Source organism: Macaca nemestrina, chromosome 5 (assembly GCF_043159975.1).
Source record: "Macaca nemestrina isolate mMacNem1 chromosome 5, mMacNem.hap1, whole genome shotgun sequence".
NCBI classification, from domain to species: domain Eukaryota; kingdom Metazoa; phylum Chordata; class Mammalia; order Primates; family Cercopithecidae; genus Macaca; species Macaca nemestrina.
The window spans coordinates 135629573-135701661 of NC_092129.1; the positions used below are offsets into that span (position 1 = coordinate 135629573).

Consider the following 72089-nt stretch of genomic DNA (forward strand, 5'->3'; position numbering starts at 1 on the left):
AATAGTTGAGAATCAAAAATTAAAAAAAAAAAACAACAACAACAAACTCAAAAGAAAATTTACCAGATAAAAAAGCAATTACAAGGATAGATTATCAACAATTGCACATAGGTGGTTTATCAGAGCTGGCCAACTTTCACTATCATTAGCTCTATTTTGAAGTGTTGCATCGAGATGAATAGCAGCTTTTTCCAAGGGTATGATTCTCCTTGGAGAATATGTTCACTTTCATTTTCTATATGGTGCTGCTCTTTTTGAAATCATTCTGTGATTCAATATACAACATGAGCATTCCTTATTGTTTTCCCATCTTCTGTACCACACTTCTAGTTGCTTTGTGCGTGCAAAGTCCATTCCACATGCACTCACATACAGACTACACATTTGGTGGGAACTATACTGCTGATCGAACCCCAACACTGTTGTGTGAGTGTCTTCATATCCTACCATGCACATAATTATTTTTAAACCAGGCAGTAACTTTGCTGACTTCTTCAGGGAAATGCGGCTTTAATTCATTAAAAGCTCCTGGAATTTCATCAGCTGAAGGGAATGCCAGCACAGACAAATAATGGACTTTTTTTTGAGATGAGTCTCGCTCTGTTGCCCAGGCTGGTGTGCAGTGGTGTAATCTCGGCTCACTGCAACCTCTGCTTCCTAGGTTCAAGTGATTCTCCTGCCTCAGCCTCCTGAGTAGCTGGGAATACAGGTGCGTGCCACCACGCCCAGCTAATTTTTATATTTTTAGTAGAGATGGGGTTTCACCATGTTGGCCAGGCTGGTCTCGAACTGCTGACCTCAGGTGATCACCCACTTTGGTCTCCCATACAGGTGTGAGCCACTGCATCCAGCCTAAATAATGCATTTTTAAAATGAAGCTTTCATCATTGCCTTATCACATGGCCAATCCAGGCGTCTGAATTGCCCTCCGAATGCAAATAAAGACAAAAACAAGGTAATCGTTCTGCCTGTCATAATGCAACTAACATGATGCAACTACCTTGCTTACAGCTGAAAACTCATTCACACCTTCCCCAGAATTCAGCTTTCAGGGTTTCAACATTTGGGATTTATTGTGATTTTCAAGATTTTAGACTTTAGAGATTTTGATCTTTCAGTATTTCAACCCAAATTATGGTTGAAATTACAGATTATCATGTTCAAAGTTGTGTATTTCAGAATTCTGATCAGCACTGATTATTTTATTTTATTTGAGGTGTGTGGGGAGGGGGAAAGTCAAGGTTATTCTAAAGTTTATATGAACAAATTAATAAGCAGAAATAGAAAAATTCTGAAAAGGAAGAATAATGAGGAATAATTATTATATTAGATATGAAATATATGATGAAGTCACAATAAACAGAGTATTAAGATGTTCTTGAGTAGACACAAGCGAATGAAATGAACACAAAGTCCATGAATTGACCCAAAGACACATAGGAATTTAGTATTTAACAAAGGTAGTGTCTCAAATCAATGGGGAAAAGATATATTATTCAGTTCATGGTGTGAAACAAATGGGTAGGTAAATGCAAAACAATGTTACCAGCACAAGTTAGTTGCTACAGATTGTTCAGACCCTGTATTGCAAGAAAAAGATGGCTACTTTACAAACAGAAGTAAAATTTAAAAACGAAAGTTCATACATTCTGGGGCTTGTCAGAGAGAAGATGTAACTGATTCCTATCTCTAATTAATAAAATATAAAACTGAGATGATCTTGGTTTGGATATAAAACCAATTATATCCAAGCCTAATAACAAGAAGTGAGTGACAGATATGGCCTTCAACTCTTTTTGCTTCAACATTGGGAATGAGTAGGCTCCAAGTAAGTCTTTCAGGTGGATAAAATTGCTCCAGAAAAGAAACCAAAGATGTGGCTCTGCCACTGACGCCCGATAGACTCAAGGTACTGCGTGGAAAAGAATGTGAGACATATGTAATGCCACGTGCAGCTGATTAGAATGAAAGAAATGAAGTGACAACTATGTTTTAAGAGCATTGTACTGACAAGAGAGCCACTAGCTGTAGTAAAAGGGATTGTAACTTTCTTGCTTGAAGCCCGAAATTCATTCAGCATATTAACTGCCATTCACATTTATCACACGTTTCTCTTTTTTAAATATTTATTTATTTATTTATTTATTTATTTATTTATTTATTTATTTTTGAGATGGAGTCTCTCTCTGTTGCCCAGGCTGCATTGCAGTGTTGCAATCTCAACTCATTGCAAGCTCCGCCTCCCAGGTTCAGGCGATTCTCCTGCTTCAGCTTCCTGAGTAGCTGGCATTACAGGCATGCAGTACCATGCCAGACTAATTTTTGCATTTTTAGTAAAGATGGGATTTCGTCATGTTGGCAAGGCTGGTCTCCAACTCCAGACTTCAAGTGATCTGCCCACCTTGGCCTCCCAAAGTTTTGGGATTACAGGCGTGAGCACCATGCCCAGCACAAATGTTTCTTACGTAGGTCATGCCCATATGGTTTCCAAGAACAATTTCTTTGCTGCCCATTGACCAGACAAGAAGCAAATGCCATATATTGTCAGATTTCTCTTACGGCAGCTTTACTCTGCTCTTAGTACCAATTTCTGTATTAGTCTGTTTAAGCTACAATATAGTAACAACCTCAAAATTTCAATTGCTCAAAACAAAAAAGGTTCACATCTTGCATATATATTTTAAACAAATACAATTCACCACACCTATTGATGGACTTTTAGATTACTTTCAATCTTCACATATTAAAAATAATTCTGCATTGTATACATATAATTTTGCACATATCCAAGTATGTGTGTAGGCTATATTTTTAGAAATAGAATTGCTAACTCAAGTGATATGTAAATGTAAACATTTGGTACAGATTTATTGATATATATTCCCACTAGCTACATATAACACTGCCCATTTCCTCCTACCTACAACAATATTGTCATTAACACTTTTGATCTTTTACCTGAGAGGTAAAGATAATACTCCATCATTGCTTTAGTCTTCATTTTTCAAGTTATCCTAGATGTTTCCTTGCTTTTCATAGACTTTAGAACTATTTGTATACTTTTTTGTGGATTTATTTATATCCTTTTGTCTATTTGTCTGGTTGATTGTCTTTTTTCATTGATTCCAAAGAACTATTTGCATATTAGGAAAAATTTATTAAATAAATTGAAAATTTTTCTTTTCTTTTTCCAGATCATTATTTCTATTTGGATGCTGTTCATTGCATTGTTGGCCACGCAGAATCTTTTCTCCTTTTTATGCAAAGATACAAAAAAATACAATTTTTTTTCTTTTTGTGACATCTGGGTTTTGTTCTTACTTTAGGAATACCTTTGCCATTAAACCAACACATTATTTAAAGAATGTATCAACAACACTGTTTTCTTCCACTATCTTTATAGTTTCATATTTTACGTTTATATTTTAAATCCAGATAAAATTAACTTTGGTGTAAATTGTGAGAGAAGGATATGCATTTATACAATTTATAACTGGTAAAGTGGGTGCTTTTGTAGTGAAGATCGGTTAGTTGTGGAACAAGGGTAGTTTACTGAATACGCTTTGGTAATTTTGAGTTTTCTACCCTGTTCATGTAAAATTTACCAACATTTTATTAAAAGAAGCTGTTATGCAGAAACATTATTGACTGTTATGCAAAAACATTAAGAAAGCAGCTCCAATTGAATGTGACCCTGCAGGAATACAAACCAATGTTGTCAGATCTTCTCATTTTCCAAAAGAAGCTGAAATTTGGATTTTCATGTGAAATCCCCTGATGTTTAAATGTCAGCAACTAATTCAGAGTTACAAAAACAATGCATGGTCCAAACAAAACACATCTGCAGGCCAGATGAGGCCCACAGGGTGCCAGTTTGAGACCTGTGTTTTAAACACTTTTTCTTATCCTCAAAGATTCATGTAAGTGCCTCTTCTATAGCCTTCTGTGGCACAGTGTGTTCAGTTCCTATCGTAACATATTTTAACTGATTGTTGCTGGGCTACCTTCTCCATTATAGATGCTCGAAGAGTGTATTTACAGATTTTGAAGTCCTGGGGCTTAACACAGTGTCTTGCACCTAGTAGACATTTAATATAAATGCTTGTTTAATGAATAAATAAATGAATGAATGAATGAACTCTGCTCCAAGAAGAATCTATGTCCTGAAAAACTGGACAAGGCAACCCAGGTCACAGAGGTTACCTGGTTTGGACCGCTCCTTCTCCCGCCTCCTCCATTAAGTCTTTCAGTCACCTTCATGGTAAATTAAGTGATTATGTAAACAGGTGGCCTCTACAACATTGTGAATCTTGGCCACTAGATGTCTCTCTTTGCCCAAAGGACATTTGAAAGTGCGGGAGTCAACCTGGGGTTTGTTGAAACAATACGTAAGTGAAAAAGAATGTTCTAATCTCAGGTCACATCTTCAGATGTTTGTCCTCATGAGGAAGTTGAGCACGGCCACAACACCAGAGAAAAAGTGCCCAGGGATGAAATCAGCTTAATTTTGTTCCAGAAGAACTTCTCATCCACAGGTATGGACCCTTGGCACTCTGAGTCTGTTGAGTGTTAGCCTCTAATCCAGCAGACTCATGAGGGTTCTCCGGAAGCCTTGCTTGTGTTATTTTTCTCTGATGCTATAGGCTAATGGAAAAATGCATCTTACTGTAAAGGGTCTGGAACTCTAGAATCTGCATGGTAAAAAGCAGGATTCTTATTAGATATAGCAGGTTCTCCACCGAGGCTGTCCTGACCCTGTAGAATTCCTGAGCATCCTGTGATTGCAGGGGATGTGTTCTGGTGCCTGCAGCTGTACCTTTCCAGTGGCCTCACGAGAATCATTTGAGCTTGGAGAGGTAGACTTCTTGGTGCTGTATAACTCTTATTTTAAACACAGAGTGAGGGGGAAAAAAGATTATCATTTATTTTATAGGTTATAGCTTTCTCTTCTCAGTGTTATCTCTGTACATTCTGTACAGAGAATAATAATTGTGTACCAATACTGTATAATCTGAACTGATTAAAGGCCTCAGATAGTGTCTTGACCGACTGCCAAATTTACCCAGGACCTTGAATTTAGTGACACTTGAAACTTACTTCTTGAATAGAATGAAGTGTGGACTCTATAGGACTTTGATGGCTCTCCAATTTATTATGGAAGGTTCAGATGATAAGAATGTTCTGTCTCATTAATACCTGTGTTTGCCTTTGCTTTTTCTTTGGTTATTTAGCAAGGGTCAGGCACTTCTATTTGTATTTTCCATCTATCTTTAGGAATCAGTAGAGAATAGGGTAACAGAACAGACTTTGAAGTCAGGTCGTGTTGACTTTCTGGCTCACCATTCGCCTAACAGCTCAATGCCTTGACTCCGTTATCTATAAAATAAGGTTGCAGAGAGTATAAAAACACATGAAAACTGATCACAATAGTACTTGGCACATAGGAAGTACTCAGTAAATGTTGGCTGATCCACCACAAAAAAAAAAAAAAAAAAAAAAAAGGAATGAGATCCTGCCATTTGCAACAACATGGATGGAACTGGAGGACATTTAGTGAAATATGCCAGGTAAAGAAAGACAAACTTCACATGTTCTCACTGATTTGTGGGAGCTAAAAATTAAAACAATTAAACTTATGGAAGTAGAGAAAAGAATGATGGTTTCCAGAGGCTGGGAAGAGTAGTGGGCAGTGCGGGAGTGGGGATGGTAGGTGGATACAAAAATATTAGGTAGAATAAATAAGATCTAGTATTTGATAGCACAACAGGGTGACTATAGTCAACAACAATTTATCAAACATTTAAAAATACCTAAAAGTGTATAATTGGAATGTTTGTAACACAAAGAAATGATACTGCATAACCTCAAATGTTTGAGGTGATGATTACACATTGTACGCCTGTATCAAAATATCTCATGTACCCCATAAAAATATATACCTACTATGTACCCATACATATTAAAAACAAAAAATTTAAAAAAATGTTTGCTGAGCCAGGAACTGTGACTTACACATGTAATTACAACACTTTGGGAGGCTGAGGTAGGCGGATCGCTTTGAGGTCAGGAGTTCAAGACCAGCCTGGGCAACATGGCAAAACCCTGCCTCTACAAAAAATACAAAAATTAGCTGGGCATTGGTGGCTCACGCCTGTGGTCCCAGCTGCTTGGGGGGCTGAGGCTGGAGAATCGCTTGAGCCTGGAAGTGGAGGTTGCAGTGAACCGAAATAATGCCACTGCAATCCAGCCCAGGTAACAGAATGAGACCTTATCTCAACAACAACAACAAAATGTTGGCTGATACTAAGTGCTTGATAGTTCTTCTCTTCCTCGAATTAGCTCCAGGTCTCAATTATAACACAATGCCACCCTACCCCACTGATTCAAGCAATATCTCATAAGTCACCTTGTCCAACGCTTGTCCTTAGGTAGCTTCATAATTTCAAATCCACCTCTCCTTATCTTAAGCCCTAGTTCCGAGTAGTATGAAGAGCCTGTATCAGCTTTGATAAGACTTTTATCATAGTAGTCAGAAAAATCGTCTCGCTGAAATTTACAGTTTATACTCAACTCTTCTCTTTTTAACTCCTCCTTTCAGTTAAAAAAATTATACTTGCAATATATACATATACATATATTTAATGCTTTCAAACATTTTGCAACTATGGAATAGAACCACCTGAAACAGTCCAGGGCCTTTTACACTCTTGCATCATCACATCACTCAAGTCTGCCATTTGTGTTTGCAGTCCCTGGGGTGAAACTTCTCTATGACCAGACTCAAAGAATGTCCAGCACTTTCAATGGATGGACATGGGCATCAGGGTCCTTCTCTAATTGGGTTCCTGTGCTTTTCTGGTTCACCTGCTGATCTGTCTCATTTAGATATTGTCTCACACCCAGTAGTCACTCAGGGACAGTTTGTTGACATATGAATTTAGATAACTAGCTCCAGGAACATGATTCTGTTTGCCGTTTTCTTTCTCCCAGGACTCAGGCTTCTTGCTGTTTATTTGTGGGACCCTGCTGTTTTGCTGGGAAACCAAGCCATCAGACTCTTCACTAAACCAACACCAACAAATGAAGTTAGAAGGCTTGAAACTCTTCCTAAGCCCCAGGCCTTTCTTCTTCTTTTTTTTTTTTCTAGCATTTGTGGAATGTAAATTTGACCAGATGAACCAAAATAATTTGTTCACCCGGCTTCTTATGCTCAAGTGAACACCTTGTTCATGCCTGTGAAACATTATAATCAAACTAGAGAGGCAACAAACTCCACAGCTCTGCACTCAGAAGGTTAGCTTTGTCCTGAGCTCTTAAGGTAACAAGATGTCTGAATGCTGCCACAGTGCATAAACCCATGCTGCTTCCTTTTGCACTGTGTCCTTTGCAAAGACCAGAGAGCTCCTCAAACTCACCAGGAAGTATTGAGGAATTTAGTGTTGCGTGCACTAACAGATTCTTAGCAGGAAATTAGAAGGGGTGAGTAAATTGCTTTTTGGTGAGTCATCAGTTTCAAAAACACACCTTATTTCTGAAACAACCTGAATATTGTACATACTTGACTTCCTTCTATTAAACACAGAATAAAAAACTATTAAATGCATTCATCTTCTTGGATTCAGATTTTCTCCAATATCAATGCACTCATGGAATCGTTGATGTCTACTTGTTGCCTCACCTACTAGTGTGTGCTAAAGTGTTTTTGGTTTAATGAGACAATGCAGTGTTTCCTTTGGTTCTGAGGGCCATACGTTGGCCTCTAGGAAGTTATTGGGCTGCAATGGCACAATGAGCCAAAGGTGGGTAACAGAGCTTCCATCTCAGCTTCAACCCCTCACCACCTTAAACTCCACACTAGTTGGTCATTTTAACTGTTTGCACCCAATTCCATGGCCACTTTCTTGCCCTAGTGATTAGTAGATTATCAATTCCTTTTTATAAACACATTCCTACTAAGATGTCAGTGAATTACTGTAAACACTTACAATTTAATATAGACAATAGGAAAGGTGTGGCCCTGAACTGAGAAGATGGCATCTCTCATCTTAAAACTTCAGACATTGAACCTACTAAGCAAGAGTATGTATTTCTGGAAGTCTTTAACCTTTTGGAATGGAAATTTGGTCTCCAGTTATAACTGATGGACTGTGAAACAGGCAAAGCCCTGCAGAAAACAAGCAGGAGGAGAATGGAATTAACTCGACTAAATTATGAGATTAGCTTTTTTCCACCCAGGCTGACGGGGGACAAAGGAACAATGGTTGAAGCTTGAGTCTACCTGACAATTGGGGTTTGTCAGGTAAGCCCCATTCTCTTGATAATTTTTTCAGTGGGCTAGACCCAGACCCAATCATGATGAGTATGATATGGATTGGTGGCCCAGCTGGTCTGGAAGACAAGTAGGTCATACTGGGTTTAGGCCAACATGGCACTAAAGGTCTTCAGCATACAATTAGAAGCTCAGATATTGATGGGAATATTGTTCACTCTAAAAAATATGTTTTTATTAGAATTTACTTACTCTTTCATGAAAACATAGATGCTTCCTCTTTTCCGATTGTGAGAACAATATACCTGACTAGCTTTCCCTTTTCTTTAACTGTTAGGAAGTTCTGTCCCTAGAGATAAGTTTCAAATTTATGAAACAATAATTTCAGGGATTATTATTTGCATTACTTTTCTTAATTGACTCTTTAGTTTTATAGTTTCCTTTTTTATAGTTTATATAGAGCTTTTATAATGATTTTAAAATTGTTATTCTCACACTATTTTATTTTGTGTATTAACATTGTAAGCCAGCTCAAGTCATTTGTAAAATGTGGAATGCTTAAAGGAAACAAAAGAAAATTAATACATTAATTGAATTCAGAGATATCTTTTGCTTTCTTTTCAGTGGCATTTTTGAGAATTAACATATTATTATCCCCTTCATTATTCCATTAACAGAATGAAAAATTGCTAATTTAGATGTGGTTGTTAGTTGCTCATTACCTTGACCAAAAGTAATTTACGAGCCAATGTGGCTAAAGCTATAGCACATAACAATCTTGACCTTTCATAGTTTTCAAACTGGATGACTCCTTGGAAAGAAAACAAATCTTTACTAAAGAAGTTAATAGGGTTTCACTCTAGGTTTTCTAAGGACAAAGAACACACCGAAAGCATTAACCTCAGCATCCACCCTGTTGCTGTGTTTTGCCACAGCTCCTTTGGTGGTACCCCACGCAGGAGTCTGAGGTGGTTTTACCCGGGAAAGTAGCTAGTTGATTCTTTAGCCTTAAATGGAAAAGTTGGAAAAGGAAAAACAATATCTACTCTTATTTCTGCTCCACAGGAATTACCCACCTGTCCTCATTGGAATTATGCATGAAGGGCTGCATTCCTTCAGCTTTATAGGGTATGACCCAGTGTGTTCAGAGGCTGGACGGGAAGATTTGATGGAGCAGCATTTTGTAGCAAACCGATCTAGGGCAAAAGTGTTCCACATTCCCCTAGAGCTTTTCTCTCCCATTTCCCTTCTGTGATTTCAGACACCCATCTATGTTTGCTGGGAGAATCATTAAGTCTTGAGCTCTGCGCTCCTTCCTCTTACCAGACCTAATAGTGACTTTAAGGTGGAGGGGAAGTTAGCAGAAAAGTATATTGTTTCCGTCTTGAAGGGGGCGTGTCCCAGGCTTGTCTACCTGCACAGACAGTAATGTGTGCCAGGAACTGCTGATGGATCAGTGAGCCTGTGTTCACGCCAGTGAGCTGCTGTTGCTCAGATACTAATACTTTCTTTCCAAACAGCATAAGAAGTAATTGAGTCACAAGTACACTGAAGGAAGGGCACCCTCGAGCTGTGGCGTGAAGAGAGAAATCACCAGGTAAGCCCAATAACTGTACTTTGATTACTAAGAACGTGTATTACTATGACCAATACTCCCTGTTAGTCTGAGAATATTTTTTCTCTCCTTGAAAAAAAAATTCTGATTTCAATATCTCATTTCCCAAAGATAGTTAATTAAGGGAACAGAGCTGAAAAAGCAATGAGCAGAAACAACAGATTTCGATTCACTTACTAACTATAATGAGGTGATTAGCTGAGGCTCAAGCTCCAGATTATCTGACTCAAAGCACACTCTTCCCTCTGTGATAACGCAGGACCCCCATTCTTCTGATGTGCCAGGGAGGTAGATTGACTAGAATAAAACGGGCTCCACCAAAGATACTTGCTAAAGTATCAGTCATATGGTTTTCACTAATTCATAATACATTAACCATAGCAATCTCTTAAAATAAAATCGCGCTTGAGAGAATTAAGCTTATTTTTCCTTTAGGGTGAATTAGTTTAAGCTTTGCCTGAATCCATATGTACCCAAAAAGTACTTCTCAATTTAACTCCTTTCCAGGACTCCAAAAAACCCTAGAATTGACTAATTATTTCTCCTGCTACTTCCCCAAGTAAATATAAAATGACACACTGTATTTTCTTAGCAGCTGCCTTGAAAATATAGAATTTTTCTTTTCTCTTTTCTTTGTTTTCATGAAAAATCCATTGATGTAAACCTGATAGCCTATGTAATATGCCATGCCAGAGACTACATGAAGGAAAGATACTGAAGGAGGAATAGAAAGAAGGTCAAGGTGGGAGAGCCGTGGAGAAGTGATGACCTTGACTTTTTCGTGCTGAGATCCATTAAGCTCAACTTGATAATAGCATTCATGGGCTGGAGATTACAAACAGAGGCGAGAATAACAAAAAATAAACAAAAGTACATTCTTTAATATGTTAGAATATTAACACAAGCCTTTTATTATGTTCTGTTTTCATTAAGAAAACACCACTCATTATCTAACCATAACCCAAATTGACAAGTGTTCTAATAATGGTCCCATAATACTTTATTCAACCATTGACAAGTAGTAAAACACTGAGCAAATTACTTAGTTGTCTTGTCCTGGTTATTTCATTTGTAAAGTGGTGCCAATAAGCATTAAGATTGGAAATAGGAGTGTATGCCTGTGGAGTCTGACAAGCTCAACTTGCAAACTCACCTTTTGTGCATAACCCTAAGCTGACATGAATTATTGATGGATGCCTCGTATGTCTTGCTTCTCCAAAAGGAGAGTAAATTTCTTAAAAAGCAGGGACAGTGTCCCCATAACAGGGTCTGTCTGTTGCTGGGCTGAGGGCAAGGAAAGCACCATACTTTCACAACAATGTACTTTCTGATGTCTTTCATTACACAACTAAAGGAATGCAAACATCTTCTTTAAAAAAGTAAATGAACACATTCATTCAAATTAGGATATAAGTAAATGATTTTAGTGCTTTGGCTGAAAGTAAAGTAAAAACTGGAAGAAGCAAGAGGGTACTGGATATCTGAGGGCATTAGCAGTGGTAGGGGTGTACGTCACAAGGGTGCACAACTCAGAAAGTGGGGGAGTGGCATCCCCAGGACAAGTGTCACTGAATTCACAATTTTGCTTAAGGCCACCCTTATGAAACTGTGTTGTGTAACCTACCTAATCTAAATGTTTACATTTTGTAAGTTTCAAAATATTTTGCCTAGTTTTATTTTATTTTATTTTATTTTTTGTGACGGAGTCTCGCTCTGTTGCCCAGGCAGTGGCGCGATCTCGGCTCACTGCAAGCTCCGCCTCCCGGGTTCACGCCATTCTCCTGCCTCAGCCTCCTGAGTAGCTGGGACTACAGGTGCTCGCCACCACGCCTGGCTAATTTTTTGTATTTTTAGTAGAGACGGGGTTTCACCGTGTTAGCCAGGATGGTCTCGATCTCCTGATCTCCTGACCTCGTGATCCTCCCACCTCGGTCTCTCAGAGTGCAGGGATTACAGGCGTGACCCACTGCGCCCAGCCGCCTGGCTTTCTTTAGTTTTTTGGCAGGGAACACCTATAGCTTGTAGAGAAGGGGAAACGCTGTTGCCAAATACCTATGTCTTGGGATTTTCCTAAATTGTGTTTGTCTTAGCAGAGTAGTGCTCACAAGATTTCAAGGTCTTCAGAGTTCTTGACTGGATAGATACACGGTTTTATTTTATTTAATTATCTATTTATTTATTTATTTTTGAGACAGAGTCTCACTCTGTTGCCCAGGCTGGAGTGCAGTGGCCCAATCCCAGCTCACCGCAACCTCTGCATCCCAGGTTCTAGCAATTCTCCTGTCTCAGTCTCCTGAGTAGCTGGGATTACAGACACCTGCCACTACACCTGACTAATTTTTGTGTTTTTAGTAGAGAAAGAGTTTCACCATGTTGGCCAGGCTCTTCTCAAACTCTTGACTTCAAGTGATCCACCAGCCTTGGCCTCCCAAAGTGCTGGGATTATAGGCGTGAGCCACCACGCCCAGAGACACATGGTTTTAATAGATGTGAAAACAGTTTAGAATCTTGGAGGGATAGTACTAAAGGTCTATAGCATCGTGATCTGAAACATACCCTCTTCCATGCACAGCTGGGTTCAAACCTTGATAACTCACCCCGTAGTACACAAAACCACTAAGGCAGGGAAGCCTTCTTATCACATCCCCTCCCCAATAAGCCACAGATAATCTCATAGAGGCTTCTGGTCAGTGGCTGATGGAAACTGGGATCTGGCATGTTGAGAATGAAAATTCATAGGAATTAATAATAGAAGTGGAAAATGCCCTAGCATTTCAGAGAGTTAAAATACATTTCCTATGTGCACTCAGTTGAAAAAATAAAATGCAGAGATGAACAGCAATGAGGTATGCAGTCCTAAAACTGCAAACTCTAGTTAACGTTTTATTGATGAGCGTTATCAGATCCTCATGGTGTCTTCTTGGTCTCAGTGCAAATGTCAGTTTTTGATCTCCAGAGGTCCACAAATCTAAAGACTTTAAAGTCCTTAAGATAATTTTCTTATTCTTTTTTTCTTTCTCAGAAGACAAAACTTTAAAACCTGATAAGAGTTTTTTTACTTTTTTGAGATAAGCAGATATTTATTATACGTTTGTGAAGTTGGGACAGCCTGTCATAATATAACAGATTCACACCTGCAAAGTTCTGGGTAAAGAGAATTTGTGTTAAGCAGGTTATATTTTCTGTAAGCACCTTTCACACTTGTGTTTGTACTGCATGCAGCCTGACTCTACTTGGAGACTTCCCTATGCTTAATCTCTTAAAGAATCAAGCTAATTATTTCTGATAAGACACTTAATGATATATTTCTTAGGCATATCATACTCTTTTATGTTGTTGACCAAGGTATCAATTAAACAGGTAATTGGTAAAAGATGTAGATATGGTATAATTAAAAATATATATTTAGGTCAGAATTTTATAGAAAAAGGTGGGCCTCATTAAACAAGCTTACAGCTCGATAGGGGGAATAAATTATAGTGTTCTATACCACTGCAGAATGATTATAGTTAACAATAATATATAGTTTCAAATAACTAGAAGGAGAATATTCAATGTTCCCAACACAAAGAAAGATAAATGTTTGAGATGATGGATATGCTAATTACCCTGATCTGATCACTATATATTATATATATCAAAACATCACTAGGTACGCTATAAATGTGTACAATTATTTGTCAATTAAAAATAAAATTTAAAATAAATAAGTAGATAAAATTGATAAAGAATTATCAAGGTGGTCTAGATAAAAAATGGTTTCACTGGGAAATACAGTTGATAAAATTGGCTATTCACTTGGAGGAAATGAAAGGAAATCTGAAAACCTAAATAAATTCCAGAAGGATTGAAGATTTACTTATTTCATCCCAAAACCTAAATTAACTTAAGAAAGATTGAAGATTTAAGTGTATTAGAAATAATTTAAAGAACGAACGAAGTGTTAGACTAAAATGTAGCAAAATGTTTTCCAATCTTTTTATAGAAAACACATTCTTTGGCCGGACACGGTGGTTCACGCCTGTAATCCCAGCACTTCTGGAGGCTGAGGCGGGCCGATCGTCTGAGGTCAGGAGTTCGAGACCAACCTGGCCAACATGGTGAAACCCTGTCTCTACTAAAAATACAAAAATCAGCTGGGCATGGTGACATGCACCTGTAGTCCCAGCTACTCCGGAGACTGAGGCAGGAGAATCGCTTGAACCCGGGAGGCAGAGGTTGCGGTGAGCCGAGATTGCACCACTGCACTCCAGCCTAGGTGACAGGGCGTGACTCTGTCTCAAAACACAAACAAGCAAACAAAACCACACATTCTTCACACAACCCCAAGGTTAAAATCCATAATGGGGCTGGGTGTGGTGGCTCATACCTGAAATCTCAACACTTTGAGAGGTTGAGGAAGAAGGATCACTTGAGCCCAGGAATTCAAGACCAGTGTGAACAATATGTCGAGACCTCGTCTCTGCAAAAAAATAAATGAAAAAATAATTAGCTGGGTGTGGTGGTGTGTGCCTATAGTCCCAGCCACTCAGGAGGCTGAGACAAGAGGATCATTTGAGCCCAGGATGGGGCTGCAGTGAGCTATGATCATGGCACTGCACTCCAGCCTGGGCAGCAAAGCGAGACCCTGTCTCTAAATATAGCTAAAAGTAAAATTGAATAAGTAAAATCCATAATGGAAAAGATTGACAGATGTGATTTCATGAACATTTTAATCTTTTGTGCAGAAGAAAATAATGCAAAAGGTTTAAAGATGGACTACAAACCATGAGCAAATACCTATAATAAGTGACAAAGACAAAAGAGTTCCTAAAACACAATGTTTAAGAAAAAGATGAACATTCCAATAGATAAACTTAGGAAAATGATTTAAGTAGTCAAGCTGGAAAAAAAAACAAATGGCCAGTAAATCTCTGAAAAAATGCTTAAACTTACTGATAATCAAACACAGGAAAATTAAAATAATAAGGCAAAAATTTTGCCTATCTGTTTGGCAACATTAAAAAGATATTGTGGACAGAGTGATGAAACAGGCATTTCTGCAGCTTACCAGTGAGTTGTAAATGGGTACAAGTTAGGAGGGCAATTTGACCATGTCTATACAATCTCAAAATATATAAACCTTTGTAAGCAGCACTTTCCTTTTAACTTAGAAAAGTTAATAGTTCAATCCTGGTTTACCTGGAATTCAGATGCGTGGAAGGAAGCTTAATAGAAGGGAAGTTCGAGGGCAGACTGTGGGAGTTCAAAACTGCAACGATCTTGAGTTTGCTTTTCATTCTGTATGGTGTAGAATCTGGATGGTTTCTGAGGATGAATTGATGTGATATTTTCAGGATAGGTGGAATGCCAGTCAACTGGTTCTATTTCTAGAAGAATCATCTGGGGAATATGATTTTAAAAGTTATTTTTACTTTTTAAGAAAATCACGATGAAAATACTATTCATATGTAAAGGGAAATGTAAAGAATTAGGGGGTTTTGGTAGGTTTGAAACAATGAAGATTTATCAGTGTAAGCATGGAATGAGAAGTAGGAGAAGTGTGTTTTACTCTTATTTAAAATAGATCACCCAAGAAGGGTTTGTAACATCTTTAATTTGACCATTCGTATATGAAGATCCCACAGAGCCTGTTCTGCAGGGGTTTTCCAGCAGGCCTGATCATTTGTGTTTCCATCCTTGGACACCTGACTCTCCTTAGACACTGAGGACAATCATGTTTATCAGGAAGATAGCTTGTTTTTTCTTGTGTAATGTCAACGTTTATTTTAGCGTGGGGGGTACCTTTTTGTTATATGGGTAGTAGATTGTGTAATGTTGAGGTTTGGGGTACAAATGATCCTGTCACCAGGTAGTGAGCATGGTACCCAATACATAGCTGTTTTTTGTTTGTTTTGTTTTGTTTTTGAGACAGGTTCTCCCTCTGTCTCCCGCGCTGGAGTGCAGTGGTACGATCTTGGCTCCCTGCAACCTCCGCCTCCAGGGCTCAGGTGACTTTCCCACCTCAGCCTCCCAAGTAGCTGAGACCACAGGTGCGCACCAACATGCCCGGCTAATTTTTGTATTTTTAGTAGAGACAGGGTTTCGCCATGTTGCCCAGGCTGGTCTCGAACTCCTGAGCTCAAGCAATGTACCAGCCTCTGCTTTCCAAATTGCTGGGATTACAGGCCTGAGCCATCGTGCCCAGCCCAATAGGTAGCTTTTCAGCCCTTTCCCCCTCTCCCTCTCTCTCTGCTCTAGGAGTCCCCAGTGTTGATTGTTTCCATCTTTATGTTCATGTGTACCCAGTGCTTAGCTGCCACTTGTAAGTGAGAACATGCAAATTAGCTCAGGAACAGGAAGACAGCTTTGAAATGTATGTTCTTTTTTTCTGAAAAAAAAAGAATTGTTTGTAAGGAACTCAGGTGGAGATCAAATTAACAATCATGATTTTATTAAAATCATGCCCCAAGCAACAAAAACTGACTGGCTCATGGTCGGAGGGAAATACTTGATTCTTTGGGCTGAGAAATGTAGGGAAATAGTTAACAAATTCTTTTTATTTAGAATTTAAACGTCACATTTTCATTTTCTGCAATTGTGAAATGAAAATAAATTCCACTTAACTTACACAAGTGCCCAAATAATCAAATCAAAACATATTGAAAAGCACTTTGTAAATTAGAAGGAATTATTTTATTTCTTTTTTATGAGGTAGCTATCACCTCTCTGGAGTTCTGTTCAGGTACTTCTTAATTTTTAAAAGCAAACAATGCAAGAAGCTCAAATTATCTGGTCTTTCCTTTCTTTAAATGAAGTTGAGTAGAGGAGATGAGAAATAAGCCCTACCTAGGAATTCCAAGGAAACCTGGGTCCTGTTACTAAGCTGAAATCTTGGCTAGAAGAAAGAGCTTGGCACCTTTTGCAGAATGCCGTTAATCATCTTTTAAGGGCTTGGCGGTCACTCCTGCTATACTGAACCACAAACGGCTGGTGAGCATCTTCAGTTACAAGGGATTGGAATAGAGCCAACCCATGAGGCTCACAGCTAAGCCTTTTACAGTGAAAATGAGCTGGACTGGTCTTCTGTGGGAAACGAACCCTACTAGAATGCCAGAAGGCATATTGAGCAATGAGCTAAAAACAACAAATCATCCTGAGTGAAGCTCTTCTCAGATGCAAAGTGCAGACTAAATAGAAAAACAGAATCCTTGTTAGGAAGGAGCAGACAGCTGTGCTAGGCTGCAGGCACCAGCAGCAGGAGAAATACTCTTGAGCTGAATGACGTTCTAATTAGTGGCAAAGGAAACACAAACTTATAAGCACATATCTCAATTCTGGGATGGGAAAGGATCAGATTTGGAGGTAGGGTCACAAACTGGACTCCGAAGGCACAACCAATCAATGAAACATAGGACAGTTAAAATAGGGACCCTGGAACAGAGATTCTCGGTAACCCAGAAGTTCGCAGAAGTGGGTCTGGATTGTGGCTTTCAGAGTTTCTCTTGAGGCATGGAGCTACCATGCATGATAGGCGGGCATGACTATATTGTTAACAGCCAGTACATGGCACAATGCCTGGGAAATGGGAGGCTGTCAGTATACAGTATACGGTAGTTGAACAAATGCAAGTTTAGCAGATTGGTGAAGTGTCCTGGGGAAGGAGTGACTGAGCCAAGAAATTCTTTTTGTCCCCACCAGACTTATAATTCCAGAATTCTTAAAAATTATACCTCTGTTCTGAACCCAATAATTAAATTCTTAGTAGGTTCTTAGCTCATCTCAAAAGATGTTCAAGAATTTAATAACCAGTTTGAGGAGAAAACAAGAATAAAGATGAGTAGGAATCGGTGATCTTTCCAGGCTTTGGTTTGGTGACTGCCGATGTTGATAAAAGAATAATTACATAAGTAATCTACAAATAGAAGGCGGGGAATGGGTATGTAATAATGAAACCTGAATGTGAATAGATCTGAGCTCACTTTATTTTCCCCCTTACTGTAAAGAAGAAACCGAATCCACAGAGTTTTAACTTTCCCAAATCCTCACGGAAGAGGTACAAACACGAGGTTAGGGTGTAATTCATTCAGACCTCTTCCTGCTGTGTTGATAAACAGGAATGTGCTAAAACATGCTAAAATATAAAACATGTTTAAAATTTTACTGTGCACACATGTATAGAGACCTCCCCTGAGATTTTAAATGACTTTAAATTACTGTCCTTCCAGAGGAAGTTCGTCTTGTTCATATAACTTACCAAACCTTCAAACATTTTTCCAAAGATGGAAGTGGCTATCTTTTCTGTCCCTTCTCAGCTGTCTTCTCCTCTATCTCTGTCCAGTTACAGAAACACAAAGAAGCTTTTCTCAAAGGCAAGTGGCCTAACAGTTCTTAGAAAAGATAGATGCTAATGAATATGTTATCAAAAACTGGTAAAATGAGAGGTGAAACAAAACCAAGGTTTTACAGGTCATCTGCCTAACTCTTTTTGAGTCATGATTTCTTTTAGATCTTATGTGGAGACCTGCTCTTTCCATCAATGTGTGTGTGCACATAGGCGCACGTGAGGCCAAGATGGACAGGAAGGAGACAGCTCTACTGGGAATTCTATTTATAAAGAAAAAAACATAATCCCATAAATATTGATGCCAGAGAAACAGTGCAGAGTTCAACTGTGCCTAAGATTAGATTGTTGCCAAGAATGCTGGAAAGTGTAGGTGTGAGCAGTTTCAACTAAGCCCGCTGTTGATAAGGAGACAGCTGTTGGCATAAATAAATGATATTTGGAGTCCATAAGTATATAACTGAAAGAATAGGGAGACAACAGCCAGCCCTCTCCAAAGGCATAATAGCAAGTTCTAATGATTGTTCCCTGAAGGACAGGGAATGAACTCACTGAATGAATTCAAGGAAGTGCAGGGTCAGGGGGCGTCCCACCATGGTCAAGCCTTCCCATCGCTGGCCCCAGCAGCCACAGCACAAGGTGCGATGGAAACATGTCATACTCTAATGACAACAACAGCTCCTCATCGGTGGCAAGAACATAAGGATTCTGAGAATTTCTAAATAATCAGGACCATTCCAGCTTGGAAGGGAAGTGATGAAAATACCATGGGGTTAATGTTTAACAAAGGCGAAGTTCAGTGGGATTTATGAGGACCTCGTACACACACAAAGCAATCTCTGACATCCTTGCTGCTGTGGACCCTCCTTTGAGTCAGATAATTCAATTACTGTAAAAATGTACTTTTATTGCTTCAAAGCTGGGATCTCTCCATTTCCAGAGTGGCGGGAATCAGTTAAACCAAGTGCACTTTTAAAAAAAAATAAGTTAATTTGACTCAGAATTGAAGTCAAATTCTGGCACAATCCAGCAAGTAACTATACAAGCTGATGGTAAGGTTGAAATACTAGGCACCACTCTGGGTACTTGCAAATTACTCATTCAATTCTCCTAAGAGCCCGTGAATTAAATACTATTTTCCCCATATTCTTGATGAGTAACCAAAGTATAGAAAACTTAAGACAATTCCAAAGGGCATCCAGTTGATAAATGTCAAAGCTGGGAACAGGACCCTGGCTAGCGCAGCTACAGAGCCCATTTTGACCCATGTGCCTGGAGATTTCATTTTTTTCCCACCTTTGACTAGTTGTCAAATACAGGATATCCAGTTAAATTTGAATTTCAGATAAGAAACAAATAATTTTAGACAACAAATAATGTTGCAAATATTGCACAGGGCCATACTTCACTAAAACATTTCATTGTTTATTTGAAATTCAAAATTTTGAGGGTATCTTGTGTTTTTACTTCCTAAACCTTACAACTGTATCCCAGAGGGAGCTATATGCACCAAGGAAGCAAAGAAAACAATTTTGATTCACTTGAGCTTTGGTTTCAAATCCCAGAGTAGAACTCCTATCACAGGACTAGACTAGGTAGAGAAATCTTTATTTTTTATTTTATTTTTATTGTTTTAAGGATGGAGGGTAGCAGAGTGGAGGCCTCAGGCGCCACAACCTCTCCCTCTGCCACTTCTCCCTGGATAAATCGTTTTTCCTATTACTTAAAACAGTCTAGAATAACAGCTCTCAAACCTGCCTGGATGTGAGCATTGCTTGTCTAGCTTTAATAATACACACGGGCTGGTCTGGCATGGTGGCTCATGCCTGTAGTCCCTCTTTGGAGGCTGAGGTGGGAGAATTGCTTAAGCCCAGGAGTTTAAGATCAGCTTGGACAATATAGTGAAACCTTGTCACTACAAAAAATTAAAAGAATTAGCCTGTAGTCTCAGCTATTAGGGAGGCTGAGGTGGGAGGATCACTTGTGCCCAGGAGGTCAAGGCTGCAGTGAACCATGACTACATCATTGCACTTCCAGCCTGGGTGACAGAGCAAGAACATGTCTCCATAATCATAATTATAATTATAATATACAGAGCTGGGCCTGACCTGTCCAAGATTTAGTAGGTTTAGGGTGAGATGGGGACACCCACATTTTCTAATGAGCTCCTAAATGTTTTCTCCTTACCTTCTCTTCCCTCCCCTCCTCACTGGTCTGAAACTCTGACTCTAAGTTAGAGTTTACCATCTGTAGCAAGTCCAAGGATGCCAGAGTATATCTCTAGGGTGGGAGAAGAGGGAATAAAGAGGTGGGGTCTATGAGAGAGGGCTTTTCCACAATGCCCAGAGCTGTCTTCAGGCCTTCTCAAGCTGGCTCTACAGCCTCAGGCCTGGACTACATGTATGAGAAAGATTTTTCAGAGTGGGATGAGGAGGTGAGAGAGAGAGAGAAACAGAGAGAGAGTGAGCCTGAGAGCCGTATGCAGGCCAGATCTCCCATTTGGAAGCAGGCTCTGGCACAAAGAGGCAAAACGGATTACACCGCAGGCACCAAGACTGTTATCCCATTTGAAAGCTCCAGCCCTATAAACTGTGACCGAAATAGTTCCCGGGAATTCAAATTAAAAAATCCTTCCCTAGAAGTGAAGAAAAAGTGGCCGGGCATAATGGCTCACGCCTGTAATCCCAGCATTTTGGGAGGCGGAGGCAGGCAGATCACTTGAGGTCAGGAGTTTGAGACCAGCCTGACCAACATAGTGAAACCCCATCTCGACTAAAAATACAAAAATTGGCCAGACATTGTGATGGGCACCTGTAATCCCAGCTACTCATGAGGCTGAGGCAGGAGAATCGCTTGAACCTGGAAGGTGAAGGTTGCAGTGAGCCACTGCACTCCAGCCTGGGCGACAGAGTGAGACTCCATCTCAAAAAAAAAAGTGAAGAAAAAGTGGAAAAGGGGCTGGAAGGGGCACAACCCCCCTCTGCTATGTGACTGTGCTTCAAGAGGGTATTGCAAAATCAGTTTAGTAGAATATAACAATTTACTAATAAAAATGAAATAAATAAAATAAAAACAAGTAGAAAACATCCAAGGTACACACACACACAAATATTCATGTTATAACATATCTTTCTTTCTATGGGATCCTGTCAAGAAACTTTGTAAAACACTGCTCTGGAGACAAATATTCATCACTTTTAGAAAGCAGAAAGCACAGGCAGGAAGGAATAGAACTCAGCAGACAAGCTGTGGGGAAACAAGACCCTAAAGAATACTCTAGAGCTCAGGCTGCTGCCAAAGAATTTTAAAGCAATAGATTTACAAGGAGTCTTTGGTAAACAGGAAGGTGGCGCATAAGAGGACCATTCATCCAAAAGGAGAAGGTAAATTCAAAAGCTGTACGTGTCACATTGCCTGTTTTTCATGCTGCCCCAGAAAGCCCTAGAAAAGGTCTCTGCTGAAACATTGGCCACCTCTTTGGTAGTTCTTCCCTGTCTCTAATGCCTTTTCTCTGCTTTTGAGATCAGAGGGCAGTGTGGGGTGGCACTGGAGAGATGGCAGCATTTGTATGAAGTTTAAGCATACCCAGGAAGCAAGGTAAGGGCTGGATGGAGAGCCCAACTTTGTGTACTCCGGACTGCTAAGCAAGGACACTTATTCCAGGGGAGGACTTTTGAGTTCGGGAGTCAAACTTTTCCATCTTCTCCTGTGAGATGTAAAAGAAACATTGAGAGGCCAGAAGAAGGTATTCCTTTAAGTTCTATCAATGCCGTGCAGTAAAACTTAGCGGTGATGTAAGCGTCCTGTGTTGAGCTACCCAATACGGTAGCTCCTAGCCACATGTGGCCCCTGAGCACTGGAAATGTGGTCAACGTGATTGAGCAACTGAATTTTAAATTTAATTTAATTTCAACTGTCATTCGTATTTAGATAGCCGCACATGGCTAGTGGCTACTGTATTAGACAGAACAATTCTAACATTTTGTGATTTTTTTTGATGCAAAATAACCTGGGTGTACGTGATTAATCTTGTGACCAGGTCTATGAGTTTTATCTAAGTTATTTGAGATAATCATAAACTCAAGGACATCTTTTAGCTGATTATATCTACTATGAAAAAGGAAATTTGCTGGATTGATTCATTATTATTTATATGCTTAAACACTCAAATTGTATCCTGGTATTAATGGTTTAAAGAGTCTTTGGTTATTTTAATGTTTTTCTTTCCTGAAAGGAAAAGGAAACTTCAGTGAAATATAAAAGACTGGTGTTAAATACACCTAGTTGCAATGTTAAGCAAGTCATAATTTTTAAAACAGCCTGTGTTTAGTCAGATACCATCACCTGGAAGAGAGTTCTAGAGCAGTTTTCTAGTAAGTCTGTAAAGGTGGAAATTTACTACGTCTGCTATGGGAGCAGAAGTCATGATGTCACAGGTTCCGTGAAGTGGAAACACAATCAAATACCCAGGGGCTCGGATCAGCTCAGCGAGGCCCTACCACTGTGTGCATTTTTACATTTTGGCTTGAATTTCTTGTTTTTATGCCTCTACCTTACCTGATACCCTGCTTGTTTAGTCACAGACTATGCACCTGACTGCTGCTGCTCAGTCCAGGGAAAATGAAAGTTGGAGTGCTGTGGCTCATTTCTTTCTTCACCTTCACTGATGGCCACGGTGGCTTCCTGGGGGTAAGTTGGTGCTATATCTCATATCTCTTCTCAACTATCTCTCCTCTCTCCTTCTGGCACTTTTAGAACCCCTCACTCTTTAGGGGACTGCAACTGCATAATTTAATGTACTTGAGATCCGAAGTCCTGAGTTCTCGTTTCAACATGACCAACATTCATTGTGTGGCCTTGGATAAGTAAGTCATTTCATCTCTTCGGAGTTTAGATGATCAAACTGCGAAAGAAGGATCTTTGATTAAACTATCTTAGAGATCTTTTCCAGTTCAACATATTCTCTACTATGGCTTCTTGGATGCAGAAAAGTCACATAGATGGACGTTAGCAATCCTTTGACACTCTCTTCCCTATCTACACTCGCTTTCGTGATGCTTTCATCTAGGATCATGGTTTTAATATTCTCTACGTACTGATGACTCCCAGCTGTATAGCTCCATCTCAGACCTCTCCCCTGTCCACACTCACATGTCCATTACCTGCGTGTTATTTCCAGCTGGGCACCCAGTAGACCTCCGAACTTCATTTGTCCAAAATCGAACCCACTCCTTCTTGCCTGTCTCAGCAGGTGGTATCACTATCTTTCCAGCCACTTAGGCAAAAAAACCTTAAGAATCATGCTTGACTCTTCTCACATTCCATATCTAAACCACTGACATTACTTTTTAAGCTTTATCTTTAAAATATATCCAGAATTCAAAAACTTCTCACTACTTCCGTGGCTGCTACCTTGATCCACACCTTCATTGTCTTTCACCTGCATAATTTCAACCACCCCTGAAATACACTCATTGCTTCTGTGCTCAGCTGTTCTTAGCAGGGCTTCAGGACTGAGCCTGCTACAAAGTAAGTTACAGCATGTCTTTCCCCTGTTCAGAGCTCCCCAGCGGTTTCTCATCTCACTCGAGGAAAAGATAAAATCTTTTCCGTGGCCTATAAAGGCCTGTACAACCTGCCTCCCCAGACACCCTCTGACCCCACCTCCTGTGCCTCTCCTCTCTCTCTCCTCTCTCCGCGGCTCTCGTATCCTCATTCTGCCTTTACCTGCCAGGCATACTCTTACCCTTCAGGTGTTTGCTCAAAAGTTGCTCCAGTGAGGCCTTCCCTGACCGCCTCTCCACCATCCCTGGCTTGGGTTTTAGATTCATGATTTTAATTCGTCTGGGAAACTCAGCGAGGCCTTATGAAGCACAACTCTTCAAAGTCTCACCATAACTATCTGTTTTCTTTTTAACAGAGAAATGATGGCATCAAAACAAAAAGAGAACTCACTGTGAATAAGAGAAAACATCTAGGTGAGGCTCTGTCAGACAGCATGGTGCAGTGGATTTTGGTGTCAAGGGACCAGGGTTCTAATCCCAGCAGTGCCTTTGACTGGTTGTATGATCCTAGGCATATTATTAAACATCCAAATATGTACAAGGAGAATGACAGTAATTCCTATGAGCAGGACATTTGTGAAGATTAAATAATATCATCAGAGCATAGCGTCTTACATCAGACCTGGCAAGTAGCTGTTCACACACGCCCTTTTCTTCTGTGCCTTGATTCTAACAATGTAATTAATGGCCATAGTTCCAGTCTAGAAATGAGTTGTGTTCTGAAATTTAGTTTGTGGATCTGATGTTTCTAGTGTTGAACACATTTCCTCATAGAAACAGTGATGCACATGTGGTTGTTAGGTTCCTGGATCAGTCCACAATAGCTTTCCTATCATGCAATGAATCTGCCATACAGCAATCTGCTAATAGTACCGTAGCACCTATCACCATGCAAGGCTACACTTCTTTGGGAAAATGAAATCAAAATTTCAACTTGTAATGACATGAATACAATTTTCCTGACAGTAAAAATAACAATACAAATATAGCAACTATTATTGGGATGTTACTATGTGGCAGGTCTATTTGAAGTGCATTAGATGAATTAAACCCTCACACTGACCCTCTGAGTTAGGTACAGTGGTCATCTTTATTTTACAGATAGTGAAACTAAGGCACAGAACTAGGGGCAGAGACCAGGATTCAAATCCAGTCAATCTGGCTCCAGAACCAGTGCCATTAACCCCTGACGATGTGAGCAAGGCCACCCATTTCCCTGTTCCCCACTCCTCACCTTCTTGGACAGTAGGAATGGGACTCACGTCAGCTCCCACCACTCAGAGAGGACTTTCAATGCCTGGGGAAGAGGCTCCAGTCTGTAAGGAGATGGGAGAGTAAGAGATGGGACTGGGGTGCAATGGTGTGGGATGTCGGGTCTTTCATAGGTGAGCTTTGGGGGACCTTGAAGCCCCTGGGAATTCCATGCCAAGTTTTATGTGAATGGACTTAAGTGAATTTTGGATGGGAGAAGACTCATAGGATTCCCCTCCTTTCCCTTTCAAAATCAGTTAATGGCTTCTCCATGGGGAAAGAAAAGGTGCTGTCCAGAAATGATGAGCTGGAGGTGAGGGTGCATCAAGCCTCAAGGGAAAGTTTAGTTTTGTTTTGCTTTTGGATTTCATATAAATACCCAAACTCAGCTAACAAATGGAATATTTTCACAGGAGAAGAAAGGGCTCTTCGTAAGTATGAGAGTGAGGGGTCTTATATTGGAGATACTTCAGGGAGATCAGAGCTGGGGGCAGGGGAGGGAAGGTTGACTTGGATTTCCTCACCTCTTCCCCCTTCAGTCTCAACACCTGAAGCTTGACTGTGGGTGCGCCGTGAGGAACTGTGTAACATTGAGAGAGTGATTCTGGGGAGGGACAGGCAGCACCGGGGCAGCTGGCCTGGCAGAAGTAAGAGGACAGACGTATATTCGGCATGTGTGGGAGCCATCGGCTTGTGTTTATCCTGGGTATTCATTTTTAGTCCATGTTTGGATGAGAGGAACTCAAGAACAAGCAGCGTGATAGAGTCCCTGATCTTCAGGCTGAATTTGATGATTGTTTCTCAGTCACTTCCTCAGTAATATTTTCCCCATGGACAGAAAAAAAGGTTTCTGACTCTCTTTCTCTCTTTAGGCCCAGTCCAAGAATATGAGCTGCTGCTTCAGGTGACCTATAGAGATTCCAAGGAGAAAAGAGATTTGAGGAATTTTCTGAAGCTCTTGAAGCCTCCATTATTATGGTCACACGGGCTCACGATTATCAGAGCAAAGGCTACCACGTGTAAGTGGCTCTCAGTGACTGGATATGTAAATGGAGAAGGCGGGTGTATCACTCAGGGTTATGCTATCAGGATGGGTTATGCTGTGGAAACAATCATCCCTACAATCTATGTGATTTAAAAGAATAAATGCTTTATTTCTTCTTCATGCTACGTGTCCATTGCAGATTGGCAGAGGGCTGTTTATGTTGCCACCAGTATGCAGAGTGATGTATCAGACCCTATCTCATATGTACCCATCCATGCTAAGTCAAAAATAAATGAAACACTGGAGAGTTTTCCATAGGCAATTAAATTCTCTGACTCAGAAGTGACCACAGTAATTCTACCCACAACTTATTGGTTAGAACTGGCTCCGTGGCTCCACTTAACTTCAGGGGACTAGGATATGCAATCCTGTGTACCTGGAAGATGGCAAGAAATATTTGGCAAACAGCACTAATAAGCACAAAGGTGGGGTTCAGAGAAGTTAAATTATTGATCTAAAGCAGTGATTCTTAAAGCGTGGTGGTCCCCAGGCTAGCAGTAGCAGCAGCAGCAGCATTAGGGAACTTAACAGAAATGCAAATTCTTCATTCATCTTGACTTAGAGGATCAGAAACTCCAGGGTGAGATCTTCCAGGTGATTCTGTTGTGCAATAAAGCTTGAGAACCATTCACTGCACACTGTGCATATTTTCACAAAGGTATCCAGTGACTTTGCCCTGCTTTTTGATCTACTGAAAAAAAAATGACTTCGGTGGGAATTTCAGGTGTGATAGAAGGGGGTAGGCATAGAAGATTGCTACTAGAGAAACTTTTCATCATGACTTTCCCCGAAAATGTTTCTCTGCCTTTGTCATCTTGCTTATAAGGCCTACCTGGGAGTGGTGGCAGGTGGATGGAAAGGAGTCTCCAATGAGATGGTGGTCAAATACCCTCTAGAATCCTTTAAATATCTGTCCTATTACAAATGTCCTCTTCTGCTTCTCTCTTCCATTGCAGTGGCTATGTATGGAGCATACATCCTTCTTTTGCATGCTAATCCCAGCCATTGTAGCTTTATGTTTGTTAGCTTTCCGATACTAACCTCAGAATTTATTGAGTTGGACATTTCCTTACCTTAAATATATTGCCATCCTGGCTTCATCCTTCTGGCTTTTGGTGAGAAATATTACCATTATTTTACTTTTAATGGCAAAAAATTGCTATTACTTTTGCACCAATCAAATCCTTGGTCCAGATTCCAATCAGCGCTAAGGATCAGAAATCACTACTCAGGGCTGGGTGCAGCAGCTCACGCCTGTAATCCCAGCATTTTCGGAGGCCAAGGCAGGCAGATCACTTGAGCTCAGGAGTTCAAGACCAGCTGGCCAACATGACGAAATACTGTCTCTACTAAAAATACAAAAATTAGCCAGGGGTGGTGGTGCATGCCTGTAATCCCAGCTACTCAGGAGACTGAGGCACAAGAATCACTTGAACCCAGGAGGCAGAGTTTGCAGTGAGCTGAGATCATGCCACTGTATTCTAACCTGGGCAACAAACCAAAACAAAACTCATAGAAGATGTGGGAAGTTAATCTGAAAAATAAACATATAAAAAATAAAATCACTACTCAGCAGTAGTCAGTTTATAAACCAGAATCCAGGAGACTGAGTTCTATTTTTTTGTGCAGCCTGCAACAACCTGAATGGGGTCCTGCAGTGTACCTGTGAAGACGGCTACACCTGGTTTCCTCCCTCATGCCTCGATCCCCAGAACTGCTACCTTCACACGGCTGGAGCACTCCCAAGCTGTGAATGTCATCTCAACAATCTCAGCCAGAGCGTCAATTTCTGTGAGAGAACAAGTAAGCAACAAAGAATGCTCGGGCTGGGTCTTCTCCCACCCCAACATGCAACAGAGAAGGGACTCTGGCTCATCGTCTTGTTAGTCACTGTTTGTTTACAGGGAGATTGAGGGACAGTGATTATATATTATGTTGGGCCTGGCTGGACACAGTGAGAGTTTTCATAGTACAGAAGATCCAGAAACACATGTGACGGTCACTTCAACCTTTAGGTCCATCCAGCTCAGCTCTGCAATCATATGATTCTATTGAGATTGAGGGAGAGTTGCTAAAATTCCAAAATGAGGAACTGCTTGAGTAAGCAACATTTGTCTTCCTACTCTCTTTTCACCTCTTTTGCCAACATCAATTTCAAGAAAAGGGAAGTCTAGAGATGTGAATGCAGGGAGGAACACACAGTGAATCATTCCATTAAAAGAAATGCTGTCAATTGTCAACAAATATGTGTACTGAATGCCTTGTTAAAACAAAACAAAAGCTGAAAGTCTAGCTTAGGAAACCAGTGGTAGCTGAGGGAGCTATGGCTAACTTAGGTTTCTGTTCAATGAAAGATGAGATTAGCCAAATGACACGGACTCCAGGGCATGAAAGACTTTAAAAAGCTCCTGCAATGATTACTTCAGTTAACTGGAAGCCCCAGATATTGGTGGAATTGAGCAAAGAGTGAGCCTGAAATAGCTCAGCTTAATTGGGAATACTGGCTCTCCTAGTATGAAGAAGAATTTCTCTTGCTGTCTATGAATTAAGAGACTCATTGGAGAGGCCAGGCTGTAATACAAGAAAGAAAATAATGTCATTTCTTCAACAAATGTTGATGAAAGCCTATGTTTTGAAAGATGGGCACAGCAGCTTACACCTGTAATCCTAGCACCTTGGAAGGTTAAGGCAGGCTGATTGCTTGAACTCAGGAAGAGTTCGAGACCAGCTTGGGCAACATGGCGAAAATGTATCTCTGCAAAAAATACAAAAATTAGCTGGGTGTGGTGGTGTGTGCCTGTAGTACCAGCTACTTGGGGGGCTGAGGGAAGAGGATTGCTTGAACCCAGGAGGTTGAGGCTGCAGTGAGCCAAGATCGTGCCACTGCACTCTAGCCTGGGTGACAAAAGTGACGCCCTGTCTCAAAAAGAAAGAAAGAAAGAGAGAGAGAGAGAGAGAGAGAGAGAGAGAGAAAGAAAGAAAGAAAGAAAGAAAGAAAGAAAGAAAGAAAGAAAGAAAGAAAGAAAGAAAGAAAGAAAGAAAGAAAGAAAGAAAGAGAGAAAGAAAGAAAGAAACAAGGAAGGAAGGAAGGAAAGAAGGGAAGGGAAGGGAAGGGAAGGGAAGGGAAGGGAAGGGAAGGGAAGGGAAGAAAAGATGGTCCATGTCTAATCCGTCTTTGAAAGATACCAAGCTGGATCAGACAGGGATGACACTTATGAGGAGCTTCCCACAGTACTGTGGAGATGTGCATAGATGAGACGTACACAAATCGATGTTTAGGAATATGTAAGAGGCTGGGAGGGAGATAGGGATAAAGTACTGTAAGAATTTATAGGAGAGAAAGACTCTGCATCTGAGGATTAGAGAAGACCTTTGTGGAAGAGATGACATTTGATTAGGTCCTGAATGAAGGATAAATGGGATTTGTCCACATAGAGAATTGTCCCAGTGCAGAGAAGTACTGGCAATGGGTAGGTAAGGAAGGTGTTGGAGTTAGCAAGTAGTGCTGCTGTTAGTGTCATCGTTTAATTTTTAATAGGGACAATGCTTAAGCTTATTGCCTAGATGAAGACACATTTCAGTGTTCAGTGAATGCTTTCGTTAGTGACACATGAGATGCCACGCATTTACCTAGTTTTAAGGTTGCCTTGACTACCAGTACTTCCCTATTAACTGTTCCAAATCTGCAATTGAAAACTCTGGTTTTATGTATGCATCCTGTGTTATTTTAGGTGAATATTTCTTATGAAAAAAATTTGAAACATCACTGTTGAATAGATGACTCCAAATTGTACTTCTATAATTGTATACTACTAATAAAATCAAGTTAGAAATATATTATATCTATAAACTTATTTTTATTTCCTACAGAGATTTGGGGCACTTTCAAAATTAATGAAAGATTTACAAATGACCTTTTGAATTCATCTTCTGCTATATACTCCAAATATGCAACTGGAATTGAAATTCAAGTAAGCTCTTTCTACTCATTATATAAGGAATTGTTTGCTACGCTCAAGTTCAAATGTTTTCAATTCAGCATGTATATTTAATATATTCTTAATTATTCATTTTCAGTGAGCTATTACAGAGCAGTTATTTGCTCTGCCCACAGTTGAAATTCTCTGAGCATCTTCTTTCTAGGAAAGTTTAGCAGCTGACTTCTTTGCACTTTTGCTGTGTTCAGTTTTGCTCACTTATTTGAGTAATATACTAAGACTTCTTGATTATTTTCTCTTTTTATTTTTTATAAAAAATTTTTATGGGCTGGGTGCAGTGGCTCACACCTGTAATCCCAGTATTTTGGGAGGCTGAGGTAGGCAGATCACTTGAGGTCAGGAGTTCGAGACCAGCTGGCCAGCATGGTGAAACCCAATCTCTACCAAAAAATACAAAAATTAGCAGGGCATGTGACATACACCTGTAATCCCAGATACTCAGGTGATGAGGCACAAGAATCGCTTGAATCCGGGAGGTGAAGTTTGTAGTTAGCTGAGATTGTGCCATTGCACTCCAGCCTGGGTAACAGAGTGAGACTCCACCTCAAAAAAAAAAAAAAAAAAAAAAAAAAAAAAGAAAAAGAAAAAAAAATTCGTGATCTAAGCTCAATTGTCAGCATTTGGGATTTATTCTATAAAGAAAACTCTGTTGTTAGAGAGTGAAGAGAGTTAATAAGCAAAACTCTCAATTTTATAATAAAGTCACATAAAAACTAGATCAGTGTCCCTCCACCTAGGATGCTGGCTCAGGTGTAGCTCTAACTGAAGACCCGAGCAAATACTTATGGCCGGGCGCCGTGGCTCAAGCCTGTAATCCCAGCACTTTGGGAGGCCGAGACGGGCGGATCACGAGGTCAGGAGATCGAGACCATCCTGGCGAACACGGTGAAACCCCGTCTCTACTAAAAAAATACAAAAAAACTAGCCGGGCGAGGCGGCGGGCGCCTGTAGTCCCAGCTACTCGGGAGGCTGAGGCAGGAGAATGGCGTAAACCCGGGGGGCGGAGCTTGCAGTGAGCTGAGATCCGGCCACTGCACTCCAGCCTGGGTGACAGAGCCAGACTCCGTCTCAAAAAAAAAAAAAAAAAAAAAAGATGGATTCAGTCTAAGTACCTGTAAAAATTAATAGCCAAGGAAAAATGGATTTTGGGTAAATTTATTCTATGATCTGGCATCAAATTCATCTCCTATTCTAAGCAGTTGGTTATTCACAATATATTAGCAATCTCAAACGTACATTTTATACATGTATATGTATGGATATGTGTGTGTGTGTATACATTCACAACTGTTATTTTAACTGTATTTGTATGACATGCAATTATTTCCCACTGTATCTCTTTTCGTTACTCCTTTGCTACTGTTGATTTATTTATTGTCTGTTTCAACTTTTTGCTCAAATGTCTTTCTGAAGTATGGGAAGAAGAATTAACACATTGCTCTTTGTTCTCTTTCTAAGCTTAAAAAAGCATACAAAAGAATTCAAGGTTTTGAGTCTGTTCAGGTCACCCAATTTCGGTAAGTAACACAATGGTCTTAGAAGGGCATCTAAGAATTGGGGGCCAGTTCTGCAGAAGGCAGAGAGCTGTTTTTAGATGACCCTGACAGAAAACAGGACAGAATTCATCTTTATAGTAGGATTTTTACTAAGTGAAGAAGGATCTGTAATGCTTTAAAAAGCCTGAAGAGGAAAGCCTGGATTCTTACTTAAATGAGTTTAGGACCTTAATTTTTTTTTTGACAGTTTCACTCTGTAAAAATTAAAATTAATTTTTAATTTAAAAATTTAAAATTTAATTAAAATTTTAAATTAAATTAATTTAATCACCCAGGCTGGAGTGCAATGGTGCAATCTAGGCTCACTGTAACCCTGCAACCTCTGCCTATGGGGTTCAAGAGATTATCCTGCCTCAACCTCCCAAGTAGCTGGGATTACAGGCACCCACCACGACATCCAGCTAACTTTTTTGTATTTTTAGTAGAGACAGGGTTTCACCATGTTGGCCATGCCGGTCTCAAACCCCTGACCTCAGGTGATCTGCCTGCCTCGGCCCCCAAAGTGCTGGGATTTCAGGCATGAGCCACCACATCTGGCCTAGGACCTTAAATATTGAAAAGCATTCTCAAAACTGTGGGTCAGTGAGTAGAAGTACAAAACAATAGTAGTAGGGCAGAAACTTGGAAGAAGGCAGGAGATCATGGTGCTCGTCCATGGGAAAAAGTGAGGGTTGGGGATAAGGGTTGTGGGTTGTCGAAGGGTGGATTTTCTCCTTCAGCAACCACAGGAGATATGATGCCTCATAATTTGGAGCCAGAAGTGGGGCTTTGGGTGAAATATCTTTGCACAGACATCATGTATACATCATAGTTCAAAACCCAGTAGTCATTGTTTACAGCAAATAAAGAAATATTTAGTAAATTATCTTTTTGTTTATGCCTTAATTCCAAAAGTTGTTTAGTTAGTTATCTACGTGTACATTAATTACCAACTATTAATAGTCTGTCTGCTTGTTAGAGAAAGTGGCTCAGAGGTCAGAGAACTTGACTTGTTATATTTTTTTCACAGTTAACTTAAAAACACCCATAGGAAATTTTCTTTTTCTTTTCTTTTCTTTTCTTTTTTCTTTTTCTTTCTTTTTTTTTTTTTTGAGATGGAGTCTCGCTCTGTCACCCAGGCTTGAGTGCAGTGGCACGTTCTCGGCTCACTGCAACCTCCACCTCCCAGGTTCACGCCATCCTCCTGCCTCAGCCTCCCAAGTAGCTGGAACTACAGGTGCCCACCACCATGCCTGGCTAATTTTTTTGTATTTTTAGTAGAGACAGGTTTCACCGTGTTAGCCAGGATGGTCTTGATCTCCTGACCTCATGATCTGCCTGCCTTGGCTTCCCAAAGTGCTGGGATTACAGGTGTGAGCCACTGCGTCCGGCCAACCCATAGAAAATTTTCAACAGCATTTGCTATAAACACATTGTCCTGGGCATTGTCCTTTTAAGTCATACATGTATAGTTTTCTTTAAAATTCAATACTAGCAAAAACACTGCTTCTTTTTTTATATTGAAATTTATATAGTTAATCATACTTTCAATATTCATATTTTTCTTTTCTGTTATCCTTGTTTTCTATCTATACTTCTACTTTATATTCTATCATGTATATCTTATAAGCTGTCTGCAATAATTTGTAGACAAAATCACAGTAAAAGTAGGCACAAGTCTATAAACTACAACTTTTGAGGTTTTACTTTTGTTTTGTTTCATTTTGTTTTAATATGGGGTCTCACTCTGTTGTCCATGCTGGAGTGGAGTGGTGCGATCTCAGTTCACTGCAGCCTTGACCACCTGGGTTCAAGCAATTCCACCTATGCCTCCCTGGTAGCTAGGACCACAGGCATGTGCCATCATGCTTGCCTAATTAGTTGAGGTCTTGCTACGTTGCTCAGGCTGGTCTTAAACTCCTGGGCTCTAGCGATCTTCCTACCTCAGCTTCCCATAATACTGGGATTACATGCATGAGACACCAAGCCCAGTCTAAAGTTTTACGTTTTGCATATATGATTTAAAATAAATGTCTTTTTAAAAAATTCTTTTGAAAAATAAAGAAGGTTTTCACCATGTTGACCTGGCTGGTCTCAAACTTCTGGCCTCAAATGATCCACCCACCTTGGCCTCCCAAAATGCTGGAATTACAGGCATGAGTCACCATGCCCAGATTAAAATAAATCTTAATCTCTCATTGTATTTACTTATCTGTCAAACAGGACAGTTATACACCTGTGGAACCTGGTTTAACTTCATTAAATCAAATCAGTAATAAGCAGGAAAATACTTCGTAATCAATAGAAGGGACATATCGATGCAAAGGTATTGCGACCATCATTACACAAAAGGGTGTCTGCACTTATTTATACATTGTGAGCAGAAGTTCAATGTAGTACGAATTTGAGCTGCAGAGCTTCTGATCAATTAGTAATGAATAATTTTCTGACCCAACTTCTCATTGGGCCTCAGTTCTCTTATCTATAAAATGGGAATGGTACGCTGCTTATCTTGTGATTTATTATTGCAGGATTGACTTAATATATGTGATCTCGTGCTTTCATGGTTTCAAACACATCTGTATGCTGATAGATTCTAAATTTATTACTTGAGCTTGGGCACTCCCCTGAACTCTAGACCCAAATATCCAACTGCCTACTTGAAAATCTCCACTTGGTTTTCCAGCTGGCATGTCAAATGTCACATGTTCAAACTGGGAATCCTCTGACTCTCCCCTTCCTAACCTACAACTTATTTTTCCCACTGTCTTCCCTACTTCCATTACAGCAATGCTATTCTTCCACTTGCAGAGACCCAATCCTTGGAGCCATCCTGTGCTATAATTTCTTTTATTGAGGTATAACTTGCACACAGTTATGTGCTCAAGCTTTGGGTACAACTCGAGCAGCTTTGACAAAAGCTTGTGCAAGTCCCTTCCTATCAAGATGGAGCATTCTCACAACCCCAAAAGTTTAGTCTATTCCAGAACTTCACGTAAATAGAATAATCCAGTTTTTTTTTTTTTTTTTCGTGTTTGGTTTCTTTCACTCAGCATAATGTCATTGAGATTCATCCTCATTTTTCTATCAGTGGTTCCTTCCTTCTTGTAGCCCAGTAGTACTCCATTGTAAGAATATACAAAAACTTGTTTTTCCATTCCTTGGAATTATTGACTAATTTCTTTCTTTCATACCCCAAATCTTCTCCATTAGTAAGTTCTATGGCTCTAGCTCCAAATAAAACCTGAATTTGACCACATGCACAGCTACCCAACTAGTTCAAGCCACCACCAGCTCTTTCCTAACTGGGTTCCCTGTTCCTTGCTGGCTTCCCTTCCATCTGTTTTCTACACAGCAGCCCTTATGGTCTTAAAAGATAAATCTTATGATGCCACTACCTTTTAATAAAGAAGAAAACTTTTTAATAAAGAATGAAATCCCAACTCTAATGTCCTATGAGATCTGGCTCCTGGTACCACTCCAATATCATCTCCTGCTGTTGTTCCCTTGCTGTTGAATTTCAATCATCCTAGTATTTAAGCTTGTCAAACTCACAGGCATTTTCCTGCCTCAGGACCTTTACGTGTGCTGACATTCCACACCAATGTTCTTTGCATAGCTGGCTTTTTTTCTTTGCATAGCTGGCCGCAGGCCTCAGCTTCAAAGACCCTCAGCACAAAAAAGCCTTCACTAACCAGCTTTATTTAATGTGGGGTCCCATAATTATATCTGTATATATATAGATATTCCCAGTGAGCATGGCTAGGTGGAGGGTAAGTATATATACAGATAAATTTATATATATATGTATGTATTTTTGGTGGATACTTGTTTTTTATTTGCCTTGCCTTGTCCACTAGAAGGTAAGCTCTGTTTCTTTATTCCTGTGGACCCAATGCCATGTACACATATCATAGGCCCTGAGTGAATGAACGAATAAGTAGTGAATCTCATTTCTCTTTCCCCAAAATCACTGCAGAAATGGAAGCATTGTTGCTGGGTATGAAGTTGTTGGTTCCAGCAGTGCATCTGAACTGCTGTCAGCCATTGAACAGGTTGCCAAGAAGGCTAAGACAGCCCTTCACATGCTGTTTCCATTAGAAGACTGCTCTTTCAGAGTGTTCAGAAAAGGTAATGCTGGATTCTCATTCTCTGCTTAGGTTAAGAGACCCCTTTAATTAGTAGTTCATTTGTGTCCTCAGGAAGTAGATTTGAGACATTTCAATAAAGAATTGTTCTCTAACTGCCTTTCAGTACAAACAGGCAGCTGTTTCCCCGCACCCCGCCATGATGAAACTTAACTTCAACTGACTATTTCAAATTCTTGCTAGTTGGAATTCTGATCTGTACCTCTTAGTGTAAACAGTGTGGAGAACTGACTTCCCTGTAGGCTGTGAGGGAAAGGGCTCAGCAATAGTTGACTGGTATACGTGTTGAAAGCGTCCTAAGGCTGACAATATTCCTAAGTCGCAATCCAAGAAATCATGTCTTTAACACATATAAAGACAGACAGACAGACAGACACAGACAGACACACACACACACACACACAGTTTTTCTTCATATATTTATCTTTTCCTTTTACATTAAATCTTACGCCTTTCCTACCAAAATTTGTACCACTCTCTTTCAACAACATTTATTCGATAAATATTTACTGAGAGTCCAAAGTGTCTACATAGTTAAAATGCAGCAATGGTGAAAACAAACAAAAATCTTAACCCTGACTGGGTGCGGTGGCTCACATCCGTAATCCTAGCACTTTGGGAGGCCAGGGTGGGCAGATCATTTGAGGTCAGGAGGTCACGATCAGCTTGGCCAACATGGTGAAACCCCGTCTCTACTAAAAACACAAAAGTTAGCCAGGCCCGGCGCAGTGACTTACGCCTGTAATCCCAGAACTTTGGGAGGCCAAGGCGGGCAGATTGCATGAGATCAGAAGTTTGAGACCAGCCTGGCCAACATGGTGAAATCCCGCCTCTACTAAAAAAAAAAAAAAAAAAAAAAAAAAAAATTAGCCATGCGTGGTTGTACGCACCTGTAATCCCAGGTACTTGAGAGGCCAAGGCAGGGGAATCACTTGAATCTGGGAGGTGGAGGTTGCAGTGAGTCGAGATGGCTCCACTTAACTCCAGCCTGGGCGACAGAGCAAGACTTGGTCACAATAAATAAATAAATAAATAAATAAATAAATAAATACATACATACATACATACATACATAGCCAGGCATGGTGATGTGCACCTGTAATCCCAGATATAGGGAGGCTGAGGCAGGAGAATCACTTGAGCCTGGGAGGTAGAGGTTGCAGTGAGCAGAGATCACACCACTGTCCTCCAGCCTGGACAACAAGAGTGAAACTCCATCTCAAAAAAAAAAAAAATCATAGCCCTTGTGTATCTTTTAGTTAATGTCTCTATCTCCTAGTTCCAATCATGGTAAGAATGCATTACTAAGAGCCATCAGCAAGAGTACCAATTGGTTGCAATGTGAGAAATGCTTAAAGGAGTACAGGTAGGAAGTGCTACTCACAAATAACAATTGCCCATCTTTTAACCATATCATTACTGCTTTATTCTATAGTGTCTGGAAAATTGTCTGGCTTTCTAATGTTCCTTTAAAGAGTAAAAATATTTCCTGAGAGTGATCACATCATTCCTTATTATCACCTAATACTTACTAGTTGATAGCCCATTAAAGGTGATATTGTTGGCACAGATCAGACACCTGGAAGGAGAGGTCAGGAAGCTGGGCATCAAAGACAAACTTCTCCTACTTCTGAATTTTGCCTGGATTTCATCTCCAAAAATATGACTTCCAAAACAGTTAAACATGACTACATGGTGTATATAGAGTGCCAGGATATTCTAGGATCATTTTTCTTCGTTGTCTTCTTTTGTTTCCAGCCCAGTGTAATGACATTGTCTTTGGATTTGGGTCCAAGGATGATGAATATACCCTGCCCTGCCGCAGTGGCTACAGGGGAAGCATCACAGCCAGGTGCCAATCATCTGGGTGGCAGGCCATAAGGGAGACTTGCGTGCTCCCTCAGCTTGAAGAACTGAAGAAGGTGAGGCATTTTCACTTTGTAGACTTGCCCTGGTTTCGAGTTTCAGAGTGGCAATCTCCCAGTTAGCATGGCTAGGTGGAGGGTAAGTATACCTACGTGCATAACTGGCCAGTATGCAAAGAGCAAGGAGACATCAGACCTTGGTGAACCCGTGGAGTCGTGCATGGGTGATAGCGTCTGGGCAGCAGAGTCTAGGTTGCAACACAAAAGACAGAGCTGATAGTTTTCTCAGGCAGAGGTGTTGTGGAGGAGTGTATCAATGCTGAGGAGGTCTGTGATGGATGGTAGAGCAGCAACTAAACTGGCCTTAGAAGTTCAGAAGACCTGGAAATTAAAGAGGAGTGAAGGTGTGAGTCATAAGCTAGCAGGCTTCGTACAAGTAAGGATATATCTATATCAGAAATTAGGGCAAGGAGTGGGTCAGACAAAGGTGAACCTTATAAAATGATTGAACTGCAATGGACCTTAAGGGGCATCTGGTTTACCAACCTCATTTTACAGATCAGAAAACAAAAGACCAAGGGGTCAATAGTTCCTTTGGTAGCAATAGTTTTGAATTAGAAGCATGGTCACCTGACTCCCAGTCCAGTGCTGTATTAGTCTGTTCTCACATTGTTATAAAGAACTACCTGAGACTGGGTAGTTTATAAAGAAAAAGAGGTTTGACTCACTGTTGTGCAGGATGTACAGAAGGCGTATCTGGGGAGGCCTCAGGAAACTTACAATCATGGCAAGAGGCGAAAGGGAAGTAAGCACATCCTCATATGGTGACAGGACAGAGAAAGAGAGAGAGAGAAAGAGAGAGAGAGAGAATGGGGGAGGTACTACACACTTTTAAACAACCAGTTCCTTTGAGAACTGTATCATGAAACAGCATGTGGGGGATGGTGCTAAACCATTAGAAACCACCTCCATGATCCAATCATCTCCCACTAGGCCCCACCTCCAACACTGGGAATTATAACTCGACATAGGATTTGGGTGGGGACACAGAGCAAAACCATATCAGGTGCTATGCCCTCCACATGATGCTCTCTTAGGAAGCTTCAAGTATTAAGACAAGGAAGATAGAAAGAAGGAAATAAATATCTAGGAATCAGAAGAACTCAAGTCACAGAATAGAAGGACCCCAAGACCAGTTCACAGATACTGTTCAGCAAGTAGATTTCCATATTGAGCAGAACTTCTATTCCAACCAGAGACCTTGCTGCTGCTGATGCAATAGAAAACCTCAGAATGGTATTCATCGGAGGACTGTGGAATGTTTACTTCTCCCTTTCTGGATCTCAGTTTCCTCATCTGTCAACTGGGGAAGGGGATTAGATTAGCTAGCTTCTGGGGTCTCTTCTTGCTTTTGCCTTCGTTGCCTCAATTCTGGACATGAGCAATAGTTGAGACTAGTTCGCTCCAGGCAGATCCCAGGTGCCTTGAACAGAAAACGGCATTGTCCGTTGAGAAGAACAAGAAGGAAAATGGGGGGCACTTGGGCTCCCGAGTGGACTTATGTTGAATGGAAGGGGACAACCCTTCTTTGTTGCTTTCCAAATTAGCCTAGTGTAGTAGAAGCAGATGGGAGCTTCAAGAAAGAAGTAAAACTCCAAATCTAGGGCTGGGCGTGGTGGCTCACGCCTGTAATCCTAGCACTTTGGGAGGCTGAGGTGGGCAGATCACAAGGTCAAGAGTTCAAGACCAGGCTGGCCAACATGGCGAAATCCCATCTCTACTAAGAATACAAAAACAATTATCTGGGCGTGCATGCCTGTAATCCCAGCTACTCAGGAAGCTGAGGCAGGAGAATCTCTTGAACCCAGGAGGCAGAGGTTGCAGTGAGCTGAGATCGCACCACTGTACTCCAGCCTGGGTGACAGAGCAAGACTCCGTCACAAAAAAAGAAAAAGAAAAAACTCCAAATCTTGTGACAAAACGGGGGCTGGCACAAGCCCAGTAGTCAAATCTCCATGTATGTTTCTCCCTTTTCCCATCTTACAAAGCATTCTCAGCGTAGTGTGGTGAACATAACACAGGATTAGTACCTACTCTAACATTTCCAGCTGAGTGCTCTTTGGAAGGTCATTAAATCTCATTGAAAATGAGTTTCTGTATAATTAGGATAATAATTTATATTAAAATGATTTTTAGTAAATCTTTTCAAGTTTCAGTTTCCTTAGCTATAAAATGAAAATAATAATGGTGCCTCCCTCAAAGAACGTTGAAAGAATTCAATCAATGAATCCCTGGTAAAGCATCTAGTGCAATGTCTGAAATATAGAAATCACTGAATAACAGCCTTTGTTACTATTGTTATGTAATTATCCTACATTAGAACACACCATACAAATGTTAGTTCTATATGGCCAAGACATTTGATTTAAATTTGATAAAACACAGCATGTCATTGTTTTCTAGAATGTAACCATTTTTGCTTCTAGAGTTTCAGTATGATTGCAGGCAATGCCACTGAGGCAGCTGTGTCATCCTTGGTGCAAAATCTTTCCGTCATCATTCGGCAAAGCCCATCAACCACAGCGGGGAATCTGGCTTCGGTGGTGTCGATTCTGAGCAATGTTTCATCTCTGTCACTGGCCAGCCATTTCAGGGTGTCCAATTCAACAATGGAGGTATGGTCTGCCTGTGCTTAGGGGTCACTTTAAATGCTTGATCCCGTAGGAGGAATGACAAAGCCTTAAAGATGAGGAACTATTGGAAAAGAGAGAAAGCCATGTAAGAGTCCTTATGTGAACTTTACTGTGTCCTCTGAGGTATACAAGGAACTCGGGATCAATTGTGTGGGTTCAAAGGAAGACGGAGCTGCTCTTATGCAGATTACCTGGGCAGCACCTGGCTTAGAGGAGAGGGTGAACTTTTGCATTATGTGCCACAGGTACTGACTTTTCAACATGTTTGCAGTCTATAATTTTTCTTTCCTGTGGCCACAAGCTCAGACTTGAACAGTGTATATTTTAAGAACTCCCTTCATAACAACTTCTCTTAACTGAAGAATTTATGGTTTAGTTGGATATTTAAAGATTAACTTGCAAATTACATAAATGATACTTGGTCACTATAGGAAGTGCAAATGAGCAAAAAGAAAAATAAAGTATCTGTAGCCTGCACTTTAAAATAGACATTTTAAAAGCTTACATTTTAGGTATCGCCTCGGTACCTAGAAGAATGACAAGTGATGTATAGCATGTGATCAATAAATATTTGTTCAATAAATATCCTTCCAAACATTTTGGATGTATACATTTTATATGTTAAAGGACACAATGTTTTACAAAATTGGATTATACAATATATGTTAAATCACACAATAATACTTAACTATATATGATTAAAATTGTTTCAGAAGTGACAGTAAATATCAGTAAGTTAAACTCCCTGAGTTAAAGAAAAGATACTCTAATTTGTTTTTTTAAAACCTGACCACATGTTGTTTACAAGAGATCAACTGAAACAAAATGACACAAAAATGCTAAAAATACAATGAAGAGTGAAAACAAAGCAGACAAACACAAAGCAAAAGAAAACAGTTTTCTAGGGGCAGTAGAAGTAGAACAATCATGGGATTCTGGGCTAGACGGCAGAGAGGGCTGGGTCAGGGTAAGACTCACTTGGAGTGACAGATGCTTGCGGCAGAATGTCTGGGAGCCAGCCCCATAAGCAAGAGAAGAGATTCTTTGGGAAAAAGTAACAACTTCCAAGGATTTGCTTGGAAAATGAATCTCTCAAGCTAAGACTGACCCTTAAAACCCATGACAGTTCAATGCTTGGGTCCAGACTTTAAAAATTGTTTTGCTTTATGCGGTAGGAAACAAGAAACATAACAACTGTAGAAAACAAGAAACCTAAAAATGTGAGCATCTCTTATGTGAGTTTTGAACTTCTGGTGTTAGCAGAACAAACATAATATGGGAAAGCAGTACAAGGTAGTGTCTGCATCTTTGAGCCTCAGCCTGAATAGCAGTGCAGTCATTTTTGCCATCTCAGGGAGGAGGAAATGCACATCACGTGTACAGCTGAAATTACAGGATGCTTTCTCATTCGTCCTGAAGCCCTAGTGCATTTACAAATGCTCTGGGGTGATCACCCTGGAACTTACATGATTCTGCTGACCCAAGATTTTGCCCAAAGCTTCTGCTGTACAGAGGAACTGAGCTAAATTTGATTGATGAGTTTTAATGTGGTTCGTGACTGAGCCAATTCTCTGGGCATTTTTCCTGTAATTAATGCTAATTACTATCCACTGCTAGTCTTCTTATCTGTTTATTCAAAAACACAAACCGACTTTCATCCTTGTGTTTCAGGATGTCATCAATATAGCTGACAATATCCTTAATTCAGCCTTAGTAACCAACTGGACAGTCTTACTGCAGGAAGAAAAGCATGCCAGCTCACGGTTACTACAGACATTGGAAAACATCAGCACTCTGGTGCCTCCGACAGCTCTTCCTCTGAATTTTTCTCGGAAATTCATTAACTGGAAAGGGATTCCAGTGACCAAAAGTCAATCCAAAATGGATTACAGCTATCAGATTGAAATATTACCCCAAAATTCAAGTATTCCCATCAGAGGCCGTGTGTTAATTTGGAAAGACCAATTCCAGAGATCCCTTCCAGAAACTATTATCAGCATGGCCTCGTTGACTTTGGGGAACATTCTACCCATTTCCAAAAATGGAAATGCTCAGGTCAATGGACCTGTGATATCCACAGTTATTCAAAACTATTCCATAGATGAAGTTTTCCTATTTTTTTCCAAGATAGAGTCAAACCTGAGCCAGCCTCATTGTGTGTTTTGGGATTTCAGTCATTTGCAGTGGAACAATGCAGGCTGCCACCTAGTGAATGAAACTCCAGACACCGTGGTGTGCCGATGTACTCACTTGACCTCCTTCTCCATGTTGATGTCACCTTTTGTCCCCGCTACGATCCTCCCCGTGGTAAAATGGATCACCTATGTGGGACTGGGTATCTCCATTGGAAGTCTCATCTTATGCCTGATCATCGAGGCTCTGTTTTGGAAGCAGATTAAGAAAAGCCCAACCTCTCACACACGTCATATTTGCATGGTGAACATAGCCCTGTCCCTCTTGATTGCTGATATCTGGTTTATTGTTGGTGCCACAGTGGATGCCATGGTGAACTCTTCTGGAGTCTGTACAGCTGCTGTGTTCTTTACACATGTCTTCTACCTCTCTTTGTTCTTCTGGATGCTCATGCTTGGCATCCTGCTGGCTTACCGGATCATCCTCGTGTTCCATCACATGGCCCGGCATTTGATGGTGGCTGTCGGATTTTGCCTGGGTTATGGGTGCCCTCTCATTATATCTGTCATTACCATTGCTGTCACACAACCTAGCAATACCTACATAAGGAAAGATGTGTGTTGGCTTAACTGGTCCAATGGAAGCAAACCACTCCTGGCTTTTGTTGTCCCTGCACTGGCTATTGTGGCTGTGAACTTCATTGTGGTGCTGCTAGTTCTCACAAAGCTCTGGAGGCCGGCTGTTGGGGAAAGACTGAGTCGGGATGACAAGGCCACCATCGTCCGCATGGGGAAGAGCCTCCTCATTCTGACCCCTCTGCTAGGGCTCACCTGGGGCTTTGGAATAGGAACACTAGTGGACAACCAGAATCCGGCTTGGCATGTTATTTTTGCTTTACTCAATGCATTACAGGTGAGAACAATAACAATAACCTATTGTATTGTCAAGTAACTGGAATAAGTAGAGAACTCAGATAGATAAAACCACTCTAGAGATTATCTCATCTCCCTGCCTCCAGCAAGACCATCAGAAAAACTGCATGGAAACAATAAATAGAAAAACATTCTTTTTCTTACTTAGTTACTATCATACTGAAGCAGAATATTGGAATTCTTCAGTAACCCATTACAGGGTTTTAAATCTATTAGCGTTCTTATGACAAACAGTCTTGCTGCTGACTCAGCTCTCTTTCTCTTATGCAGAACTCTGGGAAAAAAATAAACAGAGAAAGGGAAATATATTATAAGTACTTGTTGACTCTGAATGGTGCAAAGGAATTTCCTAGGGTGCAATAGAGAAGGGGCTAGCAAAATGCAACCAGTAGCCTGTTTTTGTAAATAAAGTTTTATTGGAATACAGCCATGCTTATTTATGTACATATGGTCTATGGCTGCTTTCACTGCAAGGGCAGAGTTAAGTAGTTGCAAAAGAAACTGTATAGCCCACAAAGCCTAAAGTACTTACCACCTGGCTCATTACAGAAAAAGTTTGCTAATCTCTGCTACAAAGAATGGGTTTTTACTTGGCACAGTCAGAGAGTGTTCAGAGAGGAGGTAGACAAAGCAGTCATTAGGTTTTGATGAATCTGGATGACAGCCTTCGATCCCAGTTCAGTGAAGGTTTTGTTGGACCACCTCAGACAATGACTCAGGGAAGTGGTGGTTAAACGTTTGAGCTCTAGAGTTAAATAGGTCTGGGCTCAAATACATCACTTTACAAACTGTTTGACCTCTAGCACATTGCTTAATCTTTCTGTCTCTCAATTCTCTAGTCTTTTAAATAGAGATAATAATACTTACATCATCAAATAAATATGAGGGTTAAATGAGATAATTTAGTACTTGTCGCATTGTCTGGTAAATAACAAATGCTCAATAGATGTTTCCTAAAACTAGTTGGTTCTCCATCTATTCAGCAGCCGGTGAACAGTCAGGTGCAAGTATGGAGGGCAATCATAGAGCATGCCCCTAGCAGTGACAAGTTTAGGGAGCTCCTGTTGGGGAGCAGGAGTACAGTCTCATGGTGATACACTGTCTGAACTAGCACCAACTGAAGGAGCTATGCCTGAGAGAAGGAATTCAAGGTCCATCAAAACATTTACCAAGGGTTCCCCAAGACCTGTACTGGAAGGAAAGGGTGCTGTTATAGGTCAAATCCCTCCACTTGGCCATAGGATTGGATCTCTGTGCCTACTGCCATCATAGATGCTTAGACATTAAATACCTGTTCTAAAGAAAGACTAAGATACAGACAGAAAAGGATGCTATTTGTTTTGGGTTGGGACGGTACAATAGGGGAGAATGAAGCTCCACATGCAAAACTTCATTCACCGGGTCATTTGCTTATTTAGACATCAACAAAAAAATTTTTGAGTACTTTGCATAGTGCCACGCACTTGTGGAGGCCGCACGGTGTTCTTGCTTTCAAGTAGACTACAGTCTCTTAGGGAGACAGACAAGAAAGCAGTTTCAATGTGGGGTGAATAGTGTTACATATAAATGCTTTCTTTTTTGGAAAAGAAAAATACAATACATGTGATTTATTCCTTTTTTTTTTAAGGGATTTTTTATCTTATGCTTTGGAATACTCTTGGACAGTAAGGTATGTGCATTTGTTTTTCTCATTAACCCCTAGCCCAGACATCTTAGGCCCCCTCCCCTTTGTTCTGAGGCCTTTATTCATGTAATAAGAGGTTGGACTATGGGTACTTTTGTAATAAAATTCTGTGCTTTTAGAGAGGTCAGGCTCAGTCAGAAAACAAAGGAACTAAACAGTCACTGCTGATAAAGCTGTACAGAACTAATCAAACATGTAATGTAAACGTTGTCGGAAAAAAGGGGAATTCTTTTTGTCTTTGACTTTTCTACTTTAAATTATGGTATGGCAGTAATTCCATAGCAAAATTGCTTTGCTAAGAGGTGAATTCTCTTTTGTTCTTTCAATTAGTCTACCCATTTATTTAGAATATGCTGAAAGATATATCTACTGCTATAATTGTAGAGTTTTAAGCAGTAAATGTTAGTAGCCTCTCACAGACTATTATTTTAAGTGAAGTAACTCAGGAATGGAAAACCAAGCATCGTATATTTTCACTCATATATGGGAGATAAGCTTTGAGGATGCAAAGACATAAAAATGACACAATGGACTTTGCAGACTCAAGGGAAAAGAGTGGGAAGGGGGTGAGGGATAAAAGACTACAAATTGGGTGCAGTATATACTGCTCAGGTGATGGGTGCATCAGAATCTCACTGAAGAACTTACTTATGTAACCAAACACCACTTGTTCCCCAATAATCTATGGAAATAAAAATATTTTAAAAAGTAAAGTATACTGTTGAAGAAAAATAAACAAATAAATAGCCTCTCACATTAAATAAAATTCCCAGTGAAGAACAGTGAGTTTAAGTGAAAGATAATAGAAAAAAATTTTTAAATATACTTGTTTCATAAACCCAAGCATAAAACAATTCTGTTGGGAGAGGTGAAGGGAGTAAGCTAATAGATGTACAGTCTTTGGTTTAATAAGAAAATAAAAATATTTTATAATTAGCAAAATTGTTGCTAACTATAGGAACAATTTTGCACATGAACAAACCCCTATCTACAAAGAAGCAATTTGCTGTTCTTAATTGTACTAAATAATTGCCTTGTCTTACCATTCATGTGGTTAGGAAACCGTTCACTTCACTTCAAAGATACACTTCAATTTAGTAATTATTGCCAACTACTAATGTCTAAAATCTGAATGAGTATGGCATTTGGTACTGCTGTTCTTTGTTGAATTCTGGTTTTGTTTATAGGTAAAGAGATGAAGAAAATAATCTTTCTGCCAGATATCCATTCATGGCCTACTAAGTGCTTCTAGGAAATAATACTATTAAATAATCATTTCAAGCTGCAGTTATTCTTGATTTGTCTGCATATGATTGTATGTGTATCTCCTCAATATTTCTTTGTTTCCCTTATAGCTGCGACAACTTCTGTTCAACAAGTTGTCTGCCTTAAGTTCTTGGAAGCAAACAGAAAAGGTAATTATCTCCTATTGCCATGAATCTAATACATGAAGTTCCAGTTTTGCATTCTTCTCTTTATACCGTCTTGCTGCAAGTCAACTTCTGTGTAAACCCCTTGAATTTCTTTCACCATGATATTCCTGGTATCTGACATGGAGCCTGGCACATGAGCGACAGTAGAGTTGTTGAGTGAATGAGTGTTCAAATGAATGACTGTGAAGTCATGGAAACTTACAAGGATGCTTAAGTATGGAGGTCTGTGGGTGTTTGTGAGTGAACGCTTTTGAACAATGGCATTTACTTTAGTCTGACTTGCTTGTCAATATTTAGAACTAGCAAGGCCCTTTTCTTCATCTGATTTTCCAAACCTTCTGTAAACCATTTTTCCTTCTCTAGAAAGATAAAAGGGGAGATCTTGGTTACATTCTTGTCTTTAAATTTGGTCAACTTCTAATATATAAAATTATTATGTATTAATAATTTTCTTTTTTTAGGCTGGTATCACTGATTCTGTTATTTGCAATCTTAGCTCTTAAGTCTACAAACTGACAAGTTTTTAAGGAAATGGAGGATTTCTGTTTCATTCTTTGCCATAAAAGTATAATCCATATGAGGATAGTATATTTAGAAACAAAAGTACTTGAACACATATTTTGTGTTTTCAATGTTATTTAGACTTTTGTTTTTCAGCAAGGCACTGAGGGCCTTTCAGAAAGAGTTCTAAAGCAGAGAATTTCTGTATTTTATAAAAGTCAACTGACTTAACTGCATCCAAACCTATACGGGTATTTAGAGATTTTTACAAGTGACAATATAACTTTTTGAAATAAAAATAAATAAGGAAATTTTCCTCTGGCATTAAAAAATCTTTCTTGGTCTGCATTTTTCAGTAGACAGCACTGCTATGAATTAGGGATCACATGAGCAAGAGGACCAGTCCTGCCCTTGTATTTCTGACTTCGTAACCAATTGACTGTGTGATCTTAGGAAAGTCACTTTGTCTCTTGAGTTTCAATTTTCTCAAATGTAGAAAACAAATGTTGGACTAGTTATTCAAAGCAGAAGTTCTCACATTCTGGGATTTAGATTTTATGTCTGGAAGAACTAAAAATCACTCGAACCAGAAGTTGTGAAACTAATGAGTCATTATCTACACTTACGAAAAGGAGAAAATTACAGCACATGTGACTATATCAAAGAAAAAGCCTTTAGTGAATATAATGAGACAGGACACTCCCCACTCTGCAAAGCAGAAAGTCAAAATTTTTCTCTTTTGAAAACCAAAGGAAAAATACTCCCAAGTAAAATAAAACAAAAGCAAAAGCAAGAATGCCTGACGGTTTCTCGCTGTTTCGTTTCTCTCTGGTTCTAACATCAAGCACTGACACTTCTCAGAAGGCAGCAGTGGTCAGTGAGGGCTTTTGCTGTGTCTGTATTTGTACCTTCTCCTCAATTTTATTTCCAAATTAGGTGACAAAAATGAGATTTTTGTTTCTGGTTAGGTGGCTCATTTGTTTTAAAACCAATATACATTTTTTTCAAGAAGAAAATATGTGCATTCATAATTTTCTTAGAGAGTTTGAATGAAAAAGCAGGACCCCAAGGACCCCAGATGATAGATGACGAGAAGGTGAGAAAGAGATAACACTTAATGAATATTCCTGCCAAGAAACTCGCTGGTGAGCAAAATCAGTGAGAGTGCTAACCAGACGTAGACCCAGGACAGTAGTGACAGGCTACAGTTGAAGTTGCCAGGATGTGACAAGTTCGTATGTTGGGAGGGGTGAGCCAGTGAAGAGAGACTCTGAAAAATGAGAGAGAGAGAGAGAGGATAATGGGCAGAAGAGGATAATGGGCAGAAGAGGACTTCTGGGAAGACAGAGGGAATGGCTGGATTGAAGATGGAGGCATTAGCTGCTTGGCTTGGCACAGGAAATACCATACTGATGCAGGAGGAGCAACATGAATAGATTGGGATTCTAACTGAAAAAGTATCTGAGACAGGTCTCAATCAATTTAGAAGTTTATTTGCCAAGGTTCAGGATCATGAGCCATGATACAGCCTCAGGAGGTTCTGAGAATGTATGCCCAAGATGGGAGGATTACAGCTTGATTTTATACATTTTAGGGAGACATAAACATCAGTCAGTACATGTGAGGTATATATTGGTTCAGTCTGGAAAGATGGGACAACTTGAAGTAGGGGCAGGAGGGCTTCCACGTCATAGGTGGATTCAAAGATTTTCTCATTGGCAATTGGTTGAAAGAGTTAAGTGAGACTATGATAGTTGACTGAAGGGAATGAAAGAGGAGCTAGCAATAGTCTCAGCAAAGACCATCCTTCAAGCCACAGCACATCGTATGGACCCCAAATCCTCTCCATGCTCAGGCCCCTGTCTTGACCCTCCATTGTCCCTAGGCATGTTCTCTGTAACTATTCTTCAAGACACAGACTCTGGTGGCCTTGACAGATCCCCCTCCACAAAGAATAGATTTACAGACCTATATCTGACTTCCAGTAACTCAGAGCCTGTTATTTGGCCAACTGCTTTGACCCATATAACTTCACAAACCTGAAGAGGCTGCTTCTTCCCAGACCACAGGGAAGCATGTTGAGTATGTTGCAACCTAAGATTCCTATCTCCAAATGGTACAGGATGCAATTTTAAGTGCCATGATCCCTGACCTTAGGATTTTTTTTAAGGGTTATAGCATTAAATGTTTGCTGAGTCCTGAATTCCAGAAAATTAATTATTTTGCTTTGAAAGTTTCAAATCTTTTTAATTCTTATTTTTGTGGCTTTTTTTTTTTTCAGAGCTCAGTGTGCCTTAATACCAGTGAAAATTGAAAAGCTATCACTGGTCTATCTACTGAATATTATAAGAACATGCTTTTCCCACCTTGGTTTGGTTTCCTCGTGGCATAGACTGTAGCAGGGAATGAAATTTTTTCCTTCCAATATTCCCAGTGCCTAGAACAGCATCTGGCACACAAAGGCATTCAATATGAGATGGTAAATTAATGGACAAATGAATGATGAACTAATGAGTGGAAAAATGTATAACGTATGTAAACACTTTTATCTTTCCCAATAAGTACATGCTTTTTGTTTCAAATATTTTACTTAATTTGATAATTCAGTTTTAAAATTATTGAACTCTATATAGCCTCTGTAATAATGACCAAAGTGTCATTCACAAGTAGGTTTGAGAGCTAAGATGAGCAAGAGTAAAACAAAGCTTTATTGGGAGCCATTTTTAGTAGGAGCACTGTTTTTCCTCCATGGGTTTCTCTTCTATTAACAAATGTGATCCAAAGAAATGTAAGCATAGACATGGAAAGGGATAATGCCACCTTTAAAATTGTTTTTTAGTTTGTTGTTAGAAGTTGCAAAAATATACAGGAACACAGTATTCACTTGGAAATAAATTTTTAGGCATTTTAAATAGATTAAAGCAGAAGAAAGTGAGAAAGTAACCATTCTAAATTCTTGAAAAGAGAATAACACCTATGAAAATGGAATAAAGAATCATTAATGACATCAGGAAGTCAGGAAATACAGACCAACAGTAAAAGAATGCTGTTAACATCCAAATAACTCATTTTTCTTTTGTACAGCAAAACTCATCAGATTTATCTGCCAAATCCAAATTCTCAAATCTTTTCAACCCACTGAAAAACAAAGGTGAGTTACAGTTAAACCAAAGGTTATAAAAGGTGTGAAAAGAGAATATGAGTGTACCGTATGAAGAAACTTCAATGGCAACATCTAAGAAACTCATGTGAGAAGTGTGGGATTATCAGCCAGCCATGTTTTCAGAGTTCATCTAGGCTGTGCTCAGGGCTGACGGAACAATGTAGGCGACTTGATGCTCATGGAGAACCAGAGAGTATCTTTATGTAAGGTCATCACAAATTATCTCTATTTCCCCAGTTTGACATTATATAAATCTGTGGCATTGATCATGGAGGCCTTGAGGGGAAGGAGTGTGGTTAGACTAACACCATTTATGTCCTTACTGGAGAATCACCCCTTTGTGCCAGCTGCCAAGCAGTGGGCATGTGGCCAGGTGCTTGTGTCCTGATGTTGCACATGTCCTCCTCCCTAAAATGCCCCTGGGCAGGAAGGGGCCACACCTGGAGAGTGAAAGAGCACTGTCTCCTCCACCTGTGACATGCATTGGCCCTATGTTCATTGACTGGCGGTTACTAAAGTCTGCACTATTCAGCAACTGCAAGACCAGTGTTTAAACATTGCAAGTAGTCACAGCATTCTTGGAGGAGAGAGAAGGTTGGAACATAGAAGTGGAGGAGGAGACACTGCCTTACAAGTTAAGTTGAAATCATACTTAAGAGTTCAAGTCCCATTTCACATTCAGTTATATTAATGTCATCATTAACGCAGGAAAATGAGAAACTCATTTTATATTCCCATTTAAATTATTCAAATTCCAGATAAAGTTCAAGTGTCTGGAGAATGTACTTGTCCCAGACCCTTGGGTTATGTTGTTACCACCAGTTAGCTTGAGTGCTTTTTATAAGTCTCTACCTTTTGGGGGCATTTGCTCCTCACCTGTAAAATAAAAAGCTAAGAGATTACTAAGATTCTTCCAGCAATAACATATTGTGATCTCAATCTACTTTATATCATTTCCCAGCAATATTTGAAAAACATGATATTTCTCAAATAAGAGATACTTGACAAATGCAAGCTTCTGGGGTGTCGGTGAAATGCTATTTCTCTCCACCAAACACATTTTTTTTGTCTTTCCCTAGAATCTTTTTGAAACTGTTCCTGGTTGTAAAATAATCTACAGGCTAATTTTCGTTTTGGTCTCATGCTTGATTTCAACAGAGTAGCAATAATTATTATCCTCTTTTTCCCCTTCAGGCCATTATGCATTTTCTCATACTGGAGATTCCTCCAACGACATCATGCTAACTTAGTTTTTCTCAACTGAATAAGGCAAGGAACCATAAAATCAAGAAAAAATTTTCAAAACAACTTGACATTTAGAGATAAATGTCAATGAAGAAATTATGCTCAGTATTCGATCGGGTTTTCTGATTTAGGGGTCTGGGAATAAAACAAGAATGTCTCAGTGGTTTCATTACTGCTCCCTTTTGTCTTCAATTAAATGAAAAGAAGATTTATTTCCATGTGATTTGATTCAAATAAAGTGCTCCATAAATGCAGAAAAGCAGGTTTTGCTGGAAATTGTATCAGTTGTACCTTGACCATAAATATGCTTTCTATTTTCATAAAACAGCACTGTTCACATGCCATTTCCAATAATCTGGATTGAAGTAAGAAAATTTGATGAAATAGCTTTAGATAAATTAATAGGCCATGTTCATTTTCTTGTTAAAAAATTACTGGTTGGGGGGCGTGGGGAAAAGTTATTAGTGCAAATTTCCTAGAGAAAAAAAATTTGTCTTTCAAATCTTCTAGTTGAATTTTATGTTTGCTTTTGCTTTTTAGGTTCTATCACTTAACGTTGTAAGTTATTCAGAAATAAAATGAAAACTTCCATTTCAGATAGCTTTGTAACCATTTATCAGAAAGTATAATAATGTGATTTGATATGTAATGTGGCATTTTTCAGTTTACAAGGCACTTTCATCTGGTCCCACACCCTGCAAACCGAAGTGTCAAGGCAGACCTAGTGCAGAGATGAGGGCATGGGGGCTCAAAGAGGTAAAGTGACTTGCCAAAGATTGTGAAGTCAGTTAAGGGGAATTGGGGATTTTTAGGACTTTTGTCTCCCAGACCATTTCTACAGCCAATAAAAGCCTTGAAAATTACCTACAGCTCTAGTAAATCTTTATGAGGTCAGTTACACAGTTCACCACTCCCAGAATTCTATGTAAGAGAGAAATCAAGGGAGAATTTGGTCGTCAGCTTCCAGGGAGGTACCTTAAAACATCCTTATTTTCTTTCATAATACACCATAGGCACTTTGTGGAAGTTATTTTCTTGTATGGCCAGTGCCACTTTTGGATGACATATAGAGCAGCAGGAGTTGATACTACGTGAAGCAACATTTCTCTTCCATACTTCCATCATATTTGGCTCACCTACCTGAGTTTCAGCCCTGACCATAGTGCCCAGAGGAACCCAAACCTTTGATTCATCCTTGCTGTTTTGAGAGGCTTAAGGACTGTCTCTTAGCCTCCTGACATGGAAAGCCTTCATGCGATGCAAATAAAGACAGCTGGGGGAACTTCTAGTTAGTGGTGGTCAATTAAATAAGCATACCTAAAAGAAATTCAACGTTAGATTTCCACAAGGCACCAAGGTGCAGCACGTATGAAATATGAAAGTGAGATGTTCAAAGGAAATGACTGAGGACCAGTCAGATGGTTCTACACCCCACAAATAAATACAAGAGGCAACAGAGAATTTTAAGAGAAAGATTTCCTCGCAGAAAACTGCTCTATGAGCCTTCTGACTCTACCTACCCCCAAAACTGAGAGAAGGAGGAATGTCTGCTCCTTGACCTCAAATTCAGTGAGAGAAGATTTCTCAGATAGCTTTCTATGGAACCACAACAATTAGGGTGCATGATTGACGGAACTCTGATCCTTGCCTAGAATTGTGGCCACAGCTCTGGTAGTAGAGCCCTGAATGGGTTCTGTGTTGAGACTAGCCTGCATGTCTAGTGTTTGTCAGGGCAATGGATGTGTGTTTCCCATGAACCATGGTGAGACATGCAAGAGTGAAGGTCAGCATGGGGCTCTTTTAGGTCTTCTCTGATGGGGTTGCCCAAAGAGATGGAGGGAACCCAGCATCAAGAAGTGAAGGTGAAGCCAGATTGTGGGATGAGGAAGGAGTCACAAATGACCATCTGGAATACAAAAGAATCTGCACAGGCTAAAGATGAGAAGTCAAGGCTATGAGAATTTCTATGGGAGTTCTTGAATGCTCTCTCTCTTATTATACACAATTACTATCCAGAGAACCCTGAAACCACGTGAGGGTGGCCCTATCTCATAAGACAAATTTCTTTTTTTCTGGGACCTTGGGGAAGGGGAGGCCAGAAACCTCAGTGCCCAAAGTGGGGTGGAAGGAAAGGAAGAAAAGCTTAGCAAAAATGTCAACCAGCAAGGGAAGATGCGCTAGTGCAAGCAGGCAACTCAACACAAGACTCAGTTGGGGAGGGAAGGAAAATTTAGTACTAAATTATTGTTGTTTCTTCTTAGTATAGGAGACTGGGAGTCATAATTATCAAACTATTTAAAATGACCAAAATGTTGCTCTTACCTGAGTATGTTGGTGTATAACTGGAATGTATGTGATGGAAGAAAAAACTTTTCCCACTGAATAAATTTCATGAGGATGATGAGAGACAAAAAAGTTTGATCGGATATCATGTATGTGCATGCTTGTCTAATTCACTGATTATGCATGCATTCACCTCAAAATGCTACTAAAACAACAATAAAATAGTAAAAAAGTGAATGGCATTGTATTAATTTTCTATTACTGTGTTTTCTATTATAATAGTTTATTCCATTTCTATTATGATAGTTTTCTACTGCTGCATACAAAATTGCGGCAAACTCAGCAGCTTAAAGCAACACACATTTATTATCTCAAAGTGGTCGTGGATGGATTCCATGCACAGCTAAGCTTGTGCTTTGCTCAGGGTTACACAAGGCTGTCATCAAGGTACTGGATGGACTGTTATGTCATCTGGAGGCTCAGGTGGGGAAGAATTCACTTCCACCTGATTAAGGTTGTTGGCAGAACTTGTTCCCTTGTGGTTGTGGGAATGAGAATGGTGGCTTTTTGCTGACGATTGGCTAGAGTCCATCCTCAGACCCTAGAGGCCACCCATATTTTTTTTGCCACATGGGCTTTTCCAACTTGGCCACTTACAACATTAAGCCTGCAAGGAGAGTCTCTAACTCCCGTCTGCTTTTAAGACAGCGTCTTGTATAATGTAAGATAATTAGGAGAGTGACAACCCATAACTTTTGCCATATTTCAGAGGTTAGAACCAAGTCACAGGTCCTGGCCACAATTAAGGGGAGGGCATTTCAAAAGGTGTGAACACCAGGAGGGAGGGATCACTGGAGGTCACAGACATGAAATTCCACAGATAGGGAAGGAGAGAAGAGATAACAGCAACACAACTTTGGAAAGCAGGTGGGGTGGGATGAACTGATTTAGAAGACCTGAGAAAGTTAAATATTAAGCAAGCAGTGGGGGAAAAAAAACCAAGAAGCAACCTACTTTACACTGCAGAATCCCCCAAGAGACTCAACACTTCACAGCACTAGGTACCATAAGAAGTTGGGTGAATATGGGACTGAATAGTAGAGTTGATTCAAGTCCAATTTAGGAAGCAGCTGGTCCCCCAGGTACCTCTCTAATTCCAAGTAGCCAAGCAAATGTCCTTTCCTTCATCCTACTAGTAGATTATATGGAGATATGGGAAAAGATGGGATATTGGGACTGAGAGACACCAGAATCAGTTGGTAGAGGGTTTCCCATCCTGAAAACAAAAGGTTTAGTGAAAGTTAACATATAACAATGGCAGGAAGTCTTACATTTTTAACGCAAGAGTCCATTCTCATGCTGCTGATAAACACATACCTAAGACTGGGTAATTTATTTTTTAAAAATAGGTTTAATGGAACCACAGTTCCACATAGCTATGGAGGCCTCACAATCATGGTGGAAGACAAAGGAGGAGCAAAAGGACTTCTTACATGGCAGCGGGCAAGAGAGGGAGTGAAAACGATATGAAAGGGGTTTCCCCTTGTAAAACCACCAAATCTGGTGAGACTTATTTACTACCATGAGAACAGTATGGGGGAAACTGCCTCCATCATTCAAGTATCTCCCACTGGGTTCCTCCCACAACACATGAGAATTATGGGAGCTACAATGTAAGATGAGATTTGGGTACGGACACAACCAACCCATGTCAAGTTTGAATAGGCATCTCTGGAGGATCTGATTATAACAAGAGGAAACATTGAAGATACTGACTTTGAACTTTGCTAAGGAATTATTTTTCCAGGTAATCATTCTACAGGAAGGCCAAGAGTCCTCATACCTCACCTAATACACAGACAATCCAACCATCAAATCAGCTTTTTAGTGTCTCAGTCTGAAATAAAAGCAAACAGTCTAGAATCGTTAAAGTACTTTACAAAAGCTTCCAGTATTAAACGCAGAGGCCAAAAAGAAAAAAGTAAAATGCAGAGAGAGGCAGTGTGGTCTCACCTTGAGTCCTGTGGTATAAGCTCACCTAGAACAATGAAGAAACAAACAAAGAAATACAAATTAGGAGAGAAAATCATACTAGAAGGCAGGAGACTTAAGAGACAATCAGTTTTATCCTCAAGCAGGATATTGCCTCTATAAAGTGAGTGTTGTAACAAGGAACACACAGACAACCAAAAGATACCTTTGAAATTTAAAACATCATTAATAAAATGCTTCAATAGAAGGATTGGAAGATAAAGTTGAGGAAATGATCTAGAAAGTAGAATTAAAGAAAAATGGATGTAAATTAGAAAAGAGAGGATTAGAGGACAAGACCAAGAGTTTCAAAACTTGAGTACATTTTGCAGAAAAAAAAAGAGGAAAGAAGCAGAAGGAAGGGCATTAAATAAATAAATGGAGAAAAAATGTTGATCACTAAGAAACATCATATTCTCTATTGAAATTGCCCATCAAATTCTCAGTAGGATGGATGAAAGTAAAACCATAGTTAGACACATCATTGCAAAATTTCAGATCACAGGAGACAAAAAAAAGCCCTGTACACTTTCAGAGAGGGAAAAAAAACAGGTTTTATACAAAAGCTCAAAAACCAGAATATTATCAGAACTCTACACAGTAATATTATAAGCTGGAAAACAATGAAGAATACCCATTAAAATGTTGAGGAGAAATGATTGCAACCTAGAAGCAACAAATGTGAAGAAGAATAAAGATATTTTTATGTGTGGAAGTTTTCAATAAATTTCCTTCCAATGCCTCCTTTCCTCAAAACTGTTGAGGAATGTGCCACGCCACATGTGGAAGTAAACCCAGAAGGATGAAGACATGGCCCCACCAAAACAAAGGATGTAATAGAAGAGGAAGCAGAGGGAACAGAATCTTTCTAATGGCGATAAAGGGAACTTCCCAGACAGCAGCTACAGGGGAGATCCAGGCTGGATCTTCAGAGGATATTGCCCAGAAAAAGAAAAACAATGCATCTGAGTGTTATTTAGAAGAGGTTTACTTACTAGGGAAGGAGAGTTTGGGGATGAATTTTGATTAGAACACATATATTCCAGCAAGTAAAAAGAAAATAATATGACATCTAACAGAAAGAAAAAGCTGTACAGAAAAGAAAAAAAACCAAGCTTACTACCTAGCTCAGCTATTAATAGAATATAAACAATCTCAATAATGTGAAATGATTTTGATATAACCAAACTAATAACAATGTAACTATATTGAGAAGGTGGAGACTAGGGAGTGTTTTGGTGGGGGAGAGGATGGCAAAAGATTTCTAAATCAAGCTTGTTCAACCCTCTGCCCGCAGGCCGCATATGGCTGAGGACAGGTTTGAATGTAGCCCAAAATAAATTCATAAACTTTCTTAAAACATTGTGACTTTTTTGCGATTTTTTTTTAAAGCTCATCAGCTATCGTTAGTGTTAGCGTATTTTATGTATGGCCCAAGACAATTCTTCTTATTCCAGTGTGGCCCAGAGAAGGCAAAAGATTGGACACCCCGATAAATCTTTGTTGTTCATTTATTTGTTTGTTTATTTGTTTTACTTTAAGTTCTAGGGTACATGTGCACAATGTGCAGGTTTGATACATAGGTATACATGTCCCATGTTGGTTTGCTGCACCCATCAACTCGTTATTTACATTAGGTATTTCTCCTAATGCTATCCCTGGCCCACCCCCTCAGCCCCCGACAGGCCCCAATGTGTGATGTTCCCTGTCCTGTGTCCAAATGTTCTCATTGTTCAGTTCCCACCTGTGAGTGAGAATGTGGGATGTTTGGTGTTCTGTCCTTGGGATAGTTTACTGAGAATGATGGTTTCCAGCTTCATCCACATCCCTGCAAAGGACATGAACTCATCCTTTTATGGCTGCATAGTGTTCCATGATGTATATGTGCCATATTTTCTTTCTTTTCTTTTTTATTTTTTTTGAGATGGAGTTTTGCCTTTGTTGCCCAGGCTGGAGTGCAATGGCATGATCTTGGCTCACCGCAACCTCCACCTCTTGGGTTCAAGCAATTTTCCTGCCTCAACCTCCTGAGTAGCTGACATACAGGCATGAGCAACCATGGCTGGCTAATTTGGTATTTTTAGTAGAGACGGGATTTCTCCATGTTGGTCAGACTGGTCTCAAACTTTCGACCTCAAATGATCCGCCTGCCTTGGCCTCCCAAAGTGCTGGTATTACAAGCATGAGCCACCACGCCTGGCCAATGTGCCACATTTTCTTAATCCAGTCTATCATTGATGGACATTTGGATTGGTTCCAAGTCTTTGCTATTGTGAATAGTGCTGCAATAAACATACATGTGCATATGTCTGTATAGTAGTATGATTTATAATCCTCTGGGTTTATACCCAGTAATGGGATTGCTGGGTCAAAAGGTATTTCTAGTTCTAGATCCTTGAGGAATCGCCACGCTGTCTTCCACAATGGTTGAACTAATTTACACTCCCACTAACAGTGTAAAGGCGTTCCTATTTCTCCATGTCCTCTCCAGCATCTATTGTTTCCTGACCTTTTAATGATCACCAAATCATTAAGTAGATTCCATTTGTCTATTTTGGCTTTTGTTTCCATTGCTTTTGGCGTTTTAGTCGTGAAGTCCTTGCCCATGCCTATGTCCTGAATGGTATTGCCTAGGTTTTCTTCTAGGATTTTTATGGTTTTAGGTCTAAAATTTAAGTCTTTAATCCATCTTGAATTAATTTTTGTATAAGGTGTAAGGAAGGGATCCAGTTTCAGCTTTCTACATATGGCTAGCCAGTTTTCCCAGCACCATTTATTAAATAGGGATTCCTTTTCCCATTTCTTGTTTTTGTCAGGTTTGTCAAAGATCAGATGGTTGTAGATGTGTGGTGTTACTTCTGAGGCCTCTGTTCTGTTCCATTGGTCTATATATCTGTTTTGGTACCAGTACCATGCTGTTTTGGTTACTGTAGTCTTGTAGCATAGTTTGAAGTCAGGTAATGTGATGCCTCCAGTTTTGTTCTTTTTGCTTAGGATTGTCTTGGCAATGCAAGCTTTTTTATGATTCCATATGAACTTTGAAGTAGTTTTTTTTTTTCCAATTCTGTGAAGAAAGTTATTGATAGCTTGATGGGGATGGCATTGAATCTATAAAATACCTTGGGCAGTATGGCCATTTTCACTATATTGATTCTTCCTACCCATGAGCATGGAATGTTCTTCCATTTGTTGGTGTCCTCTTTTATTTTGTTGAGCAGTGGAATGTATTTCTCCTTGAAGAGGTCCTTCACATCTCTTTAAGTTGGATTCCTAGGTATTTTGTTCTCTTTGTAGCAATTGTGAATGGGAGTTCACTCATGATTTGGCTCTCTGTTTTTCTGTTATTGGTGTTAATGGTGTATAGGAATGCTTGTGATTTTTGCACATTGATTTTGTATCCTGAGTTTTTGCTGAAGTTGCTTATCAGCTTAAGGAGGGTTTGGGCTGAGATGATGGGGTTTTCTAAATATACAGTCATGTCAACTGCAAACAGGGACAATTTGACTTCCTTTTCCCCTACCTGAATACCCTTTCTTTCTTTCTCTTGCCTTAATGCCCTGGCCAGAACTTCCAACACTATGTTGAATAGGAGTGTTGAGAGAGGGCACCTTGTCTTCTGCCGGTTTTCAAAGGGAATGCTTCCAATTTTTGCCCATTCAGTATGATATTGGCTGTGGGTTTGTCATAAATAGCTGTTATTATTTTGATATACATTCCATCAATACCTAGCCATTTTGCGACAACCTCAAGTGGTTCTTCTGTGGAAAGACAATTTGCATTTTGTAAGAAGGCAGTAGGCCTATATTGTAATTACCCTTATCAAACTTCAGGGGGCAGGCTTCGACCGAGAAATAAATCGTGGACAGCTTCCTTAAAGCTTAAATACACCTGAAATTCACTCTCAAATTTGAGGGTGCAAAAGACGTTTTAATCTCACCACTCTAATTAGGGGCAATCGGCATTGTTGCTGCTTTGGTTTGTATAATAAAAGAGATTAGGAATCTGTGACTATAATAGTTCTGTTTTCTGATGGCAAACAATGCCTCTGTTTCCTGGGTTTATGCCCAAGTGTGCTGGTAAACACTGAAGACCGCTTTAAGCAAAGCAGGAATTAGCCATGGGTGGCACGGGATTTTCATCTGCTAGAAAAACAGTGTTTTTTTTTTTTAATATTTGAGTCGTATCAAAAGGTTATACCTTGGATACCTTGGGCAAAACAGAGTTAATTCAAATATGTGGCTTGAAAAATAGATTAGAAATATTCTGTGCTTTTTGGATTCACTTCTTACTTTGGGAAGAAAGAGTCTGGAAAATTTTGCATAGTTTTGTCAGCCTAGAGCTCCACTTCCATGGATGAAGTACATGAAACTGTTTACAGATTCCACTTTGTACCCCAGGTCTTAAGGTAGAGGGAACAAAATAAAGCAAACAAACATAAAACAGTGACTTGAATGCAGAACAGAGATTTGCAAGGTCCCCAGGGGTTGGCCTGGAAAGCTCAGGGCTGCTTTGCAGTCAACTCCTCAGCCTTCACCACCGTGGCCCAGGCTTCCCTTAGCAAGCTCCCCTCCCTTGTTTGGAAAGTCTCCCCACTGACCTCACCTTGTGAAGCAGCAACAGACCATATTTTATCCATAGACATGTATCCCTTCTGGAGAGAAATTGTACACTGGGGCTGTCTTTTAACAGCATAACATTCTTAACACCATGCCATGAGGTAATTTTTCCATACCCTTTATCTAAGAGTCTCCTGCTAACCTGGGCAAAGTGGAGGAGGGGTGAAACTGGAGCAAAGAACTAAAAGAAGTGATAGGGGAAGAGTTCCCTAGTTCACTGATTACCATGAATTCTCCCATAGGGGGTCCACATTTCACCGGCTTGATCTTAACCAAACGTGCCTAGTTGTATTTCCTTGATTGGCTCCTGTGGGGAAATGGGGAGATTTTTCTGTGGGACAGGGAGTCCTTGGGAGGCTTGGGGTCTAGCTTCTTCCTGTTGTCTCTCTGCATTTCAGTTTCCCATCTGTAAAACCACAGATCCACATTCATTAGATAAGCTTAAAGGTCTCTTCTATCTCTGACTTTCTATAATTCTGGGTCTCCTCATGAGTATCACGCTGGGAGAAGAGAAATTTATCACTGAAGAATACCAGCCCAAATGGGTTTGGCAAGACCTTATCTTGCTGGATAGAAATTGTAGATAAAGCATTGCCAACAGCTACATTATGCCAACCAAATGGGAGGCAACATCCCTTTGGAATTCTGACCCGATGCTCGAAACCAGAGCAAAGGAGTTCCTCAGTGTGATGTTCTGCCAAGGGACACACTGGATTTGTGGATAAGGTTTCCTGGTTCTTAGATCTCAGCCATATCCCTGAACAGGGCATGGGCAAGGCAGCTGTGAATTCCATGACAACATGCTGCTGGGCACTGCCAAGGATAATTCTTCGCAGCATGAAAGCTTTGCCTGGTGCTGGTGATAATGTGACTCTCTCTTCCTGAGGTAGGCTGGGCAGGAGAGCCAGCCCCATCTGTCTTCTATTTCACCACATTGTGGGAAATGTTATGTAGCCACCCTTTCCCCAATAACTAATTTTAAAAGGGTGAAATTAAAAAGTCACATTCGTGAAATCACTTCTATCATTTCTGCTGACAATTGTTTACATATGAAAGTCTGCGTTATATGAATTGCTCATAGCCTGCTTTCTCTTAGATCAGAGAATCGTTCTCAGGGAGTATTCCCCAGCCAGCAGCATCAGCGTCACCTAGAACTTATTAGAAATGCCAGTTCTTGGACTTCTCCCCAGCCCTTCTGAATTAGAAACTCCAGAGCAGGGCCCAGAGACCTGTTATTTTAGCAAACTGTTTGGTGACTCTGGTGCACGCTTAAATTTGGGAACCACTGAGATAGGGAATGTTAGAGACCAAGGGCTGGAGATTAGGATCAGCAAGGCTGGGAAGCCTCCCTTATGCTGGAGAGTAGGGGGTGGGGGTGAGGACTTGTTTCCATCTTATTTTCTATGGACAACACTTCCGTGAGCATCAGTAAACAACAAAGTCTTGGTAATGATGTGAGCAGAGAAGTGATTAATGCTGGGTGGTAGCATTCTAGAAAATGTAATAGAACTGTTAAGAAAGTTATGGGTTTGAGGCCTGCTTCCAACACTTACCATATTAACTTGGTTACATTACAAAAGTTTGGTTACTTCATCTGTAAAGTTATTGTTGAAAGTACACGAGAGAAGCCTGAAAATTCTTAGGATACTGCTATTTACTAAACATTCAACAAATGGTGGCTGTTATTTACATTAAGGACACTAATGTTAATAATAAAGCATGAATTCTATAGAACATCATTACTACTGAAAAGCAATGTGCATAGAGGAAAACACAGTCTTTGGGGACAATAGACAGAGTTCAAACCTCAATTCTGTTATTGACCACCTCGGACAGGCCATCTTATTCCTTTTTATTTGTAAAATGAGAAAGATGACATTTACCGTGCAGGGTTCTTTGGAAACCTAAATGGAGGTAAAGGTAAAGCAGCTTGTTTGGTGCCTGTAATATGATAGGCAATCGGTAATTTTCTTTTTACTTTCTCTTTTTCAGAAGAAAAAATAAGCCCAAATTTGTAAAAGTATGGTCAGTGGGCCATGGATTTTCCAGGCAAAACATTCCTATAAGGGTATTCTATCCAGACGGCTTAGGAAATGCCTGTTCAGTTTTATAGAAAAAGGCATACAAATGGCCAACAGGCATATGAAAAACTACTAATTATCAGCAATCATTAGGAAAATGCAAATCAATACCACAATGAGATATCATCGGACCGTAGTTAAAAATGGCTATTATTAAAAAGACAACAAGTAACAAATACTGGTGAGGATGCTGAAAAAGGGGAATGTTAGTGCACTGCTGATAGAAATGCAAATTAGTAGAGCCACTCTGGAAAACACTGTGGAAGTTCCTCAAAAAATTTCAAATAAATCTACTATGTGATCCAGAAGAATGAAATTCTGCCATTTGCAGGGATATGGATGGAACTATAGAACATTATATCAAGCAAAATATGCCAGGCACAGAAAGAAAAAGATTGCATGTTCTCACTCATACTTAAAAAAGTTGATCTCATCGAGGTGGAGAGGGATGATGGCTACCAGAGACTGGGAAGGGGGAACAGGGATGAAGAAAGGTTAGTTAATGTGTACAAAAATATAGTTGGATAGAAGGAATGGAAGTTCTAGTGTTTGGTAGCACAATAAGGTGATTGTTAACAATAATTTACTGTGTATTTCAAAACAGCTAGAAAAGAAGATTTGAAATGTTCCCAATAAATAGAAATTATAAATGCCCGAGGTGATGAATATCCCAATTACCCTGATGGAACCATTACACATTATATGAATGTATCAAAATATCAGATGCACACCATAAATATGTATAACTATTACGTATCAATAAAAAAAAGAAAATGTCATTTAAAGGTAAGGGGAAGGACTACAGGGGCCTATGAAGAAGAAAGTGACCCTTGACAAGTAGAAAGAAAAATAGCTCAGGGAAAATAAGGCTTTTAACAGAATGATACTGAAGAACTATAAACCCAAATACACTTCTAATTATTTTTTCCTTGTTAATATAAAATAGGCTTTTAAAATATATCAAAAAACCATTAGTATTACTTTTACTTAGGACATTTCCAAGTCTACAGAACTTTTGGGTTCCTAAACTGCAATCTCATACTAGCCCATCTGTCCCTCTGCCTTTTATATTTTTACTTTAGGGAAGACCAGTCACCAGCCTCAGGTATCTTTTTGTGGCCTCTTCTTTTCTCCACTCTGCCTCCCCCAAATGTATATTCACTTTCCTTATCCTGGTGTTGCAGGTGCTGAGAGAGGTTGTGTGTTACAAAAATGTACATTGGGTTGTTTAAATGAACCAAAGTTTACATTTGAGTGTAAGCATAAGATGTATAGGAGGTGTGAGTATGAGGTGGTGAGATTGACTCCTTGCTTTCCAAAGAGGAATTTTTACTTCTATTTGTTTATTTATTTATTTATTTACTTATTTACTTACTTACTTACTTGAGGAGATTCAGTGGTGTGGCCGGAATTACAGAATTGGGGTGCCACATTTACATTATAGCTCTCACACTCAGCTGTGCATCCTCTGGTGAGTAATTTAGTCTCTCCAAAACCTCACTTCCCCAACTGTAAAATTAAAATAGTAATGGTACCTGCCTACAGGGTTTTTTGGGAATTAAATGAAATAGTGTATTTAGCAAAATTCCTGGAACATAGTATGTGCCTACTATATGTTAGCTTGTATTATTAGCTTTTATTTTACTGGAAATGTAAAAATTTTTATAAGACAGAAAGTATCCATTTCTTTCCTCATTATACTTGACTTTCCAGTTCCCTATGCACCCATTTGCCCCACACCAAGAAATAATCACTGTTAAAAGTTTGGAATATGTTGTTCAAGACTTCCTCCTTCCACGTAAGTAGGATCCCACTTTCCACATGTATGTATTCTGCCTTCTAGACATATTTAATGCTTTCTTCAAAAGCTCACAAAAGAAATTTGGCAATTTCCTGTGAGAACTCAGCCAGGTTTGAAATGCAGAAGAAAATAGATCTCATAACTTAATTTTTATTTTTTATAATTATCCAGTCCAAAATGTCATTTTGTTTTTGTTTTGAGACAAGTTCTCCCTCTGTCACCAGGCTGTAGCGCATTGGCACAATCATGGTTCACTGAAGCCTCTACCTCCTAGGCTCAAGCAGTCCTCCCTCCTCAGCCTCCTGAGTAGCTGGGATTACAAGCGTGAGTCACCATGCCTGACTAAATTAAATTTTTTTTTTTTTTTTGTAGAGACAGAGTCTCACTATATTTCCTAGGCTGGTCTCAAACTCCTGGGCTCCAGTGATCCTCCTGCGTTGGCCCCCAAAAGTGTTGGGATTACAGGCGTGAGCCACCACAGTCAGCTGACCTCATGACTTTAGGTCTATCTCTAGAGCTCTGTATTCAGAGCTTTCAAGTTACACCAAATTTTTCAAAAAAAAAACTACCTTGATGTACGTGGTTATTTATACCCATGGGTCTGGAGAAATTTTATTTTCTCAAAAAATTTACACTCCTCTCAAAGATTCAGATGTTGTTACCATAATAGATATCTAGAAGATTGTGATGCAAGTCCTGAGGGTACCTCCAGGAGGAGTATCAACTATGCCCCCGCTGCACCCTCCCAGTTCTGGCCACTCCATCCACCTCCATGCTCCCTGCCAGCCCAGGAGTGCACTGTCAAGCCCCAAATCAAAGTGTAACTCTGGGCCTCTCCCTCCAGGGCAGCTAATAAACCCCAGCTTCATGTGCAACAATGTACAGTAGGCACAGATATGGGCAAGGAGGAACTTTGTTCAATATCAGACATGGCCAGCAACTTCTACGACCAAGAGTTGAGACTTTGTGACCAAATTCTAGCTTTTCCCTTCTGAATGCTTCTTCTCGTTACATAAAGGTACATTACAGCATGTGGGTGCTACATATGCTCCATAACCTTACAACATTCCCAGGAGGAGTCCAGGAGTTGGGGTCCATGTGTGTCATTTTTAGACACAACTCTGGCTCCTGGTTCAATATTTGCCTGGGTACAGCTACACTTTGCGCCTGCCACCACTGGTGCAGGGACTTGTCCTTTGTACTTCTCCACGGGTGGGAGAAGGAATAGCCTGGAAGCCTGGCTTCCTGAGGATGGGTCCTTGGTCTCTCAGGAAGTTATTCATCCTTCTTGGCATGTTTGTTTATCCACAGATTGTGGAAATGAGGCTGGGGAAGCAAGGGTTGGAGCTTCTGATCCCTCAAAAGAATACACAACCCGAGAAAATATTGGCCATGGAGTTCATGGCTGAGGGTTCAATTGCTGGGCTTCCTACATTTTTCACAGGCTGTGCAGCCTTTTGAGGGGTCAGAAGCTCCAACCTTAACTCCCATAAGCCTGCCACAGGCAAGCCTGCCAAGATGGTTGACTAACTTCCCCAGAGCACAAGGTCACACCCTCAGGAAGCCAGGCTTCCAGGTTGTATTTTTCGATGGGAAGAAAATGTTTCTTCTCTCTGCAGTAGAAACATACAAAGGGCGGGTCACTTGAGAAGCCCCCAGGAAATTCTCCACTTTCACTCTCAGCTCATCTCTGGGAGAGATGTGGGGCATGGAGGCCTTTTCAACAGACAAAAAGAAACAAAAAACCCTTTGTTGGGGCGGGTGTAGTGGCTTATGCCAGCACTTTGGGAGGCCAAGGTGGGCTGATCACCTGCGGTAGGGAGTTTGAGATCAGCCTGGCCAACATGGTGAAACTCCGTCTCTTCCGGACATGGTGGTGTGCACCTGTAATCTCAGCTACTCGGGAGACTGAGACAGGAGAATTACTTGAACCTGGGAGGCGGAGTGTGCAGTGAGCCGAGATCACACCACTGCATTCCAGCCTGGGCAACAGAGCAAGACTCTGTAACAACAACAAAAACAGTAACGACAAAAACTCTTTGTTGAATGTTGGAAAGCATGAGGGCAACTGGAGGAGACACAACATGAAGAGAAACAGATATCATTTCTATTCCTGCTGCCACTGTGAGTAGGCTGTAGGGAAGTTACAACGGTTTGATATCCCTAGAAGGAAAACAAAGTACAGACACTAAGGATTGCCGTCTGTAAGACACTGGAACTCATCTTTCCCTGAAGGCTTATGAGATCACATAGGAAAAAGAGGTGCGTATTGGGAAGAATCTCTTTAATTTCTTCTATTTGTCAAAAGCAAAGCCTCAAGGTGGAATAGGTGAAAAGCATGAGAGAAAAATGTCATTTTCAGAAAAAAAGGGAAATATCACAGTTTACAAATAACCACGAATTTCATGGCCCGCGTTTTAGTGGCTGAGCACTGACATTTCTTGGTAGCGTGAAACTAACAGCGTTATAGAAAACATTAACCAAGGTAGAATGTGATCAATACCAGAAGGCACCTCTTAGTTCTAGGATAAGAAACAAAACATGATCTTTTTATTTTTATCTTATAAAATTCCATCTCAAGTCCTTATTTTCCTAGTTGGGTATCTCCTCCTTTTAAATATAATCTATTAATCTTGGGACAGATCCATTTTCTGCATTTAGTTGAAACTAAATCAGGGGATTTGACTAGATTTGAAGCCATTTTTCACAACAAGCTCTACCACACATACTCAATTATCAGAGTGCACAGATGAGACAGGCAAAATAAATGATGGATTTGTTTGTAAAGGGCTAAGCACTTTTATGAGCTTTATTAACATTGGTAGTCATGCATACTTTGGAATGAGTAATCAAATTTCATGCTTTTAGGCGTGGGCAGGAAGCAGACTAGCTTACAAAAAGACATTTACCTTCACACACTTCTGAAGGGAAGAGAGCATTCCTTGAGTTCTTTCACCTTTACTCTAATGGGGAAATGGGCTTGTATTTTCAGCAAACACCATTGGAGGCCAACCCATCCGGGAAAACAAACACAGCGCTCACTCTCTTGGTCTCTGAAATGGTTCTGCTTCGGTTTGTATAAACTGGGCCTCAAACTCAGTCTCAAAAACAATATTTCAAGATTCATTCTTGCGTTTCACAAAAATCATTTAAGTGCCTACCTAGGGCCAGGCACCATTCTAAGCATTGGAGATACAGTCGTGAACAAAATGAACAAGGCCTACCAGGTTCCTGCTTTAGGGAACCTGGGTGTCTATCACCCATTATGTATTCTCACATGGCCGCAAACCCATCACAGGCCTTACGCTTGTCTGGCCAGTCTCCTAGTTTTCTCCTAATCTCAGCTATCTTGCAAGGTGTTATTTTTTATTGATTTGGGGTACACAGGCTCCAAGAACAAATGAGTTGATACTCATCTGCTTTTTTTTTTTTTTAATTAATTAATTTATTTATTATTATTATACTTTAAGTTGTAGGGTACATGTGCATAACGTGCAGGTTTGTTACATATGTATACTTGTGCCATGTTGGTGTGCTGCACCCATCAACTCATCATTTACATCAGGTATAACTCCCAATGCAATCCCTCCCCCCTCCCCCCTCCCCATGATAGGCCCCTGTGTGTGATGTTCCCCTTCCTGAGTCCAAGTGATCTCATTGTTCACTTCCCACCTATGAGTGAGAACATGCGGTGTTTGGTTTTCTGTTCTTGTGATAGTTTGCTAAGAATGATGGTTTCCAGCTGCATCCATGTCCCTACAAAGGACGCAAACTCATCCTTTTTGATGGCTGCATAGTATTCCATGGTGTATATGTGCCACATTTTCTTAATCCAATCTGTCACTGATGGACCTTTGGGTTGATTCCAAGTCTTTGCTATTGTGAATAGTGCTGCAATAAACATACGTGTGCATGTGTCTTTATAGCAGCATAATTTATAATCCTTTGGGTATATACCCAGTAATGGGATGGCTGGGTCATATGGTACATCTAGTTCTAGATCCTTGAGGAATCGCCATACTGTTTTCCATAATGGTTGAACTAGTTTACAATCCCACCAACAGTGTAAAAGTGTTCCTATTTCTCCACATCCTCACCAGCACCTGTTGTTTCCTGACTTTTTAATGATCGCCATTCTAACTGGTGTGAGATGGTATCTCATTGTGGTTTTGATTTGCATTTCTCTGATGGCCAGTGATCATGAGCATTTTTTCATGTGTCTGTTGGCTGTATGAATGTCTTCTTTTGAGAAATGTCTGTTCATATCCTTTGCCCACTTTTTGATGGGGTTGTTTGTTTTTTTCTTGTAAATTTGTTTGAGTTCTTTGTAGGTTCTGGATATTAGCCCTTTGTCAGATGAGTAGATTGCAAAAATTTTCTCCCATTCTGTAGGTTGCCTGTTCACTCTGATGGTAGTTTCTTTTGCTGTGCAGAAGCTCTTTAATTTAATGAGATCCCATTTGTCAATTTTGGCTTTTGCTGCCGTTGCTTTTGATGTTTTAGACATGAAGTCTTTGCCCATGCCTATGTCCTGAATGGTACTACCTAAGGTAATTTATAGATTCAATGCCATCCCCATCAAGCTACCAATGAGTTTCTTCACAGAATTGGAAAAAACTGCTTTAAAGTTCATATGGAACCAAAAAAGAGCCCGCATCTCCAAGACAATCCTAAGTCAAAAGAACAAAGCTGGAGGCATCACGCTACCTGACTTCAAACTATACTACAAGGCTACAGTAACCAAAACAGCATGGTACTGGTACCAAAACAGAGATATAGACCAATGGAACAGAACAGAGTCCTCAGAAATAATACCACACATCTACAGCCATCTGATCTTTGACAAACCTGAGAGAAACAAGAAATGGGGAAAGGATTCCCTATTTAATAAATGGTGCTGGGAAAATTGGCTAGCCATAAGTAGAAAGCTGAAACTGGATCCTTTCCTTACTCCTTATACGAAAATTAATTCAAGATGGATTAGAGACTTAAATGTTAGACCTAATACCATAAAAATCCTAGAGGAAAACCTAGGTAGTACTCATCTGCTTTTTATGTTCTAGTCCCAAAAGGAAAAGTTGTCACTCACCATGTTATTTCACTCACCTAGCAAAACTACCCAGTCTCTCTTTCACATTTGCAAACATCACTGCCCTTCCAGTTTCAGATGGCACCCAGTATCCTGCATGAAGACAGCCCTGTCTGCTCCTGCCTCCATCAACTCCCCTCTCCTCTGAACTTTGTAGTACTCAGATAGTCATCAAGATGTTACAGTGGGGTGTTTACTGCACGCTTTCTGTATCTTTTGCTGTTTTTCACCTCTATTAATCTTGTTTCACTAGATAGATTATGCACTCCTTGCAACTGAAGACTACTTTATTCTTGATGGTAATTAACTAATTGACATGAGACTGTAATATGAATTGCCTGCATTTGACTTTTTTTTAGTTAATATTTTATTTTAGGTTCAGGGTTACATGGGAAGGTTTGTTACACAGGTAAACTCATGTCACGAGGGTCTGTTGTAAAGATTATTTCATCACCCAGGAATGAAACCCAGTAACCAATAGTTATCTTTTCAGAAATTTTCTAATTAAAAACTTTCAATCATTGAGTTGTGTTCCGAGTCATTAATATACATAGTCATTTAACATTTTCTGAGCTCCTATGATGTCCAAAATGGTGTGGTGCCATGGGGGATAGAAAGGAAGTTGGAAACACAATATATGCTCCTGAGGGACTCATGTTTTTCTGAATGAGCAGAGACAGGCCAAGAAACAATTCAAGAAATTTCAAATAAAAAATAGCTCTGTGTTGTAATTCTTGATTTCTGTTACCAGAAATTGCTTGTGTGTGTGTATATATGTGTGTGTTTGCATTCACGACTGTGTGTGTGATGTGTATTATATTTGTTTGTAAGAGAAAAGGTCAACCTTAACCTATTTTAGAGAACTTTTATATTATGCTAAAATTGTCTACAGGAAAGTTAGGTGATTGGATAAAAGCTAAGAGTCAGTTAAGTCATCCAGATGTTCAAAATGCAAAGAAGAACCCACTGGATGATGGACCTGTGTTTTTCTCAGCACTAACCAACTAACCCATGAACTAGACCCAGTGAATAAGTTGTTCACAGGTTTTCCCTCTTCATGCAACCTGAAACACAGGAATCACTTTGGTCAAAACAATTTTGCCTTTGATATTATTCATTTTTAAATCTGGTGTAAGAAAAAAGTAGCTCTGGATGTAATAGGGAAAATATAGCCAGAGGGAATGAGGAAAGTAAGGTTCATTCATTTAACATGACTCTATATCCACCTCAACACACCATAATTGAGAGCCACTCACATCTCCCTGTTATTTTTTAAGCATATAAACAAGGGCTTTCAGGTGGTTTTTTTGGTATTTTTTCCACCTCACTCTTCTCCATTGTTTACCAAGCCCTCTGGACAGGCCAAAATGAGATGCATTTCCTTTTCGGTGGTTGGTTGGTTTGTGAACATGTGCATGTGTGTGTGTTCTTGTGTGTTCCCTGCCTGGCTTGCAGTCAAGCAGATTTCTCCCACACCCCTGGGTTTTGAATGGAGCAGAAAAGATGGAGCTTAATTTTTAAGGTGGTAATAACAATACTGACTTAAGAAGATACTTAACATTGGGTCAAAAGCAGCTGATTTAGATACATGGCATGAGGCTATCATTAGAAATGGAACCAAAGACAATCTTAGGGGTCCTAGGACCAACTAACATTGGGGATTGAGGCAGATTCTGTGCATGAGAAGACGGGGGAGTGACATCTTATTTCTCTAGGTAGAATATGGTGATTTTGTTTCTACACTTCTATAGTCTTTGTTCAGAGTTATCACGGTACTTTTCACTTTGTATGCATGTGTGTATACTTGTTATTAAACTATATGAATAACATACTTTTATTCAATTAATCACTTATTTTTATGAAAAATAAACTGGTGATTCATATTTTGCTATTGTTTTCTTTGTTTGTTTTGCTCTACAACAATTGGTAAAATCAAAAATGGTGCCAGGTAGATTACCGTGAAATCATTAAAGTGTCGAAAACTTGGAGTCATTTAGGGCACTTCATTCTGACACCTGGTCTGCCATTTTAATGTCTTGAATAGCAACGTGGTGTGTCCTTTTAGTTTGAGGATTAAAAGGAAAGCAAACAGTCAAATTCCAAAATAAAGAGAAGAAAATAAAAATGATCAGAATGCTGGATCCGTAAGGTAGCAGATGTCTAAGCCTCCATCCTAACACCACATTCTAAGATCTGTCTGTAGCATGGACGGTACAGAACCTATAGAGGAAGGAAGGTGTACTACAAATGCCTCCACCCTCTATGGCTTCAGCTAGGGTGACCTCACTGAATTTCTCAGTTTCCAAATTGGAATATGCTGGGCCACTTTGGGTTTCTATGGAGGAAGAGGACACTTTTGTCATATATGGTAGTTTATCCTTTACGTGTTCCTTTCTGTTACCAGGTTCCAAGTCCATTAAGTGGAAGACTCTATGGCTCTACTCATCTGTATAGCCAGCCCCAGTCTTAGCATAAATACTGTAAGATTTGTTCAATAAACGAAGGAATGAATGAATAAATTTAATAGGCAGAGAAACAGAGAATTCTTGCTGAGAAACTGTCTTGTCTCTACAACTGACTTTCCAAGGAGGACTTTCTAAGGAAGACGTCATTGTTCTTTGACTTTAAATGTTTCCAAAGCCTGGCAATATTTAGTGGGACTAAAGGTAATAGGAAGAAAGGAAAAGTCTCTGTTATTCTGTAAAAAAAAGATACAGAACCTGAATGGGGAGGAGAAAAAAACACACACACACATTACATGGAGACTAAATGTGGGCAATTGAAAAAATCA

The 72089-nt window shown here is 39.9% G+C and overlaps 1 protein-coding gene across 1 annotated transcript; it reads left to right on the forward strand.

The window, feature by feature from the left end:
- Positions 1–9457: 9457 nt before the first annotated feature.
- LOC105490917 (adhesion G protein-coupled receptor F1) lies at positions 9458–54006 on the forward strand. Its single transcript, XM_011756898.2, has 15 exons — positions 9458–9866; positions 22785–22896; positions 24128–24185; positions 25895–26041; positions 27697–27870; positions 29938–30038; positions 31524–31582; positions 35580–35731; positions 37507–37670; positions 40100–40288; positions 41978–43351; positions 44999–45040; positions 46411–46470; positions 50074–50140; positions 51347–54006. Exons 2-15 carry the CDS (start codon positions 22828–22830, stop codon positions 51400–51402), a joined length of 2712 nt encoding a protein of 903 aa, XP_011755200.2. The 5' UTR covers positions 9458–9866; positions 22785–22827; the 3' UTR covers positions 51403–54006.
- The last annotated feature ends 18083 nt before the right edge of the window (positions 54007–72089 follow it).

Bases quoted from the DNA above. Each gene is read 5' to 3' on its own strand.
- LOC105490917 (XM_011756898.2), top strand. From the start codon at position 22,828: ATGAAAGTTGGAGTGCTGTGGCTCATTTCTTTCTTCACCTTCACTGAT. The intron at 22,897-24,127 runs GTAAGTTGGTGC...TCTTTTTAACAG, and splicing joins GCCACGGTGGCTTCCTGGGG to AGAAATGATGGCATCAAAAC. The intron at 31,583-35,579 runs GTAAGTAACACA...AAATCACTGCAG, and splicing joins GTTCAGGTCACCCAATTTCG to AAATGGAAGCATTGTTGCTG.